The 57,113-nt window shown below is 31.7% G+C and overlaps 7 protein-coding genes across 10 annotated transcripts; 4 read left to right on the top strand and 3 right to left on the bottom strand.

The window, feature by feature from the left end:
* Positions 1-13,482: 13,482 nt before the first annotated feature.
* On the bottom strand, positions 13,483-18,299 carry LOC119833908 (MMS19 nucleotide excision repair protein homolog). Its single transcript, XM_038358129.1, has 7 exons — positions 18,054-18,299; positions 17,365-17,748; positions 16,807-17,156; positions 15,213-16,670; positions 14,737-15,003; positions 14,069-14,236; positions 13,483-13,936 (listed from the first exon to the last, which is right to left on the bottom strand). Exons 1-7 carry the CDS (start codon positions 18,139-18,141, stop codon positions 13,733-13,735), a joined length of 2,919 nt encoding a protein of 972 aa, XP_038214057.1. The 5' UTR covers positions 18,142-18,299; the 3' UTR covers positions 13,483-13,732.
* A 287-nt stretch (positions 18,300-18,586) lies between these two features.
* LOC119833821 (DNL-type zinc finger protein-like) lies at positions 18,587-19,344 on the top strand. Its single transcript, XM_038358012.1, has one exon. The coding sequence runs from the start codon at positions 18,776-18,778 to the stop codon at positions 19,304-19,306; it is 531 nt and encodes a 176-aa protein (XP_038213940.1). The 5' UTR covers positions 18,587-18,775; the 3' UTR covers positions 19,307-19,344.
* A 554-nt stretch (positions 19,345-19,898) lies between these two features.
* Positions 19,899-23,145, bottom strand: LOC119833899 (docking protein 2). The gene is made up of 2 exons (XM_038358120.1): positions 22,888-23,145; positions 19,899-22,399 (listed from the first exon to the last, which is right to left on the bottom strand). Exons 1-2 carry the CDS (start codon positions 22,969-22,971, stop codon positions 20,852-20,854), a joined length of 1,632 nt encoding a protein of 543 aa, XP_038214048.1. The 5' UTR covers positions 22,972-23,145; the 3' UTR covers positions 19,899-20,851.
* Positions 23,146-24,272: 1,127 nt separating this feature from the next.
* LOC119833801 (U6 snRNA-associated Sm-like protein LSm1) lies at positions 24,273-25,842 on the top strand. Its single transcript, XM_038357986.1, has 4 exons — positions 24,273-24,297; positions 24,456-24,572; positions 24,648-24,832; positions 25,622-25,842. The coding sequence occupies exons 2-4, from the start codon at positions 24,515-24,517 to the stop codon at positions 25,793-25,795; spliced, it is 417 nt and encodes a 138-aa protein (XP_038213914.1). The 5' UTR covers positions 24,273-24,297; positions 24,456-24,514; the 3' UTR covers positions 25,796-25,842.
* A 1,164-nt stretch (positions 25,843-27,006) lies between these two features.
* LOC119833979 (rho GTPase-activating protein 19) lies at positions 27,007-33,189 on the top strand. Of its 3 annotated transcripts, none has more exons than XM_038358241.1 (10): positions 27,007-27,356; positions 27,432-27,619; positions 27,760-27,969; positions 28,091-28,299; positions 28,615-28,805; positions 29,250-29,422; positions 29,871-30,016; positions 30,274-30,867; positions 31,244-31,443; positions 32,311-33,189. In XM_038358241.1, exons 1-10 carry the CDS (start codon positions 27,244-27,246, stop codon positions 32,828-32,830), a joined length of 2,544 nt encoding a protein of 847 aa, XP_038214169.1. In that variant the 5' UTR covers positions 27,007-27,243; the 3' UTR covers positions 32,831-33,189. The 3 variants fall into 3 exon arrangements, with proteins under 3 accessions (XP_038214169.1, XP_038214170.1, XP_038214171.1); XM_038358242.1 differs by lacking the exon at positions 32,311-33,189 and adding an exon at positions 32,021-32,196; XM_038358243.1 differs by lacking the exon at positions 30,274-30,867.
* Positions 33,190-33,367: 178 nt separating this feature from the next.
* LOC119833920 lies at positions 33,368-34,677 on the bottom strand. Its single transcript, XM_038358154.1, has 3 exons — positions 34,537-34,677; positions 33,888-34,445; positions 33,368-33,507 (listed from the first exon to the last, which is right to left on the bottom strand). The coding sequence occupies exons 1-3, from the start codon at positions 34,626-34,628 to the stop codon at positions 33,387-33,389; spliced, it is 771 nt and encodes a 256-aa protein (XP_038214082.1). The 5' UTR covers positions 34,629-34,677; the 3' UTR covers positions 33,368-33,386.
* A 2,066-nt stretch (positions 34,678-36,743) lies between these two features.
* Positions 36,744-53,771, top strand: LOC119833915 (delta-1-pyrroline-5-carboxylate synthase). 2 transcript variants are annotated; one of them, XM_038358147.1, is made up of 10 exons: positions 36,744-37,015; positions 44,161-44,337; positions 44,719-44,862; positions 47,051-47,158; positions 48,855-49,025; positions 50,543-50,731; positions 51,018-51,210; positions 51,403-52,407; positions 53,166-53,303; positions 53,565-53,771. In XM_038358147.1, exons 1-10 carry the CDS (start codon positions 36,896-36,898, stop codon positions 53,684-53,686), a joined length of 2,367 nt encoding a protein of 788 aa, XP_038214075.1. In that variant the 5' UTR covers positions 36,744-36,895; the 3' UTR covers positions 53,687-53,771. The 2 variants fall into 2 exon arrangements, with proteins under 2 accessions (XP_038214075.1, XP_038214076.1); XM_038358148.1 differs by lacking the exon at positions 36,744-37,015 and adding an exon at positions 39,438-39,557.
* Positions 53,772-57,113: the final 3,342 nt, after the last annotated feature.

Below are 57,113 nucleotides of genomic sequence, written 5' to 3'. Positions count from 1 at the left end.
AAAGTAATAAATGTTATTTGCAGTTAACAATTTTCTTTTTTCTTTATTACAATATTTATGGCAAGACTAGGTAGTATAGCCATTCAAGTTTTTAGATAGTTTTTTATTAAAACCTTCACGATATAAATAGTTTAGGTTTCTCCACATAAAACAAACAACATGTGTACCTAAAAAGGTATCTCTAATTTAGTTCCTACCTACTTACCTCTTATTATAACTGAAGTTGCATTAATGTCGTATCGTGGTAGAGGTGATGTCAAAAACAGACGCGATCTAATTGTGCGGATAAAAAAGTCTACACAAAGTAGGATGAGCGGCAAAATGTGGCCAAGTGGAATTGCTCCTTTGATGTATCCTGACTCCGACATTATATCCACTGAGTATTCTTCTTAAATTGTTTCCTCTTATATGAATATTTGAAAGCTCAAAGCATGTCACATGAAATTATCCTGAAAATTGTTTTAGCATTATTGATTTAATATGTTTTTTATGTACAATTCTAATTAATATTGATATTTTAAATGAAACTTATTTAGTACATCTTATATCGATCAAGTCTTACAGTTAAGACACAGAATGGAATACATAGTGCCTCTATAGCAGTATCTATATATGATCTATAATTTTCTAGAAAGTACTGTCAATTGGTGTTTAAAAAAAAACATTTTTTCCTTTTGCCTTGGTATCATAATGCACATTATTTACTTTCGTGAGTTATCAACTGAACATAAATTCCAAAATACTTCTTAATAAATGTTTTGTCTACCTATAAGGCTCTTTAAAATAATTCGTTAATCACCTTTGAATATTGCGTAGCAAAAATTCTTAAACTACGAAAGGTATTATATCCATATCTTTCTTCAGTATTTTCTAGAAAGAGCTAAAAATTTAGTACTCGACTTTACAGCTCATAACTACGCAGTCTGAAGAACTCATGCATTTTTGAGTAGGCCTAAGCTTTTTTACAAGTGGAAATAAGAGTCTTAAATATGCGAGTCAAGAACGTTTGGGAGGCTTCTTATTTCTTAATACCTTGTATGGAGGTACTTTAAATTCAAGAATAAGAAAATACATGACATATTTTTGCCGTGTCGACGGAAAGCTGTTTTGTGAAATATATCAAATATTACTAAATATTTATGTAATATAATGTTATTTTAAAACTGAACTGTAGTATCATCAATCATTTTTACAAATAACTGTCATGCTAACACACCGCAATACGTAATGAGCTACATAGATCGTAGCTACAACTACTAGTTAAATAACCAATTTAATTCGAGGCCGTGTTATATCAAAGCGCATACAATAATCCCAAACAAAGTGGAACATCGCACAATTAAGCAGAGAACAATAGCACGCCTCTATCTAAGATATCGGTGTTTTACCGCGCCCCTTGTACGCGATATCCCGTCTAAGCTGCCTTGAGCAGATATCAGCGACCAATTTAATTTGATCCGTCTCAGGATGTGGCAATACTATGCTTTATTTTGGCGTCCACGAGTTAACGGCTGTAAACAAACTTACCCCAATCCATCATCCGATTCGATCACTCAATTTGACTTAAAATGTATGAGGTATTGTTAATATTGCTTTAAACAACATTAATTTTAATTAAATAACTTCGCACCACCTTTATCGATCAAATATAATTAATATTTATATATGCTTTTGTGTGCAATGGTGTATTTAGCCGAGATAATTTTAAATATACATATAAGATACATACGTTAAAGCGATGCAACGTAGAAACCTAACTTATCCCCGCACAAAAATGTAACGATTTCTATAAATGTCATTTATACACGTGTAGTGTGTCGTTCATGAAAGTGCAATTTACTCAAGAAAGATAAATTATTTCTTTCCGTATCATTAGACGAGGAAGTTCAATGTATACTGGACGCTCACCCCGCAGCTCCCTATGATATACACAGACATAACATAGTATATAAACACTAATTGTTTGTAAGGCCTCTGTATAATATTTGTATTCTACGGATCAAAGACATGTCAGGTGGGTTGAAGGGAAGATTTTTTCCTTTTTGTATTAAGGGATTTGCTTTGTTTTTTATGAATTTTTTGACAGCCTTAATGTAAAAATAAGGCAATATCATGCATAACATTTTGTGCTTCGGGTATATTTTATACATATTAAATATATTCTATATTTTGTTGTTCTATGTGTTGTAGTTAATAACCCGGAACGGATTAATTGTTACATTGTTGATAAGAAATAGAAATATAATGTTATGTTACTGGGTCGGTATCCTTCGATGATGCGAAATTCGCGTGCGCAATCATGTTATTACGTTTATTGTGTTGTTAATTAATTTGGAAACCTTTGTTGCAAAAATTGTATTACTTATTTATAATTGTGCTTTTTCGGTTTAATGACATAAAATAATTATTTTAACGTAGTTTAACTTTGAATAGTTCTTAAATTATTGCCTTTATCCTTTCCGCTCACGTTATTCTTTTCCCAAACAAATTTTCATTCATTATTTCACCGATTCTTGTTTTAAAAATGCATATATGCTTCTTCGTTTTATGCAAATGGCGTAGACATGTAACAGATAAAGAAATATAACTATTCATCGTATTTATATTGTTGTATCACATTTATACTGTGTGCGATGTTTTTTATGTATGTGTTATAATCACAAATCTGATTCTAGCATGGTTTGAAAGTTTCAATCGGTTAAAAAGTGTTAAAGAAAAAGTTACAAGTCTCTTTACACTTTTCTAGTTTGTAATAAAAATCTTACCACTAGGTTTCTTGTAATCGCTTCGTAGCTATAAGACCGCCTTTTTGGTTCAATTTAAAATTAAAAATTGTTTATTTGGGACGAAAAAACAAAGTGTACTTAAACTAAACTTAACGATGACACCCATAAAAGCTTATTACCTGTGGCACAGGTACCAATTAAATGGTTATTCATGTTTTTTGTTACTATGTATACATTGGTGCCAGACAAAGTTTATAATTAATCAATTAAAATCGCTGTAGAGCGACTAATTTCCATCAGACGTCACAATAAGTACATTTCGCATGCAAATTCGATCTCTAAGTTTGCAGCGATGCAAGTTGAAATGAGTAATGCACGTTTGATGCATATTTGTACAAATACTGTTGTATAACTTAAGCGTCCTTATGAATCAGCGTTTACAATGCGCCATGATCCCTTTAAATTTAAGATCTGCATTTGAAATGTATAAAGCAAGCATTGTATATTTAAAGCATACGATAACAGCGTATATCTCTATCTATCTCGGTTGCGTGGAGGTGAAATGAGAAAGAATACATAAAATCAATATTTAAAGGTTTTTTGCATCGTCAATTGATCGCGTCACTATTTGAGCAATATCGACGCCAGACTTTTTGATCTTAAAGCGTACCAACACCACCTTAATATTTATAGCATAAATATTGTACTTCAGCCTAAATTAATCGGGCAGGAATCTATATTTGATTATTGTATTGTTGAGACTCGTTTTAGTTACATGCTACTAAAAGTATAATTAATTTGAGAGTTAGAATAAGTAATGTTTGTAACTATAGTTTTATTTTGCCAAACCATTTGGTACATGCAATAAATAAAACATGAAATTCATAGATTTCCTAAACATTAAAATTATAGTATACAGCAACGCATTACAATATACGTTGTCGATTAAGTTTGTTCAATGAATTCTAAAACTTTCACGTTCGAACAATCAACCTTACAATTTATAGAAAGAAAAGCATAGAAAATAACCATATAAATTGGAAGCAAAGTAGGCTTGAATCCTCGATTAGCGTGTAATACAAGCGAATATCCTTTAAGCTTGCCGCAAATAGAATTGGTTCGGTATGAAACTATTAGGCCTAGTCTTCACTACGTTCCTATATCGAAAAATGGTTATGGAAACTGATTCAGATTTAATACAAAACACATTTCATGTCTAATATGTTGCAAATATTCTCAAATGCTTTCGTTTTAGTTACATCGTATTTAAACAAATAAAATGCACTCGCATCCGTTGCCGGCGCGTTTTTTCTTTGCTAATGTTTAAAAAGGGATTCGACTGAGAAAATTCGACACGTACTTTAATAATTTGAATTGTAAAGCAGCACTTTTGTATTTACGAAACTTCGCTTGCAAAATTGGAAAGTATGCGCTGTTTTCTATTCAAAACAAATATATGTTATTAAAAAGAATGAAGAGAACGTTTATAAATTTATAATCCAGTGTACGTTAACCTTTAACTACGTAGGTAATGTCTTCACGCCAGTTAGCTTTAATGTTTTACTATATTGCCTATAAAATTGCCTCCATTTAGACTGGATAACCCCACCTATTATTGCGCTGCTAATTACTTTATTGATATCATCAGTGAAATCGAGCGATACAATGCGTTAATTGCTGGAAGATGAGAAGTGCAGAATATATACGACTTGCGGTTTACCCCGTTTTTATCCATACATCTAGCACTCAGGAATAACGAACATAGCCTACGGTGAAAGAATTTTTTAAATAAATCGAGTAGATCCTGTGATCCAAACAAACAAACGAACAAACTTTTCCACTTACAGTATACAGAAGTTATAAATTTGTGTGGATTTGAAACGGATTTTATGTATCCGTATTTCTGGTCTCTTGGATTAATGCTTTTTTACTTATAAGAATTCAATAAGTTTACAGTTCATAAAAACCTATATCTGGAGAATGTTTTATTGGAAGTTTTTAATCACTATTTTATAGGAGTGATCCTTCGCCTTGCCCATATGACTAGAATGTTTATTTTCCATAAAACTAACGGTATTTCTTTGGATCCAACAAACGACAGCGAAGTGTAGCCATAACTTTAGATTTAATAACTACAAATTTAGCAAAATAAATTCCACTGATTGATAAATATTTATCCTAATATAGATATGGATTACTCCTTTCAAATATTCCATTCAACAGTCATCTGCACGGAATGCATATCCCAATAAAATATCAAGCACGTCCTAGGCCGCTGAGCCAATTTCCATTCTAGAGCCCAGTGAAGCAAATACAGCCTGCCAATTAGTCTCACACACCAAAATCGTATTTGATTGAAGTAGGAAATACCATTTACGATTTTACAACTGACGGCAAAATGAGTCTATATTTAAATAGAGTTTACACGCTTAAATATCTATTTATATTTATAAGACATTGAATCGCATAGCAGTGAAAATTATCCAAAATTGTATATCCTTAAAAGTTAAAATAAATTTGGCAATAATAATGAACAATATTATAAGCTGAGTAAATTAAATATCGTTTAGTTTACTAAATTTTAATATAATGATATGATGGTAATATATTTGATACAATTGTGGTATGATTTGTGTTCAAAAGATTATAATAATTTTTACGAGAAGCGGTATTATTTCAAAAGAATTCTTATTGTATTTTAATAAACAAAGTGCTCATAATGTAGCTGAAAGTAAACTTGTACATTAACATTGCTGAGGGTTAAAATAAGCGTGCGGAACATGAAATGTTATGAAACGAAGTTAATATTACTATAATAAAGTTCTGCAGTAAGCGACTGTCCAAAACACGCGTGATTCAAAACAAGGGGATCTGGGAACAAAAGCGCAGCCACAAAAGGTGAACGCATCGTTAGTTGCACAAGATTTATCAGAGACTCAGCGCCATAAGTTATAGCTCATCCCCCCGTCCCAAACATGTGTGATCCGACTCGCTAAAATGCTGCTCGCTGTTTGATAAATTCAGCAAGAAGGCCATTAGTATTGTACTAATCCCACTTCTGTAGCAAAGTGTTAAAAGTTTTTACATAATTTTTAGTTTCAAATTACGCTTGCAAGCTATAAAAGCTCGAATAGTTATTTTATATAGAAGCAATCTTTTACAAATTGAATGAAAAACACGTTTTTGCTGGCGTTATGACGCTTTGCTTATTCCATTCACGTTAAATTGAATCGAAAATAAAGAGATAAAAGGATTTTTAATTAAACCCGACCCTACCTTGAAGCATAATGTGTTCATTTTACTCATCGAAGCTTAACACGAAATAGGTGTAAAATTTTTAATATATAAAGTATCGCACTTGGCAGACAATGCAACAGACAGTGAAATGGCGCCATTTTCAGAGGCGCGCCGTCAACGGCACGTGCCCTGCAGTCTTTATTAGCGCGGTTTCAACAAATAACCGGCTTTGCCATCCACGCCCGACTGGATCTTACTACGACAACTCTCTTCACCTGATTAAATAATCTTAAGACACGATATCTTCCAAATCAACCACACGATAATGTCTAAAAATAAATTATCTTATTAACTGTTGTTTATGGCGCACGATATACGACCGTATTGATTTAATTTAAGTATGTTTTTACGTTTTGCTTTGCGTATGATAAACATACAATACCTTCTATAGTATTTTATGTTGCTGATCTGTAGTACGAATGTACGTTTTGTACTTTGTGACCGTGTGCGATCGTGTGATTTGAATCAATAGTAAGGGACAGCGACGTGTGTCAGATTTTGATGGTGGATTATGGTTAGATGAGCAATTTGCACGGATAATAATAAAAGTTAGGTTTTCGTTTTGATTACTAATGATGATGACATGTAATCTCTTTTATTTTACTGAATATTTAGAGCACTCAATTAAAGCAGGTGAGCAATGAGGCACTCTGTGATTATCTATGATTCTTTTTGCAAGCAGTGCGTGTATATGGTTTATGCTCGGTGATTGTTTTAATATTCACCTATATAATAAAAAAGAATTTGATTTTTACGTTACCGGCGCGACTGAACAGAGCACATAACTTATCTTAAAAACAAGATTAAAATCAATTGAGAATGATGATGATTGACGATTTAGTATGTTATTGATTGATGATAAAGTAGCTGTAAACTAATTTAAACAAATCTAGGCATAGAATTTTAAGACAAAGTTTGAATTATACCTACTCAAAAAAAAATGTTACAAGTGTTATATAGTTGCTACGCACACACAGGATAAAATACTAAATTGCTCATACTAATTTGCATAAAATATTTAAATTTACTCATTATCCTCAGATATCATTATAATACGAATGTCAACGCGTTTCAAGTAGCGTACGCTTAAAATTTATCTGAGAACTAATTTGTTTTAATGCTCGAAAAGCTTGCAATAAAACCGTCTAAGCTACGGCCAACTGAAATTATTTAACAATTATTTTGTTTAGTGAAACATTCCGTTTCTAAATGTATTAAACTTGTGCACTAATTGAATTTAGAGAACTGACGACGTCGTTAGGCAAAGTCGGTACGGTATCTTTTAGCAAGCGGGTGTGCTCTTGTTAATTTAAAGATATATATATATATCAAATATATTACTTATCGTTTATTCTATAGGAATTGCAATAATCATTTTTTATTTCATAGTCGGCAATGGAGCTGGTGGGTCGCCTGATGGTAAGCGCAACAATCGCCCATGAACATTTGGAGAGGTGTAAGGTCGATTGCAGACCTTACGCCTTTTCAACTGGATTGCCGACATCAAATTGTTAAGGGATTAGGAAAAGGTTGGCGAGAGGAATAACGGAAAGGACTGGGAAGAGTAAGGAAAGTAGTAAGGGTAAGGATATGGGCCTCCGGCTCCCCCAGTCACCGAACGAAACACAGCAGTATGCTATTTCACGCACACTTCTGTGGGGGTGTGGAACTAACCCGGTGCGAGCTGGCCCAATTCAAGCCGAAGCGTCGACTACAACCGGTCTGCAATCGACCTTACGCCTCCCCAAATGTTCAGGTGGTCAGGCGGTGGTAGCGCTTACCATCAACAACGAAAATGAGCTGAAGTAACAACAGATGCTTCTACTACGGTACTACGTCGTAGTGTTTCGTAGAACGTATTGTAGTGATTTAAGGTCACCTAAGTCCTATAAAGGATAAAAATTAAATACATCATGTACATTTTGAAATTTTATTAAGGCAAAAACGCACCGTTTATTCTGTTTCGGAAAGAAGATGCCTTTTTTGTATAGATATCAAAAATGAACCCTACTAATATTATAAATGCGAGTTTGTAAGGATGTGTGTATTTGTTGCTCTTTCACGCAAAAACTACTGAACCGATTGCAATGAAATTTGGTACGTAGATAGCTGGATAACTGGAATAACATATAAGCAACTTCTATCCCGATATTTCTACGGGATACGGACTTAAGCGGGTGAAACCGTGGGGCGCAGCTAGTATAAGATAGAGGAAAAAATAACATAAATAGAAAGGGGTACGTAGGTTTAAATCAAATCTTCTGCAAAAATTTCGAGTACACAAAGATAAAAGGTAAATCTAGATAAAAATGTCAAGATGGCCGTAATAACGTGAAACTAGTTTATGAGTATTTTATTAGTATAAAAAACTTAAAATAATTAGTATCATTTATACACCCAAAACAATTTGTGACATTCGAATTCCTATTCCTCTTTATTATTAGAATATATTTATTCAATGTATCAACTACAAAGTATGTAAATAAACTAGCTGTGTACCCACTTCATAAACATTTAGATACCAACCACCCCAACTTTAGCCACAGGCTAAACTAATATTTATCTTCGATAAAACTAATAGTACAGTAAACAAGCTAACTTGTCTAGAAAGAACTCAACTTAATCACGAACGAAGCATAACAGATAAGAACTAGAATAACTTAATATACTTGTCCAATCCGTCTACATATACCGATTTTTAACTATGGTAAACAGAATTCAACCTTATTTTTATTCAGCATAAAGACCATAATTATCAGTAATGTTATGGACTTAGTTTTTCTTATTTTACGACAACACACGTCTTCTAGTTAGTAGTTATGTACAAACATATTAATCAGGAGGAAAGGACACAGAATGGAGAAAATTTACCGAATATTTTAGATGTCTTTTGGCTTCTACGTCGACTTATGCATGGGTTTTTATTTCATAACGCAGTAATGTCAGTTTATGTTCCGTTATTGAAAGGGAATATACGCATCAATAAGAACTTTTGTTAGTATAAAGCATTGCATGTATATAATATAATCAGACTATTTAACATTTTATAGTATCAGAATACTACCAAAACAAATACATACAACTTCAAATACTACCAAATTTTTATTCAAAAATAGTTTCTAATAAATTTTCTGTAAGTACATATATTATTTATAGCAGTGAAAAAACCTTGACTTTAAGCAATAAACTTATGTTTCCGTTTAAAATCGATTATGTTTTTTAGGAATCGCAGCAGATTCCCTCTTCAATTGTACCTCTCAAATGAAATTTACGCATGTGTCATGGTCTGGTTTCTAGAGATACACATTAATATCCAAAGAGCTAGACTTAGTGCCTAGATTACTGAAATGGCACTATAAATCTCGCCATTTCTATTCCGATTGATTAGTCAGATATATTGTGCTATTTCAACCATTTTATGGTGATTCTTAGTTAATTTTTTAAATAAAATATACAAGCAGTTACAATTTATTTTGACTCAACATAATTAATATGAGACGAAGTTAAATAATGATATTACAATAAAATAAATACCAGAAGTCTAAATTTTCATACGGCGTAAAACAATACCCAATATTATATCAGGATTATCGAACGGATTTTTATATCGCCACAGCAATAGTTCACTCGCTGGAACAAAACCAAGTCAAAACTCAAATGCAAATTGCAACTCATGTCGTCGCAACGTTGTTGGCAACCAACCAGGTTTGTGTTGGGTTATCCTCACCATTTATTGGTAAAGCCACAGTACACTACTTTAACGTGTACATGTTAACATGTGGTTAGACTCTGATATGTTAAAATAACACTCCGAATACTTACTTTTGTCATAACAGGCAACTGAGCTAGTGTTCGCCTGAGCGATCACTAAGGGCCACAAACATTTGCAGAGGAAATACTTTGCGCGCTTTTAAGAGGTAAAGGATAAGGAAAGTATTGGCAATCAGAAGGTGAGGAAAAGGATACGAATTTACCGACCGAATAAAGCACAGTAGCATGCTACTATTTCACACCGGTTTTCTGTGGAGTCTGGTATCTTTACCGAAGCGTGCTCGACTCCCATACTCAAAAGTACTAATATAGAGATATAGTTATTATGTTATAGCTCTGCTAGCTGCTCTGGTCTTAACATTAACTATGTGATTAGATACTGTGTCGCCTTCTTCGTCATCTGCATGTCATGTATCAATAAATAATAACAATAGTTCATCAACGGTTATGCTTAAAAAGCAGCGATTCTATAAAGAATATCATAATAATCATATGTATTGTTGAAAATCATATCAGGCGCACGGTTATAATGATTTAAAATATATTATGACATTTAAAATAATGGTTTGCTATTTCGCACCCTTATTTTGTTCCATATGTAACAGCCCTTACACAAAGATATCGTGGTAACAAACAGCCGTAGGCTCCAATGAGCGCAGATTAGTGCGAGAAGGGATTATGTGTCGGAAGGATACTAACATGGGCTTTGCAATCGAACTGCGTCCTGTAGCGGAACTAGGCTTTATTATTGACATTTGGTTATGTTTGTGTTATAGAACAAGCTTTTGTGGTCGATGAGGATTGACGTTGTAGATAATAAATGATTGTGAATTAAACATTCTCATTCATCGAATAAATGCACATTAAGAATATGGTAAATGTTAGATGTTACGTAGAACTGTATTTGTTGTTTATCAGTATCTGTTTTTTTTTTGTTACTCTTTTAAAACACCTGTATCGAACTTTCAGATACTTAAAATATAAATAGAGTATTTCATAAACCAGAAAAGCATTACCAATTTATAAAAATGAGGCGAGTCACGCGTTTGGAAAAAAAGAAGATTCTAATAAAGGTACACATCTAATACACAAAAGTACACACTATATTGCGTGCAGGCAGACACGTAAAGAACAATAAAACAGGATTTTCCTTAATGCGCCTACATCCGTACATACGAGTACAATGTAGTTGTCTTCCTTCAGTTGAATAACGCAGGAAGTGCAAGGGCGAGAGGATTGTCATAACTAATTAGTTAAATAAACAATTTAAAATTGACGTATTGGCAATAAATTCAAGCTAAATCGGACACTAAACATTATAAATAAAACGGTACTGATGACTCAAAGGCCTACCAGGAAGGGTCTGAACCTTAGCCCTCAAATCATATCCGATTAAGAAGGAAATATACATATTTTGTAAAGTTTTTCTAGACATCAAGGTTATTTTATGTACCTACTTTTAGTCGTTTTACATTCACGAACCTCCAGAAACTATAATGCTTAAATCTGACTACACTCGTGTTATGACTTCTCAGTAGGTACCTAATTATGGCTATAGCCTATATGGCTATATCTCTAATATTTCCGATAACACAACAAAAAGGATTAATCGAACAATGACAGTACAAACACATGACTGCACCTAATACTTTATTATTTCCGCATACCATACAAATGATAGACTAGCCTAATTACCGCTAATGAGCATCTGATCTCACTGTTATATGTGTAGATTGCATGTATAGGAAACAACCCCGGGACACCGGGTGGTACGCCGCATAACGGAAGTAATTAACGCCAATTAAAGCTGGGAACACTATGAATAACGTAAAATTTTATATCATTTATGCGAGCGAACAGTAACATTTGAAATTTGTGAATAGTTACATTGCATTCAGGTACTCTTACATATCGTCATAGATACAACTATCATTTAATACAATTCGCAACGTACATTCATTGGTATACCTATATTATATATTATTATATTTATTATTATTATAAGACTAGGAGTATACCTACTCTCGATTAATAATTACCTAAACATATATATTTAAAAAGAAATGTGAGAAACTATGTCTTCATCTGTAAGAAATAAAAACGTACTCTAATGTTTAGATTTGCTGTTGAAGTTATATACCTACCTATTTTATTGTAAGCCGTAACAGTGACCGATGCGGTTGTGAACTAAAGCGCTCATTACTAAGGCGGCTCGATGGAACACAGTGGGGTTTTAGTCGGTAGGAATCCAACATAACACACGGGTTCTACCTCGGAGGCCGTGGGTGTCTAGATTTTCCCACCTAAAAAAACAAACCCGTACCTGACCGTGACAGAAATGAGAAAACATTTTAACTCACCAATAAGCAACGTTAGTTTGAAATTTCTGAAATTACTATTATTGTATTTATGTACATTATGTTAAAAGAAACACGTTCTTAATAATAGTTTCATTTATTTACCAACCTATTGGACAGCAAGCAAGAATTTCCCATGCGTTCAGAGCTCGTTAAGCAAGATTTGTATTCAGAAGCACATAGCAAGTCAGTTCGGAAATGGGTCCCTAGACGACTAATGCGACAGTATTACGGACCTTTTCAAGGATTAGTAAGACTAATCCAGTCCAGTAATTCAATTAAAATTTTGCATAATAACGTCCTGTTTATTTAATATCGTAGAACATAGCATGTGGATTATTATATTTGAGAACATGAAGCTTAAATACAATTATATAAGTAATAAGTACGTGCGCATGGGTTTTTATTTCGGATACTAACAAAAAAGGACACAGAAGGGTGATTTAGTTTCAATAAAAGGAATCCGTGAAAAGGGTGTTAAATGCTACTATCTACCTCGTACCTATCAAGGGGACACTCACATGGAAATTCACCTATAAATATCGCTGTGCAACGTAGGTTACTTTCTTTTTTTGTATAGTCTGGCTCCACTATGGCGAAGCCGATACCTTTCTTAATATATAAAATTATCGTGTCACAGTTTTCATTGCCATACTCCTCCGAAACGGCTTGACCGATTCTTATGAAATTTTGTGTGCATATCGGGTATGTTTGAGAATCGGCTAACATCTTTTTTCATACCTCTAAATGATCAGAGTAAGAATAAACGTTTGCCGGGTGTAGCTAGTTATATATAAAATGGAGACTTTAAAATATAAAATAAAAGCGAATTTAGGAGTTAGAAAACAAACCTCACCTTTACAATTGATAGTCCTGTTACAGGTTGCCGCTTTCTGCTGAATAATACATTGACCAAGATCGAAAGAATGGGCAATAAAGAATCCGGAGCACTTTTATAGTCTGTAACGTATTAAAACCCTATCCTTAGACCCTTCATTAACATTTAAAGTGCGGCAAACGTTGGAACGCGATAAGAGATTATGCAAATTCAAATCAAATTGTTAGTGGCCAAGGATTTTCACAACTAATCCTTAGAGTGGGTTCCAAATGCATATCTTTAAGCTTCTTTTCAACCCTCATGAATTATATTTACATTAGTAATAATACTATAGTAAGAGAAATGGGGATCATACTCTTTGGTCGTAGTTTTTTTTTTGGAATTCAAAACATTTGTCAAACTCTTCTCAGATGTCAACTTTAACATAACATGAAGACGAAGTGATTAAACTCGCAATTCATCTTCCAATGCACATAACAAAAATTTCAAAAACTATAAATTATAATTATTTATTCAAGAATAACAATCGCGAATAAATACAGCAATATTCAACTAACAATTCAGTACTATAAACGCAATTATCTGATTTCATCAGAAAGTCAATACTAAATGTACAGAAGAATTTTCGCATACAACCTTTTTGATAACTACACAATAGTGTGCTGCAAGATCCTTTTCTTGTTTGATACAGAATATTATATTCTTAATTTAATTTCAGATAATTGATAGTTTTTTTTTTTTGTCTATTCAGCTTTATCTTCACCAGGAGCGCCAACGAGATACCATCTTGTTCGCGCGCGAACGGCCATATTGCGCACAAGTCGCTTTTTATCGTCAAGAGATGGCGCCAAATCAAATAATATTTCGCTTTTATATGGTAACAACAACGCCGTTTTATAGGAATTTGCAATCTCATAAAGGCATTGCAGGCTCTTTATTCGTACGTCCTAAGGAAAAAAAGAATTAAAGCAGTTAACGCATGTTACAAAGAAAATTGTTGAATGATAGAACGATAAAATAATGGATTATTATTAATGAAGATCTGTCACGTACATAATATAAAATAAAGAAAATCTTACCATTGATTTCATATATCCAGATAACTTAACAAGTCGGGGTAGGATTGTCTGTAGACTCTGCGCTACAATGAGATTCGTAGCTTCCACAAAGTAAATTAGGATATCTATCATTACTATAAGCAAATCTTTATTATCATAGTCCAAACCATCTACTACCAACGGTATGACCTAAAAAATAACATAATAATAGTTAAAATCACATGCCTTTATGTTAAATCTAAAAAAATGAATAAATAAATCTCAACTCTCGAATTTATCGAGGTCTGCTTATCAAGGAATGAATTTGAATGGTAGTTCCTCTCCGTAAACATTCACACACAATGTAGATTTTGAGCACACCTTGAAAACTGCTTTAAAGTTCTTTAGAGCTAAAGTTTTTGTATTTTAGAATGAATGGGCTAAAAACATTATGGGCTATTACGAAATTTTGGTTATCACAGATAACTTAATGTTTTTATGACTGAAAAAAGACATGTGTTTATCTTATCCTAATATGAATCCACAAAATAGCATTGGTGCACATAAATTTACTTTCTAGGAAGACAAATGGCTTGTTGGCTTGTCTGATGTAAAGACAATTTGAAATAGCCTGTATTATTTTAGATGCTTACTATCCTTGTATACGATTTTTTCACTTAGGTACTTATAATAAGAGTTTATTCGCGTACCTTAGAGACCTCATTTTTAAGAACTGTTTTCGGCGCTTTTTCTAGCACATATGCCCAACTTAATAAATATGCCTCTTTAGTTTCTTCATTAAAAGGGCCCAATTTATCAGCCAACATAGCAAAGGACTGAAACATTCTCTGTTTATAAAGTATACTTGTACGACAGTGTAGCCTGGAATTCAAACTGTCTGGGTAATCGGACATAATGAGTTTTATTGCTTCTGAACCTTGCTTACAGCAATCTGGGTTTGCAATGGTAAGTAGTAACTGTAAATAAACAAAAAGCAGGTTATAAAACATTTAAAACCATGTAAAATATAATAATTTAAAAAATAGTGCTTGTGCTATTAGATGAAAAAGAATATCGCAATTTTTATTTTGATGAATAATTGAGTATAATTGAATAAGACTTAAACATGTTTCGATTTAAAATTAAATATTTTAGTAAATCATTTCAATGAATATATTCAACATACCTTTTGTAACCAAAACATAAATGTATCGCTCCCTCTCAAAATTAAGGCCTTTGTGATCCATGCAAATAACTGTATTAAAGGTGAACACAAATTTTGATTATCTTTACTGCATGATGATAAATAATTCTTCAATAACTCATATGACAATTCAAATTTCTGTCCATAGTCTGCCTTATTTAAAAAGTGTGCTACCAAACAACATGCTTTAGTCCTAACATATTCATTTTCACTGTTTAAAGCTGTTGATAGAGATAGCGTCATTATATTGTTAAATGTTTGACAAGTTACACTCTTATGTAATGATCGGTACAAACACTCTAGTAGCGGAAAATACAAATCCTCACTTTTACATTTGTCAACAATTCCTGAACTGTGTTTCTCTAAAATGGCCATCTGTTTCTCAGCAGGTAAGCTACACATTGTATTCGATATTAGCATGTAGCCGTGTTCTAGAGATTCTTTAGATGCTGTTTTAATTTCTTTTAGTAACCAGTTTAATATAGAATCTATTAAGCCATGATCACTTTCAATCTGAGATACTTTTTCATGTGTGTATAAGCTTGTGTTAGAAATTGAACCACTCAAAGCCTTTACAACATTGATGGAATTTTCGTCACTCACAGTTATAATTTGAAGCATCTCCTCAATAATAACTTTAGTGAAATCGTCTATACTTGCTAAGTTTGACAGTAAATTTAAGCGTTTTTGTAGCATAATCTTGTCATTGCCAATATTTTCTATACTACATTTTCCTTTGACTACTAAATCCATTATAAGCTCAGGGAATTTCCTAGCAATTGCATGTACAGTTTCAACAGTAACGAGTAGAACTTCATCATCTTCAGAATGCTGTACAACATGTATTAATATTTCAACAAATGGCAACACTAATTCAGATTTCAAGGCCTCAATGGCTCTAATCAAAGTTTTAAATCCTGCTATTTGATGTTCCTTCTCTGGTTCACTAACAGCTGTGAGGCAAAGTGTAGGTATTTCTTCAATTTGTTTTTCAACATTATTTAAAACATCCCATTTCTTTGCCAAATCATACATATCACCCAAAAATTCTAGGCTAGATACCTGAAGTTTAAGTGATGTTTTGAAACCATAATATGCAACAATTGCTGGAATCATAGACTGTGTTACGATGATACAAGATTCTTTTGAACTATTTGCGGTTGTTAACAAAACTCTTGATGCTTGAACAAATTGGGACACTGTATTTGAATCTGCTAAAGATGTTTGCATGGATATAAGTATCCCTTTAACAAAATTTTCAAAACACTGATCAGTGTTAGCTGAAGTTGCCAAATTAGCTACTAACGCAGATAAAGCTTCATGAGCTACAATTATCAGCTCTTCATCAGTCTTTTGATATATTTCTCTATGTATTGAAGACCACAATGCTTTTACAAATGGACTATAAGTTGAAGGTTTAAATGTTTTACAGCTCTCAGCCTAAAACAAAAATATTTAATTGGTATTAAAAACATAAAAATCTTGTTAAAAAACTTAAAAAAAGAAACAAAATTGAACATGTATTTCTTAGTACAACAGCAAGGTACTTTAAAAAAAGAAAATACTATAAACTAACCAGCAAATTTAACGAATCCAACTTTGCAATCCTCAAACTAGAATCTAACTTCTCTATTAACAACACCAGGCATTGTTCACCAAACTCTTGAACAGCACAGAGACATGGGCATAGTGCTTTAGCCAGATCATCCCTCGATACAGCAGCTGGATCATCAGGCGATGGGTGGAAGTCAATTGGATAGTAACATGATATCACTTCAAACATCTCATCCACTAAATGGCCAAGTGAAATGTTTGCTAGGAACTTTGGTAAGAAACTGAAGAGAAACAATAAGTTTCTTGGATCCCTTTCACCATCTATTGCAGAAATAACACCATACACAAAATCTGGACCTAACTGTTTCAAACCTGGAATGTTTAGTAAATGATTATTATGTTTATTGTAATTAAAGAACAGCAATTTTTGATCAAACTTTATTTAATTACTTGTTACTATTTAGCATTACATTTTGTTATTTACAGTATTACATTATTTCATTTTTATTTTATTTAATTGAATAAAGAAAAATCAAAAATCCTTAATCTACAGATGATAAGATTTATATCCTTTACTTACATTCAATATCTTTGTCTAACAATGTTTGTATTGTCATATAAATATTCTGCCTGTCTTGTCGCAGCTGTGATTGGCATGCAACTTCTCTGAACAACACAGTAAAGTACTCAGCACTGAGTCCAAAATTATAGTTCTTCATTTCGATTAGAGTCAAATATCCCTCTAGTACTGCCGGAATTACTCTGTGGTTATCTTTCAACCGGTCTATATAAAACTTTGATATAAAATTGATTTGCACTTCCGATAAATAGTCTCTAGGCAGCTCTTTTAATATTTTTGTAAAAAATCTCATTCCCTTTTCTCTGTTTGCCGCGTCTTTGTTTGTCAGAGCTCCACCCATATTTTCCACAATTTTTGTTATATCAAGGTAGCCGGACACTATGTCTACAATGAATAAATTAAGTGCATACAATTTTTTTTTATTTTTAAGTTAATACACAAAATATCTATACATTTTTTAGCTTACTATTAAACTAAACAATTTCTCTGTTAATAGATATCAAATGTTAAACAGTTTTTAACAATACTATACATAGACTATGAACAATATTTAAATAATATAAGTAATTCTGATTTTTATGTATGGACTATAAATATATTATTACAAAGGTTATCAAAATTAATATTTATTCAATTTATACTGTAGTATACCTGATATGTATATCAGGTAGTGATTTCAAATAAATTACCTGTAATAATGCTATGCGTTTCATTAAATATATCATTTTGATTAATTATTTCTTCAGCCAAATCAGGTTTGAACCAAATTGGTTCCATCTCTATCAAAACAAATTAATCCCCTTGTTTATTCAATTATTTAACGCAATAATGATGCTAAAATCTTTTATATCAGTAATAACCGTTAATATTTCTGGTTTTATTTATGTGTTTACACGCAAATTTAATTTAGATTACTTTTTTTGGTTATGTGAATGTCATGTGATAATTGACATATTATGTATTAAAATTTTGACATTTGACGTCTTGTAATATTGCGTTCAGTTCTTAGGTAGGTTAGGTTAGCTATTTTAATATTTTCAGTGTGCGGGAGTTCTTACTTACTTACTACTTAGCGTGTTATAACGTAGCTATTCTCAATCAAAACTTTGTACAATAGGTACAAAGAAGTTTCTAGTTCTGGTTGAAAAATAAATTTAATTAGTAAATAGTTCGCATTAAGATGATCCTGTTATAGATAAACCTATTAAAGATCTGTGCAGTATAAAGTGTCACTGTCACCAGCTGATGATTAAAAAAAAGTAAAACCCAACTGAAAAGTGAAAACTGATGCAATGTTTAGAAAATTAACTATTAAGCACTTCATAAAAAAGAAAATAGAGAAGTTTGTGTGTAATGCGAATGCAAAAGTTTGAATTACAAATTTAATCAACGTATATCTGAAAAAATAAAGATGTCGCATAGAATTTTAATGGATTTTGTTGTTAAATACCACAAGCCTCGTTTGTTAAACAATCTGGTGTTTTTTCCCAGTAATGGGAATTCATTTCTTGGCCGACGATTAGCAATAGTTTCAGCGCCGCTTTCAACGTCAACTCCCAAAGTTCAATCACCACGAAATTTCAGCACATGTGTCGCAAAGTTTAACGAAGCAGCACTTACGCCCGAAGCGATTAAAACTGAAGGAAAATTCCAATTAATGTTCACATGCAAGAAATGTAATACTAGAAACGCCAAATTTATCTCTAAATTAGCCTATTACAAAGGAGTTGTTATAGTTATTTGTGATGGTTGTGAAAACAAACATTTGATAGCAGATAACCTGAATTGGTTTACAGACATGAATGGTAAGAAAAACATTGAAGATATTATGGCTGAGAAAGGAGAAACAGTTCAAAAAATCTTATCTAAAGATTTGGAATTCATAGCTAAGGAAATAGTTAAAAATCAAGGTATTACAGAAAAGCAGGAGGTAATTGGATAACCTTATCATAGTAATTTTTAGTAAATTTATTATTATTTTAAGATTGTTTTAATTATTGCAAAAGTATATTTGTAATAAATTGTTTTAGAAATGTTTGTTGTTTAGTTTTTATTTTCAATAAATGGAAATGTTATTTTTCTGAAAATTTTCTGGTCTATGATCCTCTGATTTTAAAAAAATACCTTCATATTTGTTAATTTCTTGTTAAAAGCTTTTGTTAAACTTGTATCTATGATTTGCTAACAAAGGAATTTAACACCTTATTCCTTACTCTCATCTTACCCACATTTCAACAAACTTCTTAAACCCAAAACCAAGAAGATTACAACATAGGCTTATAGTATAGGACTTAAAACAAAAATGTATGTAATGTAACTTTACATGTTATGCAGCACCTTTTAGAGAAAAAAATTTACTTTAATTTAGCATTATATTTAAAATAGCATTACAGCTATAGATAACCATACAGCATAGTAGCTATTCAATGCCTAACCATAACAGCAATTTGTTGCATCATAGAATTATAAAGAAAAAACAAGGTACATCTTTGCAAAATGATATTTATTTTTGTCGATTAGGTGTTTTATTTAAATCTTAATCATATTCCTAAATATTTTGTATATGGCAAAACTTACTATAAACAAGGATTATGTACTAATAATGGTTATATATTTGTGCTTATTTTATAAAAAAACACTTTCAAGCTAATTATTGTACTTATATTGGCACCAGATGGTAATCAAACATAGGAAATATGCATTTAGAATTACTAAATGTATAAATCAGAGTTTGAATTTTGTTGCTAACACTAACTTTCCATAGAATTAAATCTAAATCACCATTTCATAAATTTCCTTTCTAAAAATATTAACATTACTTAATATGTTGTAAATTTATAAAAATCACCATAAAAGGTAAAAAATTATCTTATAATTAAATTATATCAGATCTGAACTAACAGATAATAATACTAGAAATACAAGGCACTGAGAAATCACATAGTTACATGAAAATTCGTTAAAACAATAAAAATACTTTTAAAAATAATCTAAATTTACATTACATGTATGTATGCTACAAGGAATGCTTGAACAGTCTTCAATTTTAAATTGCAGATTCCAAATATATCTCTTAGACAAAATATAAACATTTCATAGATGGAATTTTATATCACAACAAATGGTATCCATAAAATCACTCACTATTTAGAAAATATCCAAGCATGGCATTAAAAATTGTCAATAAAAATATATCAGAATAATTAAATCCTATGAACATTGAATGAAAATTCTTGGGAGTAAAAAGTGTTCTATATGTACAAAACAGCTAAAATCTTATTCCAAGATAGTAGTAAGAAGAAGTAACATATCTTTTCTGCATTAAAATATAAAAGTTCAAATGTCACAATATTAAATGATCAAGATTTATTAGATTTTCAAAAATTTTAAGCACTGACAGTGACATTTTCACAAAAAAAAATTATTTTCAAATTTATTCAATCAACTAAAATTCATTGTATTTTCAGTCTTAAATATCTAATCTCTATTATACTCGTTTTGGACGGCTAACAATTGCATAATCAGTTCCATTGCAATTATTATGTGTCACATCTTCCAAGCCAATTTGGTTTTGAAGTACTTGAGCTTGTGCAGCTGTAGGCACTTGAGGGCCTGGTGTGTTCGGTTTCCGGATCATTCCATACCCTAGATGTGAATCATCTGCTAGTCTAGCTGTTTGCATAACATTTTCCACTTCATCATAGTCATTCCAGGTATCTTTATTTTTGGAATCATTCAAAGCCAATGTTGTAGGTCTAGCTTCAATTTTTTTGTACTTAGATGACTTATTGAGTTTACTAGTTGACCCAAAATACTGTAATCTATCATAATTTTCATCTTCTGGATCAACAACAGGACTTGGTAATAAAATAATCCTTGATGATTCTGGCCCAGATGTATTTAAATTATCTTGAGACCTAGATATAAGTTTCATACAGTTTGGACTGTCACCTAAGTTTGGGGTAAACTCGGTATGATCAGGATCATCTATACCTAATGTTTTCCAAGCTTCATTTCTCACTTCTATTTTATCATATGGCACTAATGGACTTTCTTTCTTGATTTGCTCTATAGGTTCATAATTATCAAGCTTTCTGTATCTTCCAAAATCAATACTTTCATCAGTTGAACTTGTAATATCTTTAGCTTTTGGAACATTGATTATTTTACGTGGTGGCTTTTGAGGTTTCGGTTTAAGAGCTGGTTTTGGCATTAATAGTGGAGCTGTGTCTCTATCAGTGCTTGAAGTCTGTTGACTGGTAACTGAAGCACTTTTAAATGAAAGGGAACTCAAATTCAGATCATCAGGCCTAGCTGCTACTAACGGACTCCTTGAACCAGGAAACAAGTTAATGCTGGGTTGAATATTAAACTCAGAATGTTCAGGACTATGTAAATTATCATTACCAATCATCTGCTTCATTGTCTTCATCTTTAATGACAAACACTTGAATATTTCTGATTGATTTGGATGCTCTAAATGAAAAATTCCTTCACCTGTGTCACATTTTCTTCCAGCTTCAAATGTAAATTTACCCTGTCTATAACCATAGCGTCTTATATACCTATATGGCCAAGTTGCATACAGTTTATTATCATTTGCATCCCTCAACTCAATGGCTGTTGCTGTGAGCAGAAGTATATATCTTATAGATTCTAAACCACATCTTGTTGAAGCTTCTGACGCACATAACTTTACAGAAAATACTCCTTCACCTGAGGAGCAATAGAGGTCATTATCTTCATCACAACTAATTGGACTTGATGATCTGCCTCTGAATGCCACAGATTGTAGAGCTGTCACCCATTCTAAGGTTTCTGCTTCTGATGGAGCACATATTTGTTGCGTGAGAGACTTAGTAAAAATGGTAATTGTGTTTGGACTAGTATGTGTAATTTTAATACAATTTTCTAGAGTAATTATTTTGGGTATAGCACCAGTAGTCACTTCATCTTTATTATCATATATTTCCAGCCTTTCAATGCCTTGCTTACTTGCATTGAATAATATACAGTATTTTTGTTGCCAGTTTTTCTGAAATATTATAATAGTAATAAAGAATAATAGAAATAATAAATATTCTGGAAACAAATTCAAAAATCTTATGAAAATTTTGAACTAACACTACCCATCTTCTATATAGGCACTTGCAAAGATAATTTAAAGGCTGAAAGCCAGAAGTCCATAAGCTGAGTTTCATTTAAGTATTTAACAAAAAGAGTGTTCTCATGATTTATAGATTATTATTATGAAAAAAGATCAATTTAATATGAGAGGGGAAAGATCAAATTAATATGATAGGGAAAACAGCTATCCAATGTAACGATCACTAAATACAAAAACACTTGCTATATTTGTATTTTATTGTTTGTCGTATATGTTCAGTCTGTAAGACTGAGTCATTAGAAAGCATAAAAGCACTGTCATAACTGTACTTCACCGCGTGTTTGTTATAACATCATAAAAACTAAATTAATTTTGAGATATAAAAGAAACTATTTGAATGATCTATATAAACAAACCTTTTTTGGAAATTTGCTAAAAACATTTCCCCCGGCTGGCGGAAATAATAAGCAACCCGATTTTATCTCGTCGTCTTGTTCCATTTTGATATACAATGAAAATAGAGTTTTAATTCAATTGTATTATATGCACATTTTATTTAATCACACAATTGTTGGCATATCATAATACTGGGTTGTATTTTTTTATAATAGATAAATATTTTACAGTTCAAACAAAAAAAAGCACAAAAATACCAAATTTTGAAGGAAAGAAAAGCAGTGTTGCCTGAAAAAAAAACTTCAGTAATCCCTTCTTAAGTCTCTCTTAACACCTATGTACTTATTCAATTATGAGAATTCAGATAGTTCTTATTCTCGTTAATATTATATGGTTTAAAATTTAAATATTCGTTTGAAATTTAATAACATAATAACTAGGTGCCTACGTAATAGAAAAATGCGTTTTTGTTTAATAGTAATCTATACTAATATACTAATATTCTATCTTACTAATATTATAAACGCGAAAGTTTGTAGGGATGTGTGTGTGTTTGTTACTCTTTCACGCAAAAATTACTGAATCGATTGCAATAAAATTTGGAACGTAGATAGTTGGACAACTGGAATGGTGTATAGGCTATAACTTTTTATCCCGATATTCCTACGGGATACGGACGTACGCGGGTGAAACCGCAGGGCGCAGCTAGTAATATTATAAAGCTGAAAAATTTGTTTATTTGGACGCACTTATCTCAGGAACTACTGGTCTGATTTGAAAAATCTCTTTCAGTGTTAGATAGCCCGTTTATTGAGGAAACCGGGGCGGACCGCTAGTTATAATTATAAGGGGCGTCTGAAAATCAGTGCTGTCTCATACCCTCTAGTCCTGGGCAGCAATAGCTGAGACGCAGCCTTTTACTTCTGCATATCATGTAATTTAAATTGTATATTGTGTGAAAATGTTTGAAGCAATAAACTTTTGATTAATTTTTTTTTATTGTGAAACTTCATACTGTTCTAATTATGGCATTAAAAAAAATATAATAATAATTTAAATGACATCGGTCCCCTACGAATAAAAGAATTCTATCAGTTGTTTAACACCCATAATCCAGTTGATAATGGTTGTTTGTGAAGTGCGAATTGTCTAACATTTTTAATTTTCGTAGGTAGGCATATATTTCTATGACGGGTAACTGATATGTAACTATTTTCCTTCTACTTTCATGAATAATATTATGTTATCTATACCTTCGTAGTGGATTTCTTTCGTAGCACTCACTTATATGATATTTAACAACTGGGACCAAAGTCTAAACAAACTAGTTCTTAATCTGTGGTTAGATCACTAAATTTGACGTTGAATTTGTCAAATGTCATTTGATTTGATCGAATAATAAACGAAATCGACACATTTTGAGAAAATAAATGTTAATGTGTTTCATTTTTGTGTTGTGATATCTGCGCTTGACGGATACTTTTGAGCCTCTTATAAATCTCAGATGTAAAACTATCCACAACGTGACATTGGCAAAATTGTGGCAACACAGCACTGCCATTCATAAAATAAAATTGAATTGAATTAAATGTTAATAGTTGAAAAAAGCTAAACATAATTTCAACGATATTTTGTCAATTGCGTAGAATGTCTAATAACTTAAATCCCTTGGCCGGTACTGCTCATTTGCTTGATGAATTGGACAGTATGTTTTGTAATAATCATTAATTTGTTTTTGTATATACAAACTTTTATTAACGAAAATAACATGTTTATTAAGAGAAACTAATGGTGTTGCTGCGAGATGGAAGAACATTAATTGGTTATTTGCGGTGTGTGGACCAATTTGCCAATTTAGTACTCCATAAAACTATTGAGCGAATTCACGTTGGCAAGGAATATGGTGACATACCCAGAGGAATCTTTATCGTGAGAGGCGAAAATGTGGTGCTTTTAGGGGAAATTGTTAGTAAACTTAAATTATTATTTTTTATACAGTATACATCACCGTTAATTAAATTAAAGACAGTTCTTTTCCAAAATTGATTTTTTTATAAGAAAAAAAGCAATCTTTTGATTGATGGGTTTTTTTGATTATAGTAGGGGAGCCCAAGAGGAGATTTTTGGGATTTACTCGAGCACGTCAGATTAATATGGAAACTTATCTATTACTATGTACTGCTCAGACAGCCATGGAAAATTAAAATATATTAATAATTTTTTAAGTTTACGCTCAAATCCTCAGATTAGCAAAATTTGGAATTCTTGTGTTGTAAATGACCCCTAGTATCTTAAACTGGTGCAATCTAGTCATATTTTTTTTTAATTTAACCCTTTCTTCATAGCAACAAAATTACCATCAAAGACGTAAGAATTATCAATATTTTATTTCAGTGACATGCTAGAGCATGCAAAAATAACAAAATCCATTGCGCTTGAGTTTTTCCATAGCCTTTTTATTCTTTTTATAAAAAAAAAATCAATAAACGTTTCTCCACTGCTAAAATTGAAAACATTATAGGGCTTTTTTTCATGCTATTGTCTATTTAAGAATTCCAATAGGTTTCTGAGAAGCTTGAGTAAATCCACATTTAGCATCTTGGCCTCCCCTACTATTATATATACATTTGATAAAATTTGATGAAAAGTTTGATTGTTTTGTGTCATTAGTAATTTTGTATATTGTTTTGTTTCATAATTATTTGCGCTATTTCCGAATATTTTACAGTACAGATGATTTTTTTTTTGGTTTAGGATAAAGATAAGGAAGACAATTTACCACTCACTGAAGTATCAGTTGATGAAATTTTGGATGCTCAACGGAGGGAACAAGACGCAAAAATCGAACAGCAAAAGCTTCTATCTAAAGCACTTAAAGATCGTGGACTCAACTTATTAGCTGACTTGGGGCATGATGACATGATCTAACTATAAAATTAAATAAATGTAAATTAAATAAGAATATTATGTATAAATTGATTTTGAATAAGATACAAAACTTTGTTTTTTTATGCCTTTAAAATTTAATAATAATAATTTTGGTATAGTTTTATAATTATTCTCTCATTGCATTAAATTTGGTGATTTTACTCATATAATTTACAATTTTCGTATATATTAATAATATATATAACATAACATTCAATAAAAAAATACTGTTCTGTTCTTACTGCATATAATTTTCCTTTTTAACTTGAATTACCTTTATTTTTGGGTTATTTGTTTACAAAGCTTCAAAAACAACATCTTTACTATCCAAACTAATAGCATAATAACAAGGTAGAAACATTTAAATAGGAAAGCGTATCTGCTTTTTGTTCGAATTTCAAGTCGCAAACATGTGTTATGATACGATTTTTGGTTCTGGAGACTGACCTTTTGACCAGTGAGCTGGTTCTTAAGCACCCTCATCTCATCTGAGTTATTCAAACAACTTAAAAAAAAAAGGTTCTCAATTCTACAGTATTTTTTCCATACTCATTATTATTTTAGAATTCTTTTTGTATTTGTTAGGAAGTTGTCATCCCCTGTTATTATACTATTCTTTGTCATATTTTGATCAAATTTTAGTATGGAGTGGTATCCCCCCCCCTCTAGGGACGTTGGTGACTACCCGTATTATTACACTACTCTTTGTTGGTGACCTATTTATGTTCTCATAACCGCTCCTCCTATGAATATAATATGTCTAACCCTAAAATCATGCCACCATCCCAGACGCAACGTCAGCAATGCCTTATCGCGCCTGTCGCTGGAACGGTGGACAATAGAATTAGATCTAGTTAGTCTTAAGAGAACAGTGTATCAAAATCTACACTTATAATAAATATTCGTAAATTCCGAATAAAAAGTTTCTCTTATATAAATCCGCAACCGCTCCCGAAAGTTAACTAACTTTTTTATTTCCGTGTTTTATTTTTTCTATATAATGTATTTTTTTCCTATTGTCTTGTTGAAATTTTTCGTGTGTCTTCAGGTAGATTCGATAATAACTTAGAACTAATAGTACATACTACAATATTTTAATAAATATAACCAATATTATAGAATCTTCTGTTGATCAAAGCATGGTATCTTACTTGCCATTGCCAATGGCAAGTGGCAACACTCATTTCCTACGACCGACGACCGTTGTGACAATTGACATTTGAAAACAATGCAGGATCTCTACTTGGATGATTTCTAGTTTCTACTTTCTATCATTATTTTAAAACAAAAAAGTTTTATTTTACTGTTTTGAAAATGAACATAAAGTGTTAATTTAACTTGTAAATAGTGATAGGGCCATAAAGTGAAATAACATGTGATATAATATAAAGTTATTTGTACTAATTTTTTTTTTATTATTTTGTTTACTGTTCAAAATATCAGTTAGGATGAGTACATCCGAGATAAAACTTATAGAACGACTACGCCAGGAGAATCTGGAACAGTTTTTTACATTAGTGCGCATGCATTTATCATTCGTTGTAGATATAAACACAGACGAGTATGTATTAAACAAAAACAGTAATTTTCAAAGAAATGAACAATTAAAAAATTTAAAATAATCCTCTCTTTATAGCGTCGACTGTTCGACGGATAAGCCAAAACAATTTCGATGGAATTTCCATAAGAAGTCAAAGAATGCTGCCACAAATACTAGTCAAAGTAATACAAATACTACCAAAAATAATGCAGAAGCTAACTCTATTACCGAAGAAGGGATAGCTAGATTAAATGAGCTTATAGATTTTTTATCAAAATCTGACAGTGAGTATAGAAAAGGCCATATACGAACAGTCTGAATATTGTTCTATTTATTTTATTACCAGAGACCTAGATATTACTGAACTTTTTCTTCACAGTATTATGGAAAAATTATCATCCTTTCTTTATTCTTATTTTTATAGATGTAACACAAGAAGGAATATTCCGGCGCACTGGTTCATTGAGTCGTCAACAAGAATTGAGGCAGTTACTACACACTGGATCAAGTCTTGGTCTGGATGAAGGCAAATTCTCGGTACATGACTGTGCATCTGTGTTAAAGGGTTTCCTTGCCGAGCTGCCACAACCGTTACTGATGGATCAGTATTATCAAACTTATTGTATATTAGCAGGTTTGTTATTGAATAAGATAAAAAAATATAAAAGATGAAATATTCAAATAAAATTTAAAATAATTTATTATTTTATTATTAATTTGAGTATGATTGAACATATTGTTATTTTAATTTTCAGCTCAATACCCACCCAATGCTGAGTCATCAGAAACAAAGCTACTAACTGCATTACAGTTATTACTCTTACTATTGACACCGTCTCATAGGAGTTTCCTAGAAAGGCTACTAAGTCTACTGCGGCTTGTGGCTGATAATGAAGCCAGCAATAGAATGTCACCAGACACTCTTGCTACAATGTTTACTCCACATCTTTTGTGTCCAAGAAAGGTAATGGCCTATAAAAATGTGATACAAACAAAAGTTTTCTGTTTCTTGAAATGATTGGTTGGATATTGCGTGTCATCGCTTCTGGTGCATTTTTTTTTTAATTTACAGACATTCATTGCAGGGAAAAAGAGGATAAAAAATGCCTGCTGTTGTTATGTTATTTGTACCATCAATAAACACTAGCAATACTTTAGTAGTACAGGTGTTTTGTAGTGTCTGATTTTGTTTGGTCCCTTTGATTTTAACTAACCTAACCTAACCTCACATTCATATTTATCTTTAATAATAAAAATATACAATTAACATCTATTTCAGTTATCGCCAGAGAACTTCCACACAGATTCAATAGCTCTATCACCAGTTATAAGCTTCATGATACGCCATTCGTTTCGTCTATTTGAAGCCCCCGCACAACTAGCTACAGACGCATCTGCTTATTTCGCGTTGCGGGAACGGAAACGCATTATGTCACCTGACGTTGACTTGGATGAGAGTATCACAGACAGGTAAGAATATTGCAGATGAAGGAAGAAGTGTGTTTAAGGCTAAAGCTAGACATGAATAAGTATGTAAGTTTATTTATTTATTCTTTATAGTACATATCACCGAAAGAAGAAGAAAATAATAAATTGTCACTAAAAGGCGGCCTTATTGCTCAAGAGCAATCTCTTCCAGGCAACCTTTCCCAGGTGTGTAGGTGGTGTGATGAAATTCAGTGCAATCAAAAATGATGCATAACTCACGATTTATTCATAAATAGTAATCAATTATCTTATCATTTTGGTTGTAAATATAATTAAATTTATATATGTAGTATTTTCTTGTGTTTTATATGTGTAGTTTAATCGAGTAAAAAAAATTTCAACAAACTATATATTTAGTTCAAAATTATATTAAACTTTCAGCTGTGTCAACATTGCATAAATCCAAGCAAATTTTGCAATTTTCAGGACAGCAGCGAATACAGTATACACATTCGTAGACCGCCATAGAACTCGCGTTGAAAACGAGACCAACCCCACAGACACTGCCTTGGCACAACTGTATGCGCACATACAAGCATTGCCTGACTCACACCATAAACGACGACTCGTTAAACATTTTAACAGACAGAATGGATATGGTATGATTGTATTTTTGAATAAAATTTTTATGCGTCTCATATTTTGTTTAGTTTGCTTATATCTAATATCATTAATCACATGTAGAAACGTAAATATATATAACATAGTTATAGATGACCAAACACTAAAAAAGAGCCAGATAAATTGAGAACTTTACGTCGTTTTTGACATTGATTAAAAAAAATCACATATAAATATACCTATTTATATGTGATTTTTTTAAGAATGTCATTTTCGTAAGAACATACGTAACTCATAGTATTACAGGAGACAAAATGATTATTACGGAAAAATAAAAAATTCTAAACTTTTGTTTTATTCTGGTTCATATTATGTAGTTATGAGTGACACACATTATAATGTTATAGTAGGATATAGTAGATTTTGATTTTGAATATTGTACACAGGCAATTTTCATATTTATAATGGCCAAAACAAAATTTTCAGGCACACCAATACAAATACAAAGGACAGGCAAAGTTGCTGGTTCTAAAAGTTTCGGAGATTCGATAAAAAGGCACATTTTCAACAAAGGTCTCCTGAACAAAACACCAAAGAAGGGATCTACTTCTGCTATACATACTGTAGAAGAGGTATGTTTTATGTTAGTTGTGTGCAAAATATGATGCTTATTTGTTATAACTGTATTCATCCTACAGATCCGGGCAAGTATGTATACATACAAAGTGTACATACATGTCTATATCTATTGTTAATCAGCATTAATATAACTAACTAAATCATTAATTCATTTTTTTGTTTGTTCCTGTTCTCCATGCTCTCTCTTTGTTTGTTTACTGTCTTCTCTTCTTAATTTTCGACCCCGTGCTAAACGCATGCCTATTTTCAGAAGTCTAAAGGCAAATTTAAGTTCTCTGATGACAGTAAAGATGTTTCGCATAAAAACATCGTACTAAAGAACTTGGCCCATAAGATGGCAAGTTCAGAATCGTTGGACGACGATTATGATTCTGACGCCAGCAATGAAAGCACATTATCCGAGGGAGCGTTAAATAAATCCCGGAAATTGAGTCCTAAATTTGTTTCTGAACCTAATCTAAGTGCGCTAGACTCGAATGACGAAACACCAAAACATACCAAAAAACGAGGATCAAGACTGTTCAGATCGAAAGTCGTGTCGCAGCAAAATAAAAAGTATCAAAAGCGCATGAATATACGTAGTACGCCGACGTCTTGTGTTTCGTGCGTTGAGGATGAGGATACCGCGTCGGACACAGATTTTTGCACTACAGATGATACGCCAAAGAAAAGTAACATTTATAACATGGATTTAGAGTTCAAAATGAATTATTTGACAAGTACTCCTGGGATGTCGGAGGTCGTTCTAGACGAGGATTGTGCTACGCCTTATACTATCAACTTTAGGAGGGCATCAATGTCGCCCATAACGAAGTCGACGCAAAAGCTGTCGAAAGCTATGCAGGTTTGTGCTTCGCATGAGATATGCATGTTGTGTTTGTTATTTGCGTTTTCATTTCATTACGTAAACATTCATACATAATTCACATATGTTTTTAACTGTTCTTAATCAATATTTGCTATTAATATTACCATTCCTAGATATAAAAAAAACTCAAAAAATCAAATAAAGATACAACCTTTTTATAAGGTGGTTTCATTAGTTTAAGTTAATTTAAAATCCGTTTAAATTTCTAAATGTATAATACTCGCGTAAAATCAAACACAAGAATATACTACATTTTAAATCCTTAAGAGTAAGAGTTTAGTTTTAGTTGAACATTAAGTGCATAAAAAGTAAACTTCTGTCTGTTAACAATTGTAATTCCTTTATCTCTCAGGAATCAATAATGACGCCACGATCTCGTAAACCATTAATAATAACATCAGAGCAGCGGGATAGTTTACCAGAAAACCAAAGTGTGCTGGTAACAAAAGATCAAGATAAGTCGGATATTTACCAATCTCTATCTCCGAAGAATGATAGCGATTTCGTCTCCTCGGACGACGATATGACGAGGTCTTCATATTCATGCGACAGGTATGAAATAATGTGTATTAATTGCTAATGTAAAAGTTATAAAGTGTTTAAAACTATTTTTGTTGTATCCCATATAAATATATCAACATAAATCATAAGATTAGATCAAATTGCGTATGAAAGTAATAAATTATGATAATCAGTTATTGTTATGGGTCTATACGGGTCACTTTGTCTATCGTATAATGAAACCTCATTATATTATAATTATTAATTTTATGGCCTCTCGTGTTTCAAGTATAACATAAATACATGATATTACTAATTTTGTGTTTATGAGAATTTTTGTATTTGTGAAAAAGTATTGTAGTTTAAATTACAAACAAGGATTTGGGATTTTTTTAAAGAGCGATGTAATAGACTTTGAACTTTATCGCCATTATAATAAGGTATGATATTGCCGCTCGGACAATTTATAAAGAGCTTTGAATGGGCGATTGTGATTCAATATGTTTATAGTACGTTAATACTCTTTATCATAAGTAAATTTGGGGTGAAATAGTATCAATTAATATGAAAACGCGTGGCGATGAAAGATGAGAGTACAATATAATATTTGCCATTTTTTGTGCAATAGGACAGCAAATGAGCAAACAGGTCATCTGATGGTTAAAAACGACGACTATAAATATCCGCAAAATGTTGTCATATCAACTCCTTGAAAAAAAGAAATAAACATGACAAAGAAATTATTCAGGTATTTATTTCTGTCTCTTTACTAATATTTTAAAGGCAAATTTTGGGAAAAGGGCAGACCGTATTATGCGTCATAAATTTAAATCAGATAGATTTTTTTTATGTAACATTTGATTGATTTGAGTTATTTTAAAATTGTATCTTTGTAAAATATACATTTTGTATTTTCAGATCAAATTCAGCAAGTACGTCTTTACCGAAAAAAATGATCGATACAAATTCTTCAAACACTAGTCAATTATTATGCGATGCATCAAAATATGTATATAACAATGAAAAACGGAATCGCATTGATTTAAATACCACGTTATGTGACGAGAAAATAATTGAACACAAATCCTTATCACAACCATTCAAAGAGTATTTATTGAGCAGATCCGTATTAACTGCGACTCCCATCGATTTATCGATTTTAAATAAATCGGATGATGAAGCATTGACCGACTCATTGATGTACTGTCTAGATGGAAATATACCATCGGATTTGACATCATCGATTAGTAATTTGGCAGTCGATTCGAATATCTCGCAGGGTATGCGATCGCCGTTGAAGAATCTAAATGTTATAGAACTAAGTCCAAATCGTAAGAGGTGCGGCGATGTGATAGACGTTTCAACTGAGAATAAAAAAACTATAATTGAAAAGGAAAATATGAATCAACATTTTGAATTGCGCGAAACCGACTTGTAGAGACAAAGATATTGAGGGAATTAATTATTGAGATCCGATGGAGACGATAGGAGAAATAGACACTAGATCTCATAAGTGCGAGCGAGATAGCACGCGATCCATCATGTCAACTATCATGTGTAACTTGGTTGACTTTATTTAAATTTAATTTCTATACCATCACATACTATATTAATTTAAATACTCACTTGTACGTCAGTGTACGCAATTCTGTAAGATCTTAAATTTCTTCCTTGAGCGAATTTTAAATTGTCATCATTCGTGGATTATCTTCTTTCTTTTCTTTTAAACCAAAAGGATTCTAGCATTTAATATTTACCTCAATTGATAATAAAACAATTTCGTCCTATGTAATTTAAATCCACGTGCCTTAACTTCAAATATGTTATTTTTATAATTTCTACGGGAACTGATACTGTTTACGTTTTGTAAATAATGTGTTCATTATAATAATGTAAAATAAATACAATTTACGAATATTATACGACACTTTTGTTTTATTTAAGCAACATTGCAATATTGAAATTTTAACAAGTCTTGTAAATATACGAGTAATTTATACCAGGCAGATGACTGAGAATATTATTAATAAAATACAAGTTAAGTAACAGTAGAATTGACAACAGATTCTGTAGCAGCAATTGACGAATTTGTTCGTTATTGATTGTCTGTGGTTGCTGGAAATTAAAAAGCAAACAATTACAAAATAATTATATGCAAGTTAACTTTTTATTACATATATTGTGTATTCCAAAGGTGACGTATACAAAATCTTAATAAATTGAACGATATGTAGTTGAATTGTATGTCTGTTGTTAGCAGTAAGTAATAAACAACGCTTGGTTTTCTTATATTTGTCAAGCAGAAGGCATTTTATTAATTTATCCAAAAGTAGCAGAAGAAAGGATGTATATTATGAATATATAGTAATTGTATGGCTACAGCAAAGAGAACAGAACATGTAATATTGATATACCTAAATTTTTTCAGGGCTAATAACTCTTTAAATTTTTTTTCGTATCTTTGAATTTAGTATTTGACAGAGAAATATACTCACTATTTTCTGACCGTAATAGCTTTGGATGCTTTGCTTTTTTTCGCTGATTTAATATTTTTTGGTGCCTTGTATTTTTTTGCGGGTTGCTTAGGAGTTTCTTTGATGTAAAATACTTTTTCTCTCGGCTTCGGCAATGACAATTTTCGAACAGGAACGATAGGTGTTGGTGGTGGTATATACTCCAAATAATCGTTCGGTTTTGGGGGTGGAATATATTGCGTCTTTTTACTTTTAAGCTGTTCCCATCGTATGAAATCATTCAAACGTTCTTCTTCAAATTCCTTTCTTTTCCTCTTCTCTATAGCTGCTAATTCTTTATCGTGTTCTTTTGCTAATTGATTTAGAGCGCGACGACGTCTGTACCATCTACAAATGGGAGTCAATCTCTTTAACGGAGGCGGTTCATGAATATTCCTCCTCGACCTCCATCGCATCGATTTCGGCAGGAAATTTACAACTGTCTCTCTTTGTTTTGGATTACTTCGATTAGCTGGGTTGTAATAAGAAATAGTTATCGGCACTGGGAGGTTTCTCGGTTTTTCCACTGAAATAGTAGGCCTGTAAAATAACATAATTGAAATGAATTATGAACAAGTTTTGCTGTAAAGTATATGTCATATTTAAATGTATTGTAAAAGGAGACAATTACCTTATAATGGTCTTACGCTTGCAAGATGAACATATTCGTCCAATGCGACAAGAGCATTCGTTGCTCCTTGCCTTTGCAAGTTTACCAATCATTTGGATTCACCCACCATTTCTTTTTTGTTTATTGTTAGGCGCATTGAACCTACATTTTTGAAAATATGTAAGTTGTCAAATGTATGTGATTTATAGTTTTTTTTACAAGAGTTATCTAAACATTATGATGGCCATATGATGACAATTATTTTTGTTTTTTATTCTGTCAAATACATAGCATGAAAAAGGACAGCTAAAGAAAGTTAAGAAGATTTTATATTATATTGGATTATAAACCTTAATTAGTTACGAATAGATACAAAAATACGTTTCTAAACAAGGGTCCAATTTGAATATTGCAAATTTTTTTAACTTCTGGTAATCTTTACCGCCTTAAACACGAAAAGACGTGGATTGGCATAATATGAAAGTATGTCTGTGGAAAAGTTGGTTATTTAAGAGTAAGAGAGAGAGAGAAGTAAAAGAAAAAAGACAATATTTACACAATTAAAATGAAATCAATGTTTTCGCACTTATAAACTTAATGGAGTAAAGTGTAAACAAAGTTAAACGACTTCTGTTATCTTATCTTGGATGGGGAACCGACTACCGGGTGTTTGAATGTAATGGAAACAAATGAATGATTTTATATTATTATTCATATTTGAAAATAATATGCTGGAAATTAAACGCGTTGCTAGTGTATTATTTTTGTTTTGTTCACTTATAGCACTCTTGAATAACGTACTTATTCAACGGTGAATTCGGTCTAGTAGTTCCTGAGATCAACACGTGCGAAAAATATCGTTAGCCTCATATTCTTAGTATAGATCTGCAGACTGCATTGAAATAGATCACATCTTAGGTATGTTTTATTAATGGTTCGACCGTGACCTAATCACGAAAAACACTGAATTATCACAAGTGAATAGCAAGAGTACTATGTATTTCCACTTATTATTCTTCTGTCAATAACAAAAAATGAAGAGTTAATTAATTTATCACCAGGGACAAGCTGTCAAGTGCTATTCATATTACGAACGTCAGCCAGTCAAGCCCAGATATTACAGTCGTAGAGAATAAAGAGGTAGTTATTTCATGAAAATTATTTGACCTTACAAAAGACAAAAATGGCTTTTACAAATTATATTCTTTATTCCAGTGCTTTTGATGGATTCGTTTCCCGATGTAAATGCTCCTACAAAGCGTTACAATAAAATAAACATATGTTAATTTTTTTCTATTATCTTAAGCCAGAAATGTTTCCTCACAAAAGGTCCAATTGACTTCTTTAATACAATATGAATGTTATTCTTAATCTGATGGAGTTTTACGAAATAATTTATATATTCATTATTATCTCCAGAAAAATTGATTTGTGAAAATACAACGTAGATCGAATATACCTAAGTTTATGGTTGGAACATATAAGAGCAGTAATCGTTACTATTTTAACACTTTCATCGATCATGTCAATCATTTCAATAGAAAAATACCTAGCTAATTATCCTTTACAGTGATATATATAGTTTATACATCAGCTTATAGCTTACATATAAGGCATGAGCTATATAAATACTTGACTACTACCCGTGGTTTCGTCCGCAGGTAAAACCGCGCGGCGCAGCTAGTTAAGTAATATGTGGTTCTTTCTTGCTTCCACTTACAACTAACATTGAATTTCAACAAAGTAGTTACTGTGTTACATAAATATGTCTATTACTTAAACTTGTTTATATTCATTGAATAAATTATGAACTTTATTGAATTAATCGTTAAAGCAATGCATTTTTGTCTAATGATTAATTATTTTGATCAGCTTCACAAATATTCATACATGCTTTAATATATTCTTGGAAATCCATACAATACCCGAACATGAACTTATATAAATGTTAGATACATACAAGTATAGTATCATACATCAAGAATAATAAATAAAAATAATAAAGAAAGTATGAATTTAATTAAACGCTTTTATTCCTTTAATAAAACTATATTATAATTCGCAATCTATTGTAGATTTAATAAGAAAAATTGGACATAACGCTTTATTGCTTTTGAGTCGGATGTTCTAGGAAATAAACAGATATTATGATATATATTTTTATCATAAACTTGATACGCAGCTGTAGTACCTACTAATATCTACTAATAGTAAACGTCACTTGTTGAGATGTCGCAGTTATGAGTTTGATATTGATTTGAAATGTGTTATGTGTTTCTTTGTTGTATGAAATAATTTATAAATTGAAATTATATAAAAACAAATAATAAATTATCTCTCATCAAGTAAATTCACTTGATCAACTGTAAAATCAATAAAAATGACTATCAGTAAAATATCAAAATTATGTTTAAAAGTTGATTATGTGAAAAGAAGTTTAGCGCGACCGTTAACAGGATTTTTTCAACGAAATTTCAGCGTTGAAAGTCGACATTTGAGTGTGAGTTCGTGCTCGTATTATTAATGTTTACATTCATTATTTTTTTTAAACTGGTAACCTACGTTAGTGTACATTTTAGTTAATATTTCCAATAATTCTTATATTATTAAATTATTGAATTAATTCAATAGATACTCATGTTTTATCTTTGCTTTAATAGCGTTGGGATTTAATATATACTGAGGACTCGAAAAAAAATTAATCCCGTTTTGTACCTACAATTTTTGATGTTATATGTTTTCTTATCTTTCAAAAACATTTCAGATTCAAAATTAATCAAATAGATTCAGACATTCGAGGCTTTAAATGAGACTTACTTAATTGTTTTATATTATAAGATAATACCGAGAACTTTTCGAGAAAATTTTATGCCAATATTTCAGCAGATAACTAATGTAACGACCAAATACCTAATTGTAGCAAATACCTAAATATAGTCCATCCTTAAATCATTAAAATAACATTGGTAGTTGTGATGTAAGAAACTAGCAATTAAATATTTCTTCATGTTGGTAATAATTGTAGTAGAAATTTCATGTAATTCATAAAGCAGTTAAATACTTAAGTTCATACATCAATCAGAGTCAGACCTCGACCTTAGAGATATAGAATCATGGGCATATTTTAAGTTAAATACACATGAATACTGATAAACAGCTTCTGCGTAGAATTATTCTATTTTAAATAAAGATAAAAAACGATGTTGCAGCAAGTCTGCTATATGAATAAAAAAATATTTTTGAAATTCAATAAGGAACGGTCCGGTAAGTAGAAAGTAAGTCGTATGTAGGTAGGTGTCGAAACAAGGTCCTTGTGAATAAAAAATTGAAACGATAAGTAAAATGGCAGATAGAAACGGAATTGTCTGAACAAATGAATTAAAATTTTTCTTACATATTGCCTTTGTTTTTCCTCTTTTATTAGAAATCTATTGAAAAATACTAATAAGAAATAGCTGAAATGGTAATTTGCACAGTTGGTTCATTGAAAAACGCAGAAACTATTGTGTGGGGATTTTATTAAATTCATCTGCGGAGTGGTGAGGATATTAAAATTCCTTCGCTATGAATATTTTTTTTATTAAAAAAATATTTCAATAAAAACCGCGGTCAGAACATTTTTAACTGAGTCACTTGGGAAAAACGCTTTTCATAAAAAATTGGTATAAACTGAAATATAGATATACATGCTTACTATCCCTACTAATATTATAAATAAGAAAGTGTGTTTGTTTGTGTGCTTTCTATGACATGTAAATTTTAAACGATTTAATAGAGTAATTAGCATGTACAATAATGTATTCAAAAAAGGAATATGCTTGATCCTCTCTTTCACACTCAAACGTAAAACAGATTATATTTCACTCGCTTGTTTATATGAGTCAGGCAATTACCTGACTTTGGCATTACCATTTATGAGCATTATGGGGCCACAACATGTCTGTGACCTTAACATCTGAATGTGAGGGTAATAAAATGTCAAATAAATCATGAACAGTTTTTGCCAATGAACTTATATTAAAGAATAATTGTCTGAAAGACCAATTCCAGGCACTAGTTACATTCACGTGTCTCATTGAGCCTTGTTAAATTGTTACTAGCTGCGAATATATAATAGCATTGTGCATAATCACGATAAATGATTAAACGACCACAACGCAATTTTTTCACCATGAAATATATACAGAAAACCTATCTGGACTATTTGTCTGTTGGGATTTTTATCAGTTCGTCTGTTTATATAACAATAGTGAAATATTTAACGTATTAGTTAGTTCCAATGTTAATTTCTATTATTATTTATGACAGGATACGACGCCAACTTTTTAGGGAAAGATACCGAACGATGCTTTAATGTATTTTCATTATTATTACTTTATATACTCAAAATTATCATTCTTGAATCGAATATATAATTTAATGTGTTATAATAACATTATTCGGTGTAGGTGCCCCTCTTACCCAATTTATCGACTGTGATTTCCTGAAGATTAAGAATAAATCACAAATGTATTTTTCATTTGTTTTAAACAATAAATATAAATAGAGTATGTGTTCAGGTAATCTTTTGTAGGTGTGTATTGCTATAAGGCTTAAATTGTTAAGTGCTTAAAATCAAATTTTTAATATGAATTCGGAGAGAAGAGAGATGTTAACAGAAATTTGCAGCTTAAGGTAATTAAGCTCTTGACTTAATTTGTTTGTTTGTTAATATTATTTTAATGAACACACAGCATTTCATTTTGTGGTACCAACGCTGATAAATGCTCTCATTTCGTTTATCATAAGTACTTGGAATACGCGCCAACTGCTCTCTACAGTTATATATTATTATTTTTCGATTTATAAATGTGTTTACTATGACCAAAAACTTGTGAAATAAAATAGTTGAGACGTATTTTTTACGTCATTAAAAAATTAGGTAATTTTTAATTTGGAAAAATATGTTGCGTTGTGGTCTTTTATTTGCAAATGGAAGGAGATTTTACTCTACTTTAGGAGTTGATTGGTTATCCCTAGGTAAAATAAATCCTGGTTTAGAGGTGAGTACTTATATTCAATAATTTTGTTTGTGCGTAAATGTTGTTGGTTAGTTACAATATATTGCATCAAACGATTAATATTATAGTGATTGTTTGATGTAATACACTAATATCCTCAAAAAATACAAACGTTCTCGCAGCATCGGTCTCGGTGTTTACGATTATGAATTTACGGTTTGAGGAAAACGACAAATAAGTTATATTACTATTGTCCCGGCTTCGCCCAGGCTGACCTGGAATAAAAAATATAACCCTCAGAAGTCTATAGGTTGACCTTACAAATAATGTGGCTTTTTAGTGGTAAAAGAATTTTACAAATCAGTGATCCAAGGATTGCTGGCTTTCCACTTATGTTGACTCTCTACGATATTACTTAGTTTAGATTAAAGAATACAAAACGTGTAATATGACCGGAGTTAGGTTATTGTAATTGTTTTATACTATATTAAAAGGTATATTGTAAGTTCTAACTAGTAAGGAAAACACCTATTTATACAGATGATTAAATTATTCTAACATGTTATAAAATGCTACATTTTATAACATGTTAGAATTATAGTTATATTTTATTGAAACTAATAATAATTTTATTGCATTATTTTCATACATAATATAATAACTGTAGCATATTATATTCCAAATGATATTATTTTACCTAATTACACAACACAAGTAGTATTTGTTTGAGTATAACATGTATATATTTTATCTTCCCACTCGGTACACAACGTCTGATTGTGGGTTAATGTCATTAAAACAAGATACTGTTAGAGGTCATCATCTCAATAGTTTAATAGCAAGAAAAAATTATAAATCAACATGTGTATGCTACTTACATATAATTCAACGTCGTTTTCTTATTGACTAGGATAAATGAAAACAAATATCTACAAATTACGAAAATTAAATAAATGAATGAGTAACACATTATTGTTACACATTAATTTCTTTTCCCCTGTCTTTATTAAATTTCAAAACATCTCCAGCGAATGTCAAATGAATACGTTATCTGTGGCCAAGCGTTATTGGCGCCAATTTATTGAGTAATCAACATAGAGTCGATATAATTATATATGTTTGGCCTTGAAACAATATAAGTGCATTTCCGTATAAAATGTTTAACGACATATATTAGAATATATGTATATATGCCTATGTTGTGGTTGTTACAAGGTTCATATCAATTACTATCGCACGTGTTACTTGCGCGAGTACCGAGTACGATATGTAGCTATATAGATACGTTTGTTAAAAGTGTAAATATGTAACTTGTTCATATAAATTAATATCATAATACTCAGACGTTGTTCTATATCTTGTACAATAAACTATATCCCATTATCATAGATTGCTTAAGGATTGGTTTTACGTCGGATTTTATTGTATTTGGAAGTACTAATAGATAATGTGCATTTCCGCATTTATTTCTTTGTTTAAAGAACACTAGCTCAATTAGTAATACATAATATTTAAAACATAATGTTCGAAATTCAGTGACAATTAATAAAACTGAAATGTTAATGTGTATATGTAAAAAATGCTTATTTCGGTAATTATTTCTTCTGGGCTGATAGATGGCTAAGTGTCATTATGCACTGCGACCCTCAGCAGATCTGTTGGTGGATTAATCAGTAGTGAACTGAAACGATAAGATACGGTGACGTAAAAAAGGTTTTTTCATTGAGTTTTCCTAGCTAGAAAATCTGACTTTTTTGTCTAAAAAATAAGACTGGTAAACCCACTAGTGCAAATTAATCGCAACCACTGCTTAACACAGACACTGGTCAACCCAACTGGTCAAAAGCATGGTGACGTTCACCATGCTTAATGATACCTATACTTATTTTAAACATTTACAAAGTACCAGCACGGAAAATATTGGTTATTAAATCATTTTTTTTTTATATTTTTCCGGTATGTAATTGTTTATAGAGGTTTTCGTTCCGAGGAAATTCTCAACAGCCAGCGTTAGTCGAAACAAAGGAATTTAGAGGAAGAATTTTATCATAAAAAGCCTCTAATGAAAAATATAAAGGAAGCTTATTTAATTAATTCATTCTTCTTTCAACTTTGGGTTTTCTGCTAGACATTACATCCTTTTAGGTTAACACTTGTCACAGTTTGTAGTTGCTATCCCGCATAGGCTGAAGAGTTATTCACCGCCAGGCGCCGTTTTATAAACGTGATTTTTATATATATTTTTATTTTAAGAGCTGTTATAAACATTTTCGTCATTTAATTTGTTAAGCGTTATTAATTTAAACTTCCTTCAATAAAACGTAGATTAAGTAGACCTGTCTGACGTGCCATTAGAAACTCTAAAAATTTTTATACGCGAAGTTAGCAAGTTTTCAAATCCACGACCGGATTTAACTTCGATCCTTTTTGTTATATTAATCTTCCTAACATCCCTTTCTACTTAAAACTCAAGCGTAAATTAATTACGATTGGAAATTTTCTTTTCTTTCAATTAATAAAAGTTAGACGGATGGAGTTTAATACCCGACGAAGTCATAAGAGTTGTTGTTTTGGTATCTAACGGCTTAAATTTCATTTTTCATTTTGATGTTGGATGTTTTGAGGTTTTTATTGAATGAGGCGTTACTTTAAGTGTACCTTTATTATTATTAATACTAGAGTCAAGAGGATTCATTCTATTCTCTATACAATTTAAATAGTATTTTATGCAATGGCAAGCATATATTTTAATCTATAACACATTGTGCTTTTATTGAAAATAAGCGTCAAATTTATAAATTTGTTACTATACATCATGACTTATCATATACGAATAATCATTTCGCGGTGAAAGTAAAAGTTAGTATTGGAATTGTTGTAGCAACAACATACGTACATACACTATATCAAATTTTATCTACAATACAAATATATTCTTACACACACTTATTAATATTTTTTATCATTATTATTTCTATCTTATCATTTAAATAATAATATTAAAAATACAATTCTAATTTTCTCATATGTATTTCATATGTATTTAAAATCACTCCTTAAAAAAATTACCATTTCAATATTCTTGATTTTGAAATAATATTATTTCTACTATATAATACAATGTTCATACTGAAAGAAGAAAGTATGAACTTACTGACAAAGTAGGTAATATATTGACTCAAATCAAGTACATTAACTGAATAGATACTAAATGTTTTATATATTTTTGTCAGGCCCGGAGCACAAAGGAATGTAATTTTTCCCAAAATAGATGAAGAAATGCCATCATAAACTCGCAAATTATACAAATATATTTTCGATGGGAAGCTGTAATATGGAAAAGAAATAGTGCAAAGGGCAAATTAAATAACATTTTTCTTTTGTGTACACAGACAAGTTTTTTTATTTTTAACCGTCTTCCACAAAAGAAGGAGGTTCTTAATTTAACTTCATTTTTCATATTTTTTTATGTTTCTAACATCATAATTTTTTATTAGGAAAAACCGATTTTGACAATCCTTTTCTTTTTGAAAGCTTGTGCTTCTCCTGTGGTACTTTTTAAAATTGGTGAAGTTTTAACAATTTCAAGGCGGTGCAAGTTTTTGTTAAGAAAAAATATTACTTCAATGATTCCATCAAAGAAATTCGAAGAGAAATTCCGTATTATATGACTTGAATTATTAATTTGTAAAGTTTTATTTGGAGAATTACCGTTATCTTTAATTTGGGATTTTTTTTTTAAATGGATAGTTACATCTATAGTATTGGGTTAAAGTAGAAAGTAACCGACTAAGGATATGTTAATTGTAATTTCTCTTTGTAAATTTGCAATTGTTGCTAATATATAGCAGGTGATAAATTTGTATAAAAATCGATTGCTACTGGATAATTCTTTGTTTCAGTTTGATTATTTACTCCCGGGAGTTCTAAAAATAGCGTTAGTAAATTGGGTACTTTTCCAGGAACTAGATTCTTATATTTACTTACAATCCACATATATTGCTTTAGTTGTTGTATACCCACCTCTATATATATCGAATTTCTTTATTATCATAATAATATTATTAATATATGTATTAATAACGTAATATTTATGTTCAAACCGAGCACATGTAAGTTTTTACGGGATATTGTAAGCACGCGTTACCAATAAAGTGTTCGAGACCGCTCTTTATAGGCTCGTAAAAGAAAAGGGACGTTTTTACAAGCGGCCGATACTTACAAAAATCCTCTATAAGAAATCATACCTTATTACGAGTACAATAGCTTTCAACAAGAGTTTGAATTACAATTCAAGAACGTTTTTGTGAAAAGAACGGTAATGGATTAGGTTCAGTTATTACAATGTCATATAAAAATATTTTGGGGCTGTTCTTAAGCATATAGTTTTGTTTATAAAATGTGATGATTGGTTTGTTAAACGCATTGGCGATTATGTCGTTGGAAGATTAAAATTTGCAGGACTTTCTATGTTTTGTATTCTTAAGCAAAAGATTTATTCTCAATTTTCTCTTTACTTGTGTTTTTTCACGTATAAATGTTTATGCGGAGGAATACGCTTTGCGATTTTACCTCAAAATAGTATAATGCGTTCTATATGAATATTTATCTGATTAAGTTAACACACACAAATTAATTTTTACAGGGTTCAAATGTAGAGAAGCGAGGGTTAGTTAGTACGGACCGTAAACAACGCACATTTTCAGACAGGTCCCAATTGAAATATGCCAGACGCTTGGTCGTTAAGCTTGGCAGTGCAGTTATCACAAGAGAAGATGGAAACGGCCTTGCTTTGGGGCGATTGGCTTCTATTATTGAACAGGTAATTATTCCGTATCATATTTCAACAGTTATTTCTTTACAACAAATATTCTGATTAAGGGTAGGATTTTTGAAAATTCATTGTATGAGTAGAAATATGATGTTTTTCAACTTCTTCAGCTTAGCTTTGGTTGCTAACTAGTATTATACTGCTCAAAATCTATGTTAAATCTGCTTGTCTATGTTTCGTATCTCATTGTATTCTTTTCCATGAAATTTCAATGCTGATTAAATGATTAAGAAAGGTTATCTACTAGGTAGCCCATATTAGAATGAGTCGTGTTCTGACTTGCGCACATCCATTGATGCAAGATCAGTTCAGTTCAGCAGTTTATCGTGGAAAAAGTAATGGTTAAATAAATGCTTTAAAATTATGATATAGGTGGCAGAATGTCACCACGAGGGTCGAGAGTGTATTATGGTAACAAGCGGTGCTGTCGCGTTTGGGAGACAAAAGCTCACTCAAGAACTGCTCATGTCCTTGTCTATGAGAGAAACACTTTCCCCAAGTGACCACACTAGAGAGGTAACTTAAACAAATTTAAATTATACCCCATTGTAAATCCTACTAAAATTATAAATGCGAAAGTTTGTTAGGATGTGTGTGTGTTTGTTGCTCTTTCAAGCAAAAACCACTGAACCGTATGCAATGAAATTTAGTACGTAGACAGCTGGACAATTGGAATAACATATAGGCAACTTTTTATCCCGATATTCCCACGGGATACGGACTTCCTCGAGTGAAACCGCGGGGCGCAGCTAGTAATTCATAAACTCTAACACTATGAAAAAAAATTCTAGAATATTTTACTATGGAATATTGTTATTTCTAGGTGTATAAAACTCGAGTATACGCCAAAATGTATTGTAATAATTGTAAATATTAATCAAATATCTGGTTTTGTTTCACGTTGAATTTTTAAAAATCACGAAACGCAATGTGAATGCGGTTGTTATATTCATTCAATTCTGAAACTGTATATATTAATAAAGAACTTCTCTCAATAAACGTGAATATAAAATATAATCAAATTGTTGTGAACCATTTTCAGTTTTTAAAGTTTATATGTCTGTATTAAATGGAGTTGTACTACACAAGTCTATTGCATTCACGATCACGAATGGATAATAGAAATCCATCAACACCTAAGCATAATATCTAATAAAAAAACAACAACGGTTTGTACAGTCTCAAATTGGATGGGTTTCCAAATTATTTGCTAATGCACTTTAGCTTATTTGTACGGAAGCCTTGGTGTGACGAGTCCGACTCTAAGAACCGAAACCGTGATAGTTTGACCAATTAGTATAAGTATGTTTGATCATTCGAATACCAAATGTTTTGTAAGATTGTACACAAATCAATTGAGTTCACAATAGCAGAATATTAGCGTTTGGTAATCAGCATTCAGGAACTAATTGTTTCAATTTGAATAATGCCGCTTCAGCAGTTAATGGTGAACGCTCTTTAATATATAACATATATATGTATAGGTAAATTGTCAGAGCTGTGATGTTACAATTTCACTAGCAATATTATATAAGTAAACGATAGACTGTCAATCAATTTATTATTTTTTTTTAATTAAGCGACTTGGTTTAAGTGTAACCTCACGGGAGCATTACGATGAAATTAAAAAGGCAATTATATTTTGAATTTCACTAGTCATCAAATTACGAGGCCGTTTCTGACTGGTACTTTTCTAACTTGAAAAGAAGAGGACATTGATCAGTATGAACGTTCGACTTCTCCCGCTGCCAACTCCATTGTTACAATATCATTATATAGTGTCCCCGTGAGATTACAAAACCACTAAAACCAGAGCGTTAAATTGTAAGAAAAAATCATTTGAAAATTTACAGTTTAATTAAAAGAGCACTAATCAAATTGTAATTGGATTTGAAAATTTTACTGGGACTTATAAAAATGGAAGTTGTGTTAATTGCTAGTAGTGATATTAGTATCATTAATAATTCTTCTTATGCACGATTGCAATCTCTTGTGGCTCTTATTTAATAATATATAATCGTAATCTCATTATGTGTATAAACATAAAACACAGAGGTGCAAAAATAAATCACTGTAAAATTTAAGTCATTTTTTTTCTTTTTTTTATGTCATAGCGGGCAACTGAGGTAGTGGTTCGCCTGATGGTAAGCAATCACCACCGCCCATGAACATTCGCAAAGGTTGGGCCTCTGCGAATGCGCTGCCCTCTTTTTTGGGATAAGGGAAAAGGAATGGATTAACGACTGGAAATGAGGAATGGACTGGGACGGGTAAGGCAAAGGAAACGGGCCTCCGGCTCCCCCACTCACCGTACGAAACACAGTGGCATGCCACTATTTCACGCCGATTTTCTGTGGGGGTGTGGTACTTCCCCGGTGCGAGCTGGCCCAATTCGTGCCGAAGCGTGCTCGACTCCCACAATTCTAAGGATTTGAAAATATCTACTATACTTATGACTCCATCACGATTTTTAAACAAAAGACGATAATCGAATACATTATAGTACCTATAGTTCATAGCTTACACGGCGTTTTCGTTCCATCAATATGTACTTACCATCTAGACTAAGGGCCTGGTGCGAATCATATACCGCAAAATGAAAAAACAATTGCAACTGCTAAAAAAGAAACTTTTTTCCGTGTTTCCCAATAACACTTTCCGAACTCCAGGAAGGTTAGGAACAAATATACTCATGTTTTTACAGGACGCGGGTAGTATATTGGACCCGCGGGCGGCGGCGGCCGTTGGCCAATCAGAGCTCATGGCAATGTACGACGCCATGTTTTCACAGTATAACGTTAAAATTGCCCAGGTGAGTTTTGCTATTGTTACGGTGATTTTTGTGCTTTTACTGTGTTTTTCCTTGATAAATGCGTGACTTACTGTTGATTATATTTATTTGCTTCATTTTGTGTATGATTATATCCGTCTAGTATTTATACATGCTAATCTAGCTTAAACAATGAAAACGACATAATATCTATAATTATAATAATTTTATTTTAAATATACCTTTTCTTACATAAATTTTTAGTTCGTATTCACTGTCTTTATGTAGATGAATAATATTTTTTTTCGATTATGTTTATAATAATATTATGACAACTTTCATGAAGTTTAGGCAATCGTATACAGAGGCAATTTTCACTCACAATTATCACAGTAAATTGACTACCTCGAGTTTCAACAAGCAGTCATTAACTAATGAATTTACTCGCTATAATTAGAACAATTTCACAAACGGTTTTAATTAAGTGTTAAAAAACATCCCAAAACCATTTTTGTAAGTAATTAATAGGCTGACTGATTTAGTTTTTTCATTTGCTGTTCATAATGATGTTATTTTTTTATTAATTGGCACTAATTAACAAATCATCTTGATAACCGACTAAATGTGTGATCTCTTAAATGAAAAATGTTTACTTCAGATGGATAATGAATTGAAAATTATATGTCTATGTATTGGGTGTAAATATATTGCATCGCAACTCTTAAATAATTAAATTAAGCTCCTAATATACATTAGTTACATCGTCAACTTTATTTTTTTAAGTAAAACATAATAATACCAGATAAATAGATAATGAATTCAATTGTTTCAAAAAGTTAGAATCATTCATCTTGCTTTTTAATATAGTTGCAATTCAAAGGGGAACAGTACAAAGATCTGTTCCCTTTTTCTGTCTTGTCCCGGTGATAAATTATGCAGTTTAGTAAGAACGAAACTATTTTAATATCGGTCGACTTACGTTGATACATTACTGCGTCTGTCCCACTGTGTATTACTTAAACTACAAAGAAACTACTTAAATGTGAAGCAATTTCCGCCACTAGGAATTAGTGCAGTAAGAATGAAATTCTCTTTAGTCTGCAAACTGCAAATATTTTGAAACGGAGTTAATTTTAAAGTTAACTTATAACATTTCACGGCGTCTAAAGAAATAAAATACTTCTTTCGCTTCATAGTATTGAGTTTTCCTGTAAATCAACTTTTATTTTATAGCTTCGAAGATTTTTGAAAACGTGGTAGTTATATAAGCAATAAATAAAAGCTTTACTAAGAAGTCTAAGATGTTTGATAAAGTTATCCTTTCATGAAATGAATTATTATTAATTATTACTTTAGCAAGCTAAATAACGCCTTCTGTAGTTAAATATAGCATTGAAATATGTAGCAAGGTTTATAAAATATGTTCTGTCTTTTTAGATAAGTTGTATAAGTAGTCAGAGTTTTTATTATTACTGTGTTAATTGTTAATTAAAGAGGAAAGGTTGACGAATCGTCGAATTAACATAAATGTATTCGTGAGTTGTTATTGAAAATTGATAAAAGTTAGATTTTTATTACATACAAAGAAAATCACTTCCACGCGTCACCTAGCTTTCTCGCAATGAACATTACAAATAAATCACAGTTAGGTGCAGATTTGAGTGAAAGCAGGCGAGAGATAATAAGTCTCGTACATGAAAATAATAATGTTATACAAATAGACGAATAATATTTTCAGGTGTTAGTAACCAAGCCAGACTTCTATAATGAGGAAACAAGGAAGAATTTGTTCTGCACACTATCCGAGTTAATATCGCTTAACATAGTGCCAATTGTGAATACTAACGACGCGGTCAGTCCGCCTATGTACATACACGACGATACCGTTGTTCCTGGGACCGGGAAAAAGGTAATTGACTGGTAATAGAAGTTTCTAGAAAAAATAATATTTATTTAGGACTGGTTTCATAACTTTGTTTACTTGTAAAAAGTCTACGCTCTTAGCGTAGCGTGTTATCTTTAACAGTTATCAAATCTCATATTGTAATTGGCTCACTAGAATAATCATTATTCCTATATAAGATGTAAACTTTAATTATTTCTATTCAAATTAAATTTTCATTTGTCTACTCTTTTTTGTAGGTGCTTTTTCACTTATGTTTATGAACTAAAATATATACAGCAGTGCAGTATAATCGCACGCCTGTAAACAAGTTAATTAAATTATCCTCTATACAATTCATAGTTAATTAATATGACACGAATCTTGCTTACGTCATCATCACGCTATTTATTTCTTGTAACTAAACAATACTCCAAACAAATACACAGTAGGCGAGAAAACATTAAATATTTAATAAAAGCAATTATTTTACTAATTCCCGTAATAGTAGGTAGTAAAAGTAGTCAAAATCTGTGCATACCACTCACTGCTTACTTGCTTGGTACCTAGTATATAGAAAAAAATATGGTTTTAAAATCGTACTTTTGTTTATATGAGAAACGTTCTATTGGAAATATGACTGTATATTTTATCCCGCCGCTAACAAACTTAATCTTCTCATAATTATTCATTAATTTAACCGGTTCAGAATACATTTACTTAGGTGGCGGATTATATTCTCGTGGCTAATGGACGCGGCGTATTGCAACAATGAATTGGATTAATGTTAATTACATTAACGTATCTAGTGTTGAAGAAAACGCAATTTAAATAAGAATATTTTCCTACATATAACATTTTCTTTATTGTTAACAATGAAATCAGCGTAGATATTAAAAAGAAAAATATAAAATCTACATTGTAGCATTGAGCTTATTTGTTTTAACCGAAACAAAAAGGACGCGTACAAAACAATAAAATCAAATACTAATTTATAAAGGAAACATGATATTGTAAACTCAATGGGACAAGGTAAATGCGTAAAATCCTGACTGTGAGATGAAAGTTTACTGTTACGACAAGATGCTTTCCCTCCGTTATGATGCCATTCGAACGTTATGCTAAACCCTAATGGACACTCAAGCTTCCTCCAGACGTGCCTTGAAGACTTCTCTTTGTAAGATTTTATTATCGTGTTTTAGCTACCTCCGGTTCAGTCTGGGACAATAAGAAAACAGCTGAAAATGTTTAGTCGTGTTTAGAAATTTAATGTAACCATCCGAAAGTTTCTTGATACAATGTTATCACTTGAGCTATTAACTATAACTATCTGATTTCATTATATTCATGACAAATAATTCAGACAATCAAGATAAGTATAACTTTCATTTGTGAGAAAACATTAAACATTGCTCGTCAGGGATATATACTATGTGTAGGTATCATTAACATAATGTTTGTTTTCAAAACAGATTGCCCATTTCGCCAATATTTATAGTATCTAATCAAGTGGACAAATTTGTATCCATTGTCATATGTTTTAGGGTATCGGTATAAAGGATAATGACAGTCTATCAGCTTTATTAGCTGCCGAGATCCAATCAGACTTGCTCATTATGATGTCAGATGTGGACGGCATTTACAATAAGCCACCCTGGGAGGATGGTGCTCGAATGATGCACACTTATACTTCTAAAGATCGTGACCAAGTCCAGTTTGGTCAGAAATCGAAGGTTTGGTTACGATTGAATTGTTTTTAAATTGTGTTTTAATTGAAATAATGTGTATCGTAAAAAAAAGATATTAATTACGCTTCGATATTTTGATTTGAATTTGTATGTCTCTAACGACCATAATAACGTTCATTCTTTATTAAATACCTTTGGTTTTGTATTTACATTGGCGCGGTTCGGAATTTCAATTTAGGTTTTAATAAACGGTGCCGAATATTAAATTTATTGCTTTTGTTTTGTGTGTTTGTCGCAAATATTTACAATAAGATGAATGAAATAATCTCAGGTAGGGACAGGGGGAATGGATTCTAAAGTAAACGCAGCTACGTGGGCGATGGCGCGAGGTGTCAGCGTTGTTATTTGTAATGGAATGCAAGAAAAAGCTATTAAAACAATTATCAGTGGAAGAAAGGTTGGCACGTTCTTTACGGACAGTCCCACTACGTCATCTACTTCTGTTGATGTTTTAGCTGAAAATGGTAAGTGTTTTCTATGAAATATGATGCAGAATAGAGGTGTTTCTAATAATTAATAAAAAAATTGATAATGTATTGATGATTTTCATAACATACTTGAATTAAAATTTTATTTCTTAAAAAAAAAGAAAAATGATAATACCGTAAAAGATCTGAAAATCTCTACTCATCCAAGAATAATGTGTTTTATTTTAGCTCGTTCTGGCAGCAGAGTGTTACAACAACTGACACCAGCTGACCGAGCCTCGGCTATACATTCGTTAGCAGACCTACTTCTTGACAAAAAAGATGTAATACTCGAAGCTAATTCCAAAGACTTAGAAGAGGCTACCAAAGGTGGTTTAGCGGAGCCACTTCTAAATCGCCTGGCGTTGAGTCCTGGAAAATTGAAAACTCTCTCAATAGGATTGAAACAAATCGCCGATTCAAGTTATGAAAATGTTGGAAGAGTCTTACGAAAAACCAAATTAGCCGAAAACCTTATGCTTCGTCAAGTGACCGTCCCAATTGGAGTTCTACTGGTCATTTTCGAATCTAGACCAGATTCATTACCCCAAGTTGCAGCTTTGGCAATGGCTTCAGCAAATGGTTTGCTTTTAAAGGGTGGGAAGGAAGCCGCGTATTCAAATAAAGCGCTAATGGAGCTAGTTAAAGAAGCACTGCAAACAGTTGGAGCCCAAGACGCGATATCTCTTGTCTCAACTCGAGAAGAAATCAGCGACTTGCTATCGATGGAAAAACATATTGACCTCATAATCCCTCGCGGATCATCGGACTTAGTTCGAAGCATACAAAAGCAATCACAACACATTCCCGTGTTAGGTCACGCTGAAGGAATATGCCACGTATACGTCGATAAGGACGCGGATCCGTCCAAAGCATTGAAAATAGTTCGAGACGCGAAATGCGATTACCCAGCGGCGTGTAATGCGATGGAAACGCTATTGGTTCATGAAGATCACTTATCGGGCAATTTGTTTTCGGATATTTGTAGTATGTTGAAGAACGAAGGTGTGAAGATCAATGCTGGGCCGAAATTATCGAGTCATTTAACTTTTGGTCCGCCGCCAGCGAGGAGTATGCGACACGAGTACGGAGCTTTGGAATGTTGTATCGAACTTGTTAAGGATATGGATGAGGCGATCGATCATATTCATAAGTTCGGCAGCTCGCATACTGATGTTGTTGTTACGGAGAACGGTAAGACGCTGTTAATTATTATGCATACATAGGGGATTTAGTGATTAACTGAGTATGAGCTTTTAGGATAGTAGTTTTAGAATTAACTATGGAATATTGAACTAAATATTCAGATTTCAAAGCTAAGTATATATTAATACATGTATAACTGATAAACTAGACTGTACAACTAGTTAAAAAATCTTTTGGCCATCTGTCGACAATAAAGGAGTAGACTCGCCATAGCGACAGTTTTTACGGCTTTCATACATTCTAGTTTCATTGTCGTTTAAGTTTATATTTCCGTTCATAAAAGTTTGCTTGCTTTAAGAGATTAAATTTGCGACGTTTATTTACTCTTATTTAATGCCCATATATTTATTTATAAGAAAATTATGTACAGAACTGACTTCAAAGTACTATTACTTGTCTTTGCTAGAACCAATTAGTGAGGTAGCTATTTTATCAGCGTTTTGAAAAATCTATTCTACAAGATAAATTAAAATTTGATTGCTATATCAAGTACTATAAAGATAGCTTTTTTCTTTTTAATCATGATGATTTACTTTGTTTAATATTGTCGTTTATACTGATTTCATAATCATTATTTGTAATTGTTCGATCTACAGCGACACAGGATTCCTACTAGTCTAATGTTTCTATTTCATTACTTCAGTTATCATTTTACATTCTATTCCTTATTATATCCCCAATTATGTACAACAACGCAGGAACAAGGAATTCGAATTTCAAATGCTTCTAATTTCAAATGTTTCCAGAGAGCACAGCGAAACGTTTCCTCAGCTCGGTGGACAGCGCGTGCGTGTTCCACAACGTGTCGTCTCGCTTTGCTGACGGGTTCCGCTTCGGGCTTGGCGCTGAAGTCGGCATCTCTACTGCCAGAATACACGCTAGAGGTAATGTATATTGATGTTTTAAAGTTTTTTTTAATGGATGTACCTAAAATCTTGTTTTTTAATGTGTTAAGTTATGTAAGTACTGAAAATGTGTGAATACATGTGACGCTTGGAGCGCCAGAACGGTCTTAAATCAGAAAGGTCCAGAACAGAGCGGTCTTATAGGAGTAAATAAGTAATAAATAATTTGAAAATCGGAAAATTTATTCTAAAATTATTACTCTTATTTTGTTACTTATAAAAATAATTTCTTTAATTCAGGCCCCGTGGGAGTGGAAGGTCTGTTAACAACAAAATGGATTCTAGAAGGCACGGACCACACCGCGGCAGAGTTTAACGAGGGCAAGCGGCAGTGGTTGCACGAAACTCTGCCTACGAATTGACTCATACGCTTCATCAAGAAACTATTGTACGGCAATCGAAACTAGATAATATATCTTGCATTAGTAAAGTAGCTGTAATTATAAATAAAAAATATATGAATATTGACATTATTAAAAAATGAATTTGTGATGTTCTTGAAAATATATTGGAGTAGGATTTAGGTAGATATAGTAATATATAAAATATTAAAGCAGTGGTGGCTCCTCGGGAATCTCGGACTTCAAAATCGATAAGTCGGGGTTCGAGACCGGGCGAGCGTGCAGGAAATAAATTGATTTTTCAATTTATCTGCGCATGTGGATAACATCACTACTGCTTAAACGGTGAAGGAAAACATCGTGAGGAAACCGGCATGTCCAAGAATTATAAGTTCGACGACATGTGACATCTGCCAACCCGCACTTGGCCAGCGTGGTGGATTATGGCCTGAACCCTCATAGGAGGCCTGTGTCCCAGCAGTGGGAACATATATGGGCTGATGATGATGAGTAATATATAAGTGTGTTTAATGTGAGAATTGATATTGAAATTTTATATTTTTAGATAATATAATAAAAGTGTGATTTATGATCTATATTATACAGACAATAGAACAAATTCGCATGAAGTATTATTTTAATTTCATATTTCCCTACCTCAAATTCAAACTGAAAAAACTTTTAACTAATGTTAAATTTTACAATTATTTTTGTAATGCTACCAGCGATTTGGAATGTCGTTTATACCGAGACGCATCGGTAAAAACTCGTTACTTACTCTATACAGTTAACTCGATAGATACCAATTGATGAAAGCAGTATCAAATATTAATTCCCCAAAAGTAAGCTTTCAATTCAATTCAAGCCGTTAAATTATGGCACAATCATAAATACCGGAGACAATGCAAGACAATGGGAATACAAACAATCGAGAGACATTAAAATATTCACTCGGATTGGTTTTGCTTAACAATAACCTTTAATTTGTAGAGCGACAAGACGAATTCCATGATAATGAATAGATAAAATCTACACAATTTCGACAATATAAACAAATGTAAACTGTATATAACTGTGAAAGTAAAGGTTCTCATTTACCCACGTATATGGGAAAACGTTTGGATTTTCCAACGTAGTGTATTTTTATCCGCAAACAACATTCACGATTTAACGTAAGAATATAGCAAGTAAATAAAATTTTCACAATCAAAGAAGCAGTGAGTGTTATTCGTAAGCTTTGATGTAAAAGCACCGTTTTAAGTTTTATTGCTGCATATAACGGCGCGTGTGTTTGAGACGTGAATAAAAATGAACGAATGTTCACATTGTTATCGTTTCGCTAAGTTACGATTTCTATTCAATTGTTTTGGATTATTGCATGTAGATATGTAAAGATTATACTTTTGAAGTATCAAGAGTATATATATACCTGACAAAATACTAATAATTCTAAGATAAAATACAAAACTAACAATTCATTACTAATGACAATAGTAGTTTGATATATAATAAATATTTTGTTCAGACAAATTCCTATCATATCAAATTTGCATTAAATTATATTATTCGATATGAAGGCTTATTGGCTAATAAACTAATAAATGATATCCTAGATCCATTATGGTTCGGCACAAATGGGCTTCATTAGCCTTCCACCATTTACGACGGAATCTTCTGGCGACAGCGTGACGTACGAAGTGTGAAACCTATTATTGTAAACGTTTCAATATTAGAGTAATTATTATTAATAGCATACAGTAAGTACTAAAATTATAGAACTGTACTATATCAAAGCTACAGGTTGACGTTACACTTTGTTTGTAATAAATAGATTATCTAGATTTCCGCCCGCGCCTTTGCTCGCGTGGCCTACTAAATTTTTTAACTTCCTGTAATTTCGAAGAAGTGGCATTAGGATTTTTTGCATACTTCATGTAATTTTAGCCTCGCAATTTTTTTTAATCATGTAGCCTAAAACTAGAAGCTAATTGGTCTATCACCACATAAAGTATTCCCAAAATCTGTCAGGTAGTTTCTACGAACTAACGAATAACAAAATTATTTACCAATATGATTGCTGTCTATGACACATCCACATTGCATAGCAACATCTCTGTTTTAAAAGATATCATGTACAAAATGATCTGGTTATTTTTATATTATATTTCTAATTTTACAATATTTACCGTACAATTTATTGTTTCGACCCTGCAAATTCCATATTACTCGAGGGAAACAAGATCTCACTCAGATTTTTCTAATTTATAGAAACTAGTAGGCAACTTACGAGTATCAAACAAATCTTAAAGAAAACCATTCAGTGAAATCATAGAAAATATGTTTAAGTATCAGCTGAGGAAACGTTTGGAGGATTTAATTTCTCGACAGAACCAGGTGTTTATAAGCCTACTTTTAATATATACAAAGGACGTATTTCGATTAAACTTTGCGTAAGTTAACAAGGCTTCGCATTCTGGCTTCTCATTATCATCTAATTTTAACTGGAAGCATGACGGATAATCTTTCAAAGACGGCAATTTCCTATATCATGCTGCAAAAGTTTTATAAATCCTCATTATACTTTGAAGTAGCACATATACTTGACAAATTAAATGTTTTGAGTTTTCTAATAAATAATATACCTATATCATAATATAAAAGGTTACGGGTTTGTTTAATTACATATATGAATCCAATATAAAAAAGACTTGTTTAATGTTTAATTTTTAAATATGTTTCTTTTTGTGTAAATAAATTACGTTTTTTAAAGCAAATTATTTATACACAAAACCTACTAATATTATAAATGTGAAAGTTTGTTAGGATGTGTGTGTGTTGAATGAAATTTGGTAGCTGGCTGCTGGACAACTAGAATAACATATAGGCTACTTTTTTTCCCGATATTCCTATGGGATACGGACTTACGTGGGTGAAACCGCAGCTCATTCATAATTTGACTTTGTGATCATATCCTTAAAACAATAGTTAGGATCTGAACGTTACAATTGAGGTCCAGATCTGAGGTCCAGTTAAAAACTATAAGAGGAAACAATTATACAGCATAGAACTTTATACTTATATGCGAAGAATATCGATCGGCAAAATAGACGTGAAACACATTTGGCAACAAATCCCGCAGGGAACCAGGAACTGACTTCTAAGTGTATTTTGAAAGTTATAGTTCGGCCGTTCATAGAATGCGTTCCTGACACATCGCGAATGAACTGACGACGTAACTTTGTAATGGCGTGCAGTAAAAATAAAAATATTTTTGCTGGTTGTTTACCGTTTTAACAATTGATGAGCATTAAAAAAAATTATTATGTCAATAATCAATGAATGTTATAATTTTGTGCCAAACTGAGTGAAACAAATAACTTGGTAAACAATATTTTTCTAAATCTATACTGCGCTATTACAAGGTTATGTCAGCGCTTCATATTTGTAG

This window comes from Zerene cesonia, chromosome 18, assembly GCF_012273895.1.
Source record: "Zerene cesonia ecotype Mississippi chromosome 18, Zerene_cesonia_1.1, whole genome shotgun sequence".
Taxonomy (NCBI): Eukaryota; Metazoa; Arthropoda; class Insecta; order Lepidoptera; family Pieridae; genus Zerene; species Zerene cesonia.
Note: the sequence above shows the minus strand (reverse complement) of the source record. Positions and strands in the feature narration are given on the sequence as shown.

Bases quoted from the DNA above. Each gene is read 5' to 3' on its own strand.
- LOC119833908 (XM_038358129.1), bottom strand. From the start codon at position 18,141: ATGGAACCAATTTGGTTCAAACCTGATTTGGCTGAAGAAATAATTAAT. The intron at 16,671-16,806 runs GTTAGTTTATAG...TTTTTGTTTTAG, and splicing joins TGGATTCGTTAAATTTGCTG to GCTGAGAGCTGTAAAACATT. The intron at 13,937-14,068 runs GTAAGATTTTCT...TTTTTTCCTTAG, and splicing joins CTGGATATATGAAATCAATG to GACGTACGAATAAAGAGCCT.
- LOC119833821 (XM_038358012.1), top strand. From the start codon at position 18,776: ATGTCGCATAGAATTTTAATGGATTTTGTTGTTAAATACCACAAGCCT.
- LOC119833899 (XM_038358120.1), bottom strand. From the start codon at position 22,971: ATGGAACAAGACGACGAGATAAAATCGGGTTGCTTATTATTTCCGCCA. The intron at 22,400-22,887 runs GTTTGTTTATAT...ATAATATTTCAG, and splicing joins TTAGCAAATTTCCAAAAAAG to AAAAACTGGCAACAAAAATA.
- LOC119833801 (XM_038357986.1), top strand. From the start codon at position 24,515: ATGTCTAATAACTTAAATCCCTTGGCCGGTACTGCTCATTTGCTTGAT. The intron at 24,573-24,647 runs GTATGTTTTGTA...ATGTTTATTAAG, and splicing joins TTTGCTTGATGAATTGGACA to AGAAACTAATGGTGTTGCTG. The intron at 24,833-25,621 runs GTTAGTAAACTT...TTTTTGGTTTAG, and splicing joins TGGTGCTTTTAGGGGAAATT to GATAAAGATAAGGAAGACAA.
- LOC119833979 (XM_038358241.1), top strand. From the start codon at position 27,244: ATGAGTACATCCGAGATAAAACTTATAGAACGACTACGCCAGGAGAAT. The intron at 27,357-27,431 runs GTATGTATTAAA...CTCTCTTTATAG, and splicing joins GTAGATATAAACACAGACGA to CGTCGACTGTTCGACGGATA. The intron at 30,868-31,243 runs GTTTGTGCTTCG...TTTATCTCTCAG, and splicing joins AGCTGTCGAAAGCTATGCAG to GAATCAATAATGACGCCACG.
- LOC119833920 (XM_038358154.1), bottom strand. From the start codon at position 34,628: ATGATTGGTAAACTTGCAAAGGCAAGGAGCAACGAATGCTCTTGTCGC. The intron at 34,446-34,536 runs GTAATTGTCTCC...GTTATTTTACAG, and splicing joins AAGCGTAAGACCATTATAAG to GCCTACTATTTCAGTGGAAA. The intron at 33,508-33,887 runs GTGAGTATATTT...TTTAATTTCCAG, and splicing joins GCTATTACGGTCAGAAAATA to CAACCACAGACAATCAATAA.
- LOC119833915 (XM_038358147.1), top strand. From the start codon at position 36,896: ATGACTATCAGTAAAATATCAAAATTATGTTTAAAAGTTGATTATGTG. The intron at 44,338-44,718 runs GTAATTATTCCG...ATTATGATATAG, and splicing joins TGGCTTCTATTATTGAACAG to GTGGCAGAATGTCACCACGA. The intron at 49,026-50,542 runs GTAATTGACTGG...CATATGTTTTAG, and splicing joins TTCCTGGGACCGGGAAAAAG to GGTATCGGTATAAAGGATAA.